At 37.2% G+C, this 72,089-nt stretch overlaps 1 protein-coding gene and 1 long non-coding RNA gene across 2 annotated transcripts; both read right to left on the reverse strand.

Annotated features, from left to right (window-relative positions):
* Nucleotides 1-24,226: 24,226 nt before the first annotated feature.
* LOC144346465 (uncharacterized) lies at nucleotides 24,227-24,703 on the reverse strand. Its single transcript, XR_013419528.2, has 2 exons — nucleotides 24,610-24,703; nucleotides 24,227-24,278 (listed from the first exon to the last, which is right to left on the reverse strand). It is a non-coding gene; the product is annotated as an uncharacterized LOC144346465 (long non-coding RNA).
* Nucleotides 24,704-26,062: 1,359 nt separating this feature from the next.
* Nucleotides 26,063-52,219, reverse strand: LOC146726311 (uncharacterized). The gene is made up of 10 exons (XM_085496262.1): nucleotides 51,740-52,219; nucleotides 47,702-47,742; nucleotides 47,322-47,374; nucleotides 43,647-43,691; nucleotides 31,656-31,699; nucleotides 30,797-30,829; nucleotides 29,851-30,534; nucleotides 29,081-29,126; nucleotides 26,641-26,786; nucleotides 26,063-26,074 (listed from the first exon to the last, which is right to left on the reverse strand). Exons 1-10 carry the CDS (start codon nucleotides 51,824-51,826, stop codon nucleotides 26,063-26,065), a joined length of 1,191 nt encoding a protein of 396 aa, XP_085352388.1. The 5' UTR covers nucleotides 51,827-52,219.
* Nucleotides 52,220-72,089: the final 19,870 nt, after the last annotated feature.

Below are 72,089 nucleotides of genomic sequence, written 5' to 3' on the forward strand. Positions count from 1 at the left end.
AAGAATTTGAAAATATCACTTTTTACCAAAAATGACAAAAATACTCATCAAAATTAAATAATTGAATATATCATCAAAATATGAACAAATCTGAGAGAGGTCTACCTGTAGTACCTATATATATAATATCAAAGCAATCAGACTTGCGGTTTTTAAGTCAAAAATATCACTTTTTACCAAAAATACTCACCAAAATTAGAGAATTAAAGGAAACATCATGAAATGAACAAATCTAAGAAACGTCTACCCAAGGTACATATACATCAAGTATCAAAACATTCAGTTGTTTTCAAAAGTAGAAAAAATAAAAAGTTGACACAGACGACGACGGGCAATCACTCATATATAAGCTCAGCTCAACAAAGTCGACAGCGAGCTAAATAGTTGAGATAATACAAATCATTTTTTATGCACTCCCAGGATAGACAACCCAAACAATATCTTAACTCATCAAGACACCAGTTTACCCACTTTATCATGGAAATTGCAATGACAATCGACAAAATGATTTCTTGCTGAACAAGTAGCGCCCCAGCAATTCTGCTAACGTAATGCAAATCTCAACTATCTACACCATTTTATCTACACCAGTCAAATTACTGGATAGTGTTCCTGTATAGACAAGAAATTAAAGAATAAAAGATTGATCCAATATGCTCACATATCTTGATCACCTCAAAAGATTTAAATGTATGCAGAAAAATGAATAGCCTGATGAGCCCTTACCACCCACTGGTTTCACACTCTCAGATCATGGCTTGAGCTGATTAGCCCGATGAACCCTCACCATCACTGGTTTCACACTGGCAGATGATGCCTTGAACTGAATAGACTGATGAACCCTTACAAGAACTGGTTTCACACAAGCAGATCATGCCTTGAACTGATTAGCCTGATGAACCCTTACCAGAACTGGTTTCACACTGGCAGATCATGCCTTGAACTGATTAGCCTGATGAACCCTTACCAGAACTGGTTTCACACTGGCAGATCATGCCTTGAACCGAATAGACTGATGAACCCTTATCAGAACTGGTTTCACACTGGCAGATCATGCCTTGAACTGAATAGCCTGATGAACCCTTACCAGAACTGGTTTCACACTGGCAGATCATGCCTTGAACCGAATAGACTGATGAACCCCTACCAGAACTGGTTTCACACTGGCAGATCATGCCTTGAACTGATTAGCCTGATGAACCCTTACCAGAACTGGTTTCACACTGGCAGATCATGCCTTGAACTGAATAGACTGATGAACCCTTACCAGAACTGGTTTCACACTGGCAGATCATGCCTTGAACTGAATAGCCTGATGAACCCTTACCAAAACTGGTTCACACTGGCAGATCATGCCTTCACCTGATTAGTCTGATAAAGACTTACCAGAACTGGTTTTACACTGGCAGATCATGCCTTGAACTGAATAGACTGATGAACCCTTACCAGAACTGGTTTCACACTGGCATATCATGCCTTGAACTAATTAGCCTGATGAACCCTTACCAGAACTGGTTTCACACTGGCAGATCACGCCTTGAACTGAATAGCCTGATGAACCCTTATCAGAACTGGTTTCACACTGGCAGATCATGTCTTGAACTGATTAGCCTGATGAACCCTTACCAGAACTGGTTTCACACTGGCAGATCATGCCTTGAACAGAATAGTCTGATGAACCCTTACCAAAACTGGTTTTACACTGGCAGATCATGCCTTGAACTGAATAGACTGATGAACCCTTATCAGAACTGGTTTCACACTGGCAGATCATGCCTTGAATTGAATAGCCTGATGAACCCTTACTAGAACTGGTTTCACACTGGCAGATCATGCCTTGAACCGAATAGACTGATGAACCCCTACCAGAACTGGTTTCACACAAGCAGATCATGCCTTGAACTGATTAGCCTGATGAACCCTTACCAGAACTGGTTTCACACTGGCAGATCATGCCTTGAACCGAATAGACTGATGAACCCTTACCAGAACTAGTTTCACACTGGCAGATCATGCCTTGAACTGATTAGCCTGATGAACCCTTACCAGAACTGGTTTCACACTGGCAGATCATGCCTTGAACCGAATAGACTGATGAACTCTTACCAGAACTGGTTTCACACTGGCAGATCATGACTTGAACTGAAAAGACTGATGAACCCTTACCAGAACTGGTTTCACACTGGCAGATCATGCCTTGAACTGAATAGCCTGATGAACCCTTACCAAAACTGGTTTCACACTGGCAGATCATGCCTTGAACTGAATAGCCTGATGAACCCTTGCCAGAACTGGTTTCACACTGGCAGATCATGCCTTGAACTGATTAGCCTGATGAACCCTTACCAGAACTGGTTTCACACTGGCAGATCATGCCTTGAATTGAATAGCCTGATGAACTCTTACCAGAACTAGTTTCACACTGGCAGATCATGCCTTGAACCGAATAGACTGATGAACCCTTACCAGAACTGGTTTCACACAAGCAGATCATGCCTTGAACCGAATAGACTGATGAACCCTTACCAGAACTAGTTTCACACTGGCAGATCATATCTTGAGCTGAATAGCCTGATGAACCCTTACCAGAACTAGTTTCACACTGGCAGATCATGCCTTGAACTGAATAGACTGATGAACCCTTACCAGAACTGGTTTCACACTGGCAGATCATGCCTTGAACTGAATAGCCTGATGAACCCTTACCAGAACTGGTTTTACACAAGCAGATCATGCCTTGAACTGATTAGCCTGATGAACCCTTAACAGAACTGGTTTCACACTGGCAGATCATGCCTTGAACTGAATAGACTGAAGAACCCTTACCAGAACTAGTTTCACACTGGCAGATCATGCCTTGAACTGAATAGCCTGATGAACCCTTACCAGAACTGGTTTCACACTGGCAGATCATGCCTTGAACTGATTAGCCTGATGAACCCTTACCAGAACTGGTTTCACACTGGCAGATCATGCCTTGAATTGAATAGCCTGATGAACTCTTACCAGAACTAGTTTCACACTGGCAGATCATGCCTTGAACCGAATAGACTGATGAACCCTTACCAGAACTGGTTTCACACAAGCAGATCATGCCTTGAACCGAATAGACTGATGAACCCTTACCAGAACTAGTTTCACACTGGCAGATCATATCTTGAGCTGAATAGCCTGATGAACCCTTACCAGAACTAGTTTCACACTGGCAGATCATGCCTTGAACTGAATAGACTGATGAACCCTTACCAGAACTGGTTTCACACTGGCAGATCATGCCTTGAACTGAATAGCCTGATGAACCCTTACCAGAACTGGTTTTACACAAGCAGATCATGCCTTGAACTGATTAGCCTGATGAACCCTTAACAGAACTGGTTTCACACTGGCAGATCATGCCTTGAACTGAATAGACTGAAGAACCCTTACCAGAACTAGTTTCACACTGGCAGATCATGTCTTGAACTGAATAGACTGATGAACCCTTACCAGAACTGGTTTCACACAAGCAGATCATGCCTTGAACCGAATAGACTGATGAACCCTTACCAGAACTAGTTTCACACTGGCAGATCATATCTTGAGCTGAATAGCCTGATGAACCCTTACCAGAACTAGTTTCACACTGGCAGATCATGCCTTGAACTGAATAGACTGATGAACCCTTACCAGAACTGGTTTCACACTGGCAGATCATGCCTTGAACTGAATAGCCTGATGAACCCTTACCAGAACTGGTTTTACACAAGCAGATCATGCCTTGAACTGATTAGCCTGATGAACCCTTAACAGAACTGGTTTCACACTGGCAGATCATGCCTTGAACTGAATAGACTGAAGAACCCTTACCAGACCTAGTTTCACACTGGCAGATCATGCCTTGAACTGAATAGACTGATGAACCCTTACCAGAACTGGTTTTACACTGGCAGATCATGCCTTGAACTGATTAGCCCGATGAACCCTTACCAAAACTGGTTTTACACTGGCAGATCATGCCTTGAACTGAATAGCCTGATGAACCCTTACCAGAACTGGTTTCACACTGGCAGATCATGCCTTGAACTGAATAGACTGAAAAACCCTTACCAGAACTAGTTTCACACTGGCAGATCATATCTTGAACTGAATAGCCTGATGAACCCTTACCAGAACTGGTTTCACACTGGCAGATCATGCCTTGAACTGAATAGCCTGATGAACCCTTACCAGAACTGGTTTTACACAAGCAGATCATGCCTTGAACTGATTAGCCTGATGAACCCTTACCAGAACTGGTTTCACACTGGCAGATCATGCCTTGAACTGAATAGACTGAAGAACCCTTACCAGAACTAGTTTCACACTGGCAGATCATGTCTTGAACTGAATAGACTGAAAAACCCTTACCAGAACTAGTTTCACACTGGCAGATCATGCCTTGAACTGAATAGCCTGATGAACCCTTATCAGAACTGGTTTCACACTGGCAGATCATGCCTTGAACTGAATAGCCTGATGAACCCTTACCAGAACTGGTTTCACACTGGCAGATCATGCCTTGAACTGATTAGCCTGATGAACCCTTACCAGAACTGGTTTCACACTGGCAGATCACGCCTTGAACTGAATAGCCTGATGAACCCTTATCAGAACTGGTTTCACACTGGCAGATCATGCCTTGAACTGATTAGCCTGATGAACCCTTACCAGAACTGGTTTTACACTGGCAGATCATGCCTTGAACAGAATAGTCTGATGAACCCTTTCCAGAACTGGTTTCACACTGGCAGATCATGCCTTGAACTGAATAGCCTGATGAACCATTACCATCACTGGTTTCACACTGGCAGATCATGCCTTGAACTGAATAGCCTGATGAACCCTCACCAGAACTGGTTTCACACTGGCAGATCATGCCTTGAATTGAATAGCCTGATGAACCCTTACCAGAACTGGTTTCACACTGGCAGATCATGCCTTGAACCGAATAGACTGATGAACCCACACCAGAACTGGTTTCACACAAGCAGATCATGCCTTGAACTGATTAGCCTGATGAACCCTTACCAGAACTGGTTTCACACTGGCAGATCATGCCTTGAACCGAATAGACTGATGAACCTTTACCAGAACTAGTTTCACACTGGCAGATCATGTCTTGAACTGAATAGCCTGATGAACCCTTATCAGAACTGGTTTCACACTGGCAGATCATGCCTTGAACTGAATAGACTGAAGAACCCTTACCAGAACTAGTTTCACACTGGCAGATCATGCCTTGAACTGAATAGACTGATGAACCCTTAACAGAACTGGTTTCACACAAGCAGATCATGCCTTGAACTGATTAGCCTGATGAACCCTTACCAGAACTGGTTTCACACTGGCAGATCATGCCTTGAACCGAATAGACTGATGAACCCTTACCAGAACTAGTTTCACACTGGCAGATCATATCTTGAACTGAATAGCCTGATGAACCCTTACCAGAACTGGTTTCACACTGGCAGATCATGCCTTGAACTGAATAGCCTGATGAACCCTTACCAGAACTGGTTTCACACAAGCAGATCATGCCTTGAACTGATTAGCCTGATGAACCCTTACCAGAACTGGTTTCACACTGGCAGATCATGCCTTGAACTGAATAGACTGAAGAACCCTTACCAGAACTAGTTTCACACTGGCAGATCATGTCTTGAACTGAATAGACTGATGAACCTTTACCCGAACTAGTTTCACACTGGCAGAACATGCCTTGAACTGAATAGACTGAAGAACCCTTACCAGAACTAGTTTCACATTGGCAGATCATGTCTTGAACTGAATAGACTGATGAACCCTTACCAGAACTAGTTTCACACTGGCAGATCATGCCTTGAACCGAATAGACTGATGAACCCTTACCAGAACTAGTTTCACACTGGCAGAGCATGTCTTGAACTGAATAGCCTGATGAACCCTTACCAGAACTGGTTTCACACTGGCAGATCATGCCTTGAACTGAATAGACTGAAGAACCCTTACCAGAACTAGTTTCACACTGGCAGATCATGCCTTGAACTGAATAGACTGATGAACCCTTACCAGAACTGGTTTCACACTGGCAGATCATGCCTTGAACTGAATAGCCTGATGAACCCTTACCAGAACTGGTTTCACACAAGCAGATCATGCCTTGAACTGAATAGACTGAAGAACCCTTACCAGAACTAGTTTCACACTGGCAGATCATGCCTTGAACTGATTAGCCTGATGAACCCTTACCAGAACTGGTTTCACACTGGCAGATCATGCCTTGAACCGAATAGACTGATGAACCCTTACCAAAACTGGTTTTACACTGGCAGATCATGCCTTGAACTGAATAGACTGATGAACTCTTACCAGAACTGGTTTTACACTGGCAGATCATGCCTTGAACTGAATAGCCTGATGAACCCTTACCAGAACTGGTTTCACACTGGCAGATCATGCCTTGAACTGATTAGCCTGATGAACCCTTACAAGAACTGGTTTCACACTGGCAGATCATGCCTTGAACCGAATAGCCTGATGAACCCTTATCAGAACTGGTTTCACACTGGCAGATCACGCCTTGAACTGAATAGCCTGATGAACCCTTACCAGAACTGGTTTCACACTGGCAGATTATGCCTTGAACACTTAGTATAAATATTAGTATAAATGAAGGAATAAACGTAGGAATTGGTGGATATATTGGGTTTATGGTTTGCAAAATTCCTTACCAACTGTACCCAATATGTAATTGTAAACCATTAAAATGTTTAGCTGGCAGAAGAAGAATTCCTCAAGGCAAGGTAATTCTGCCATTTCAGGTCGTGATACATTGTAAGTGCCATGGGAAAAATGGTTATAATTTTGGATATCAAGTTGTGAGTCATGGCTGTAAATTTACCATGGTGTCACTTTACTCCTACTGCCTCTGTATATACTGCAGGAGTAAATGGGGACCAAGTATATGTAATGATTGCCATCATGCAATGTCAGTATGCAGCAGGCAGGGCTGTCAGCTCCCCAGAGAGTTGAGATGGCAAATAAGATTGACTCAGTGATGATTATGATGCCATAAACATTCATGAAACCATACATATATTGACAATATCACTGACCTACAGAATGATCTGCATTGAGTCTGCAACTAAAAAAACCTCAGATACAGTACAAGGTACTTTATTGGCCAATTAATCACACCACTCTACCAGGGATAGAAATCCATGAAAGGGATTGTATTTGGGACCTTGGTATCCAACAGTGAATAAATGTATTTCAATGCACATAAGAATACAAATTACACATTTGGGTGAATGTGCCTAATTTGCATAAATCCAATATGGCTGCCAACACTCCTCACAACATTTTTGGCCATTCAGTATGCAGCTAATTCAGCGATCGTATCTATATACAGTTCAAAATGTATATTGAGCATGGAAAACCTTTTTAAGGATGACATTGAGCATAGGTAAGGTTTATTAACTTGCATAATTCTTTCATAGCCACCATGCAACACTGCTCAGAAATACCTTTCAACATATTAGTTCTCTTATTGGTCAATACTGTGGTCATATAAATTAGTTTATTACTTAGCTGTGCTTATGATGTGTTGGTTTCTTAAGTAAAATTCAATTTAGTTTCATTGATTGCATGCAAATTAAGACTCAACGAAATGTTAGATTTTATATTATGCATACACTTCATCATTTGATCCGATAAGTCAAGCCAGTTATTGACCAATCAGAATGCTGGGTGGTGTATCTGAATTTATCCCAAAATTTCTGAATATTGAAGATGATGAACACAACAATGCCAGTTATAGATTGTTTTCCATTGTTTTGATAAAAAAAAGTTCTATTTTTATTAAAGAGACAGGAGATGAACTGAGCATCAAAGAAGTATTAAGAGCGCATTGTCAAAACAAAGTTTACTCATTCATGCTAGTCACAATAAGCATAAATATGTTTAATTTAGGAATCACGAAATATTGTGTTATTTAAAGTTCCCTCACAACTATAGACATAATCTACTTTACAAGTTAAATATACATCTCAGGATAAAATACATTACCATTTGTTAATTCATTTGCAACCAGACTCTCTCATTAATCTATGTATATTAGAATTTTTTTTTGATTCAGTATATTCAATACACACTTAGGAATATAATCCAACTAACATTGATGTGTATTATATGTTGTATGTGACAACATGAACAAAAATGGTACCATGGTATCAGAGTTAAAAGATATGGTCTACTGCCAAAAATCATGTGGACCAACTTATGGCTCCACCCATATGATAATCCATTTTGTTACACTGAATCCCATTGGCTATTCTTTCTTAGTTCCTATTGGTGCATGTCAACTGTCAGTGCTAATCAATATTCATGTTTTATCTATATATTGTACTTGAAAATAAAGTTTGTTATTGATGATACAAACTTCTTGGTATCGTGTATCATTTCCAGGCCATTCCGTCCTATCGTCTCAGAAACGAAACTAATATATCATGCACATGTTTACATACAAATAAAATGTATATACCAAATTTGAACAAAACCATACAATGTTCTATATCACATATTTACAGACAAAGATGGCCTCAAAGCAGCCATCTTTAATTAAATCATGCATGGAAAATCTAAGTTTTAGATAAACATCAATGAAATCAGACCAAGTGACAGAACTTGCATAGTATGGCCAAAAACAGAAATGGCTGCCAGTCAGCCATCTTTGATCTGCTTATAAAACAAACTGACATATACAGTGTATGATGTATGTGCCAAATATGGATCAAATGGTACACAAATCTTGAAGATATGGTGTAGTATTGCCAAAAAGCAAGATTGCTACCAATCTGCCATTTCTGATTCAATTGTGAAACAAATTGTCATGAACGTAATGGACATTAATTACCAAATTTAAATGAAAAAGGATTAAGCATTTTTTAGTTTAAAACAAGCAGCCTGTCGGCTGAGATAGCTCCGCTGTTAGCAATGCACATGGCAATTAAAGAACAGAAGATATCATTAGAAAATGAACAAATTTGAGAGAGGTCCACATGTAGTACCTATATGTATAATATATCAAAGCAATTGGACTTGCGGTTTTCAACAAGAAGTCGAAAATATCACTTTTTACCAAAAATTACAAAAATATTTATCAAAATTAGAGAATTAAAGATATCATCATGAAATGAACAAATCTGAGAGAGGTCCACATGTAGTACCTATATATGTAATATCAAAGCAATTGGACTTGCGGTTTTCAACAAGAAGTCGAAAATATCACTTTTTACCAAAAATTACAAAAATATTCACCGAAATTAGAGAATTAAAGATATCATTACAAAATGAACAAATCTGAGAGAGGTCCACATGTAGTACCTATATATGTAATATCAAAGCAATTGGAATTGCGGTTTTCAACAAGAAGTCGAAAATATCACTTTTTACCAAAAATTACAAAAATATTCACCAAAATTAGAGAATTAAAGATATCATTACAAAATGAACAAATCTGAGAGAGGTCCACATGTAGTACCTATATATGTAATATCAAAGCAATTGGACTTGTGGTTTTCAACAAGAGGTCGAAAATATCACTTTTTACCAAAAATTACAAAAATATTCACCAAAATTAGAGAATTGAAGATATCATTACAAAATGAACAAATCTGAGAGAGGTCGACATGTACCGTAGTACCTATATATGTAAATATCAAAGCAATTGGACTTGCGGTTTTCAACAAGAAGTCGAAAATATCACTTTTTACCAAAAATGACAAAAATATTCACCAAAATTAGAGAATTAAAGATATCATTACAAAATGAACAAATCTGAGAGAGGTCCAAATGTAGTACCTATATATGTAATATCAAAGCAATTGCACTTGCGGTTTTCAACAAGAAGTCGAAAATATCACTTTTTACTAAAAATGACAAAAATATTCACCAAAATTAGAGAATTGAAGATATCATCATGAAATGAACAAATCTGAGAGAGGTATACCCAAGGTACATATACACCAAGTATCAAAGCATTCAGGCTTGTAGTTTTCAAGAAGAAGTCGAAAAAGTAAAACATTGACACGGACGACGGACGACGACGACGGACGACGACGACGACGACGGACAATCACTCATATGATAAGCTCCGCTCGACAAAGTCGACAGCGGAGCTAAAAAATGATGGCACCAGTCAACCATGTTGAGTCCAATCTGACAAACAATGTGACATGCATTAATGTCTCATAAAGTTCAATGTACATGTCAAGTTGGAGCAATCTGTAGAAATCTGTATCTATGCATGACCGAGATTCAGATCGAGAATTACAGAAATGCCCCATTTTGATGAATTTTTAACATTAAAATGGCAGCAATTCTACCACCTTAAATTGATTTATCAAACAAAAGATGTGCATATGTGCAACATGATGTATAATGTAAATTTTGAAAATGTTTGATCAGGAAATGTTAGTAGCAGCCATTTTGAATCCAATCTGAAAAAACAAAATGGTTTTCATGCAGGTCCCATAATGACTGATGTTTCTCCTAAATTTGAACAAAATCCGTCTGAGATCTGGTTTTGTAATGACAGAAATACTTGATTTTCATAAATTTACAACATTAAAATGGCTGCAATTATATATTCAGATGCATGACATATATACATGTAATATATAAAAGTTTGAACATGATTGGTCAAGGCATGTCTGGAAAACCACTCATTAAAACAAAATGGCCACCAGTTGGACATTTTGAATAAAAAACCCAAAATGAGATCCATTGAGGTCTCACCACTTATGGGATCCAGTTTAGATATGACAGAAATGCATGATTTTGATGAATTTTTATCACGAAAATGGCTGACAATTCACCATCTAGATTCAGATCATAAAACAAATGTTGCCCAAGATATGTGATATATTTGTGAAGTCTGAACGTGATCGAGCCAGGCATGTCTGAGATACAGGGAATGCATGCACACAGAAAGGTGTCTGAACAGTTAGGGCAGAGTAAGTAACTATTTTAAGTACCATTTCAAACAGATTCATTGAGATCGAGTCGTGCAACAGCCTCTTCAAAACATTCTGATAACTCGATTACTGAGCATAGTCACTGGATACAGTTTCTGTAGCAGGTAGACCAGCTGGTGAGCGGCAGTCACTTTAAATATATTCATTGGGAATATAAATTAGCACATGTATATGTAACACAATCACCACAGCTAAACACGTCTTCATCTGTCTTTGTAAATGAATGCATGTAATTACCTCCTGTGTGTATCACTGAAAGAGAATCTTACTATTCTGCCTCATCATCAATGAAAGAGTATTCCTGATCAACACCCAACACTGAACCTCTATCCCAGTATTCTCTACATACAGAAGGAGAGTCAGGATCTGCCTTGTCACAGTAGCACCTCATTGTTGAACAGTCTGTCTTACAGGAGTATCTTAGGATGTAAAGAATGAAGAAAGTAAGTAAAGAATGAAGAAAGTAAGTAAAGAATGAAGAAAGTAAGTAAAGAAAGTAAGTAAAGAATGAAGAATGTAAGTAAAGAATGAAGAAAGTAAGTAAAGAATGAAGAAAGTAAGTAAAGAAAGTAAGTAAAGAATGAAGAAAGTAAGTAAAGAATGAAGAAAGTAAGTAAAGAATGGAGAGAGTAAGTAAAGAATGAAGAAAGTAAAGAATGAAGAAAGTAAGTAAAGAATGAAGAAAGTAAGTAAGTAAAGAATGAAGAAAGTAAGTAAAGAATGGAGAAAGTAAGTAAAGAATGAAGAAAGTAAGTAGAGAATGAAGAAAGTAAGTAGAGAATGAAGAAAGTAAGTAAAGAATGAAGAAAGTAAGTAAAGAATGAAGAAAGTAAGTAAAGAATGAAGAAAGTAAGTAAAGAATGAAGAAAGTAAGTAAAGAAAGTAAGTAAAGAATGAAGAATGTAAGTAAAGAATGAAGAATGTAAGTAAAGAATGAAGAAAGTAAGTAAAGAATGAAGAAAGTAAGTAAAGAATGAAGAAAGTAAGTAAAGAATGAAGAAAGTAAGTAAAGAATGAAGAAAGTAAGTAAGTAAAGAATGAAGAAAGTAAGTAAAGAATGAAGAAAGTAAAGAATGAAGAAAGTAAGTAAAGAATGAAGAAAGTAAGTAAGTAAAGAATGAAGAAAGTAAGTAAAGAATGAAGAAAGTAAGTAAAGAATGAAGAAAGTAAGTAAAGAATGAAGAAAGTAAGTAAGTAAAGAATGAAGAAAGTAAGTAAAAAATAAAAAATGAAAAATAGTAAATAAAAAATGAAGAAAGTAAGTAAAGAATGAAGAAAGTAAGTAGAGTGAGTGAGTCAAATCCTTTCCACATCTGCACTTTATAGTCAAATCTGAGCTTGAATTTGAGTTATAACACTGAAACCTACTCCGTGGCAGAACCGCCCTTATGTAAAGTATCCTATAAAACTTCTATAGGATTGTAAGTAATGCTATAGGATCAAACAAAATCTTATAGAACAGTTTGTCCTATAAGACAAATCCTATATAATGCATAAATCCTATAGAACTGATCTATAAAAGCATAGGATTTAGTAATATTACTGGCCTAGCACTATCCTATAGGATATTACTAATATCGTAAAGGACTGGGTTCTATCACGATTACTGGGAATCGTGTAGTATTTTCTAATTAAATCCGATAGGATATAACAATATCCTACAAGACTAGATCGGATAGGATTTTAAATATCCTATAGGACTAGGTAGGTTCTATTAGGTTATTAGCTTTATCCTGAAGGAGCAGGTCCTATAGGATATCAGCTAAGCGACTGGATTCTATATGGTCCTATTGATGTAGTTTATAGGATTTTGTTTTCAAAATACTATAGCATTGTTTTCAAATGGATCACATAGAACCAGATTTTTACATAGGATACTTATATAAGGATTGAGCTTGCCAAGGTCCAAGGTGTCTTCTGTTTGGTATCCACTATAGAGTTTCAAAAAAAAGACAGATGTGGAAATGCTTTGATCTATCACAAATGAATCTGGTTTGAAATCATGGATTAACATTATACTAGTGATGACAGACAGAAATGTAGCACAAGAAGCATTTCTGGAAATCATCAGATACTCCTGCAAGACAGACTGTTCAACAATGAGGTGCTGCTAGTCACAGTGCAGATCCTGTTCTCCTGCATGCAGAGAATGCTGGGATAGCGGGTCAATGTCAGCTGATGATTGGGAAGACTCTTTCATTGATGATGAAACAGAATAGTATGATTCTCTTTCAGTGATACACAGAGAAGTGAATTATATGCATTCATTTACAAGGACAGATGAAGACATGTTTAGCTGAGGTGATGGTGTTATAAATACATGTGCCAATTTCTTTACCCAATGAGTATATTTAAAGTGACTGCCGCTCACCAGCTGGTCTAATTGACACTCTATGCAATGACTATACTGAGTAACTGAGTTATCAGAATGTCTTTGAAGTGGTCATATATTGACAACATTTTTAGAATCCACTGATAAACAAGCATTTACATATGAATTTAATTGTTTGTGATTGTAGGTAGGTTTAATGTGATGAGCACCATTAATCATATGCATGACAATTGTCTGAAAGGTGTTAATCATTCTTTTCCAGTAACTCACATATTGGTGTATAGAGAGGTTCTGGTAATAAAGCCATTAACATTTTCAAAACCACATTTTCTTGCCAAAATTTTGGAGCTAACAGACAAAATTCAATTCAAAATTTTTACTCAGAAAATTTGACTATTTTTGTCCCAATCTTCTAACTGATGGTGAAAAAGTTAACTTTAAAATCAGATAAAACATAAACATGTCAGAGATTTGGATCCAAAAGGTGATGCTTAGTTATATAATGATTTTCTAAGATTATAATGATTGATATCTTGTATCTGATCGTCAACTGAGTACTTGTCCATATTGAGAGATAGTGTTCTGGAAGAGCATTAAATTTAAAAATGGCTACTGGTTGGTCATTTTGAATTCATCTCTAGATGTACAACATGATGTATAATGAAAACAGGCAGAAAAGCAATTTCAAAGACTTTGACTTTGTTTTAATGAAAACTTGAAGTAAACACGAGGGTACATATTATTATTTATTTTGGAAACTCAATTTTTAACTGAAGGAATTAAACTAAATTAAATAATCATGTTAGAAATGACTACTGTTCAACCTCGGATGTTTAATTGTACTTAGCGTATTTACTATGACAATCAACCAATTCGATAAAAACAGCCTACAATGACTAATTCCATGGTCACAGCCAAATCGCTGTTAAATTGAAATAAAACAAGTCATTGAAAATGACACAGTCCCCGTTAAATTTTGGAAAGTTCTCTTTGTGCTCGTCATATTAAAGCGGAGGGGTTGACGTGAGCATGTCCTTGAAACTTGAGCTCCAAGTGGCGTATACAACAGATTGTTTATTTACATCAAAACATGTGTTCCGTGTAGTAGTAATATGGCCAAAAATAAAAACAGCCGTTATTCGGCCATCTTTGTTCTGATTATGAAACACACTGATACGTATGATGTATGTGCCAAATACGAATGAAAATGGTACATAAATTGTGGAAATATAGTAGTAAGGCCAAAAAGTCAGATGGCTGTCAATTCTTGACCAGATTTTGAAACAAATTGTCATGGACATGCATCCTAACATGTATAATCTATGTACCAAGTTTGAATGACAACTGACAAAGCATGTCCAAAATACAACATTTTCAAAAAACAAGATGGCTGCCAGTCGGCCATTTTGAATCGAATCGCTAAACCACTACATGTGCATATGTCCCACATAAAGTACTAGGCACATGCAAAGAATGAATGGAATCGGTCCAAGGAATTCTGAAATATGACTCCTCTTGGCTGACTCTGGCTAGCGGACGACGCCCTAGGGCGTTTTCTGTGCTGGCGGTGCCCTCCGCTTGCCCTTGGCAGGGCCAACTGGCTAGCAGATTCAATCTGAACCCTCTGGTTCATTGCACTTCGAAGCTCCGAGACTGTACCCACCATTCCCTGAACAAAGAGGGTGGAGGATGTCCAGTCTGCGTCACTGAGGTGGGGATGTACCCCAACTCAGCTTGTCGGCAAAAACATGTGCGTCTAAGGCTGCGTCTCGTAGCACAGTAGTGGCCCCGGCCAAGAGAGCCAGGTGACACTCGGGTGTGTTGCATGTAGATGTGTGGTGGCCCACCAGTAAAAATGTCGCCTGGTCTAGGAGGCTGGTGCGTTCTGCCTCCAAGGTCTCTGAGTCCTGGGCACGTACAATAATGCGCTCAAGCAGCTATGCCCTCAGGGCTGGATGGGTCGTCTTCGATTGGAAAGGACGCCCATGGGACACGGCTGTCCCCCTTTGCCCGGTTTGCCAAATTCGTGGTACTGGGGTCTGGGGAAGGAGCCTTGGAATCCGGTTGGGGGCGTTTTGGTCTCATCCCACGCTAGGGGGTCTGATCCCGAAACCACACCGACCGGGTAAAGGAGGCCCGGTGCAATTAGCCTGAGACTCGGCCTCCCCCCAAAATAGTGGGAGAGCCGCGACTGGGAACGGGGGTTCCCCGGAAGAAATGTGTTTGTATGCAAACATGCTTTTGTGTTTCTTCCTGCTTGCCCACGAAGGGGACACAGTGGAGACAGCTCGCTCCGACTGCGTCTGATCTACCCGGCCTGCCAAGGACGCAATTGCCCTGACAGTCCTTCAACCAAAGCCCTCAACTCGGAGGCAAACCCGGCACCGTGTGAGGAAGGGTCCACAAAGGGGCCTGCAACGGGCCCCATAGGAGGAAAGCCTCTAGGGACACAGCCTCGCTGCAGCCGGTAAAATCGGGTAAACCATCCCCTGAAAAAACAGACTGTGAGGATACCCTCTGATCAGCGAGGGAGACCGAGAAAAATATCAGTACCCAGAGCTCCACTATCGGGCCTCCTACTTGACGTCCCGGTACACGAAGCACCGGCAGACGAGTGTGATTACTTTCCACTCACGCAAAACATGAAATTCACTTTAACCGATTTGTTTACTGGATGCGCGACATTGCTGTGACGCGGTCAGTCTCAGCGATTTTGATGGCTCTGAAAGAAAATCTCAGGCCTCAGAACTCCAGTGAAAAAACATACAACTTCACGCAAAAAACCCAAACCCCGCACACAGCTACAACAAAGTATCTCGGATGCGGGTTCTATGCTGGTAAATTCTGAATATAACCACTGCACAGTCAACTCAAAACACGAGGAGACCAAAAAGAAAACTGCAGCGAGCCCTGGTGCTGTCATTACAACTCTATATTGCTAAATACATTGTAAACAAGTCATTGTCAATGACACGTCCCCGTTCCGTTCATGTTTGAGTGACATATACATTCAAAGCAGATCATGACCGAAATGCACCTGCATATGTACAACACATTGTGATCTGAACAAAATCCATCCATGCATGACTGAGATCCGGTTCTGGAATTGTGAAAATACGTGATTTTGATGCATTTTCGGCCTTAAAATGGCCATCATTCCGCTATTGTTAAGCAGATCATGAAACAAATGCACATATCTATTTGTGACATGATGTACCATATGTGTGTGAAGTTTGAACTTGATCAATCCAGACATGTCTTGGATACGGATCCAGAACTGAATTCTTTAACAAAATGGCCGCCAGTCGGCCATTTCGAACTTGATCCGAAAAAAAAAAAAAGACCTGCATCAAGGTCCTATTATGTTTAATGTATGTACCAAATTTGAACAAAATCCATCCATGCATAACTGAGATACGGGTCCGGAATGGTGAAAATGTGCGATTTCAATGCATTTTCGGCCTTAAAGCGGCCCCCATTTGGCTATCGTTAATGAGATCATGAAACAAATGCACATACATCCTTGTGACATGATGTACCTTGTGTGTGTGAAGTTTGAACTTGATCAATCCAGACATGTCTCGGATACGGATCCAGAACTGAATTCTTTAAAACAAAATGGCCGCCAGTCGGCTATTTCGAACTTGATCCGAAAAAAAAATGACGTGCATCAAGGTCCTATTATGTTTAATGTATGTACCAAATTTGAATGAAATCCGTCCATGCATAACTGAGATCCGGGTCCGGAATGGTGAAAATGTGCGATTTCAATGCATTTTCGGCCTTAAAGCGGCCGCCATTTGGCTATCGTTAATGAGATCATGAAACAAATGCACATACATATTTGTGACATGATGTACCTTGTGTGTGTGAAGTTTGAACTCGATCAATCCAAGCATGTCTCAAATACGGATCCAGAACTGAATTCTTTAAAACAAAATGGCCGCCAGTCGGCCATTTCGAACCCGATCCAAAAAAAAAAAAAGACGTGCATCAAGGTCCTGTTATGTTTAATGTATGTACCAAATTTGAACAAAATCCGTCCATGCATAACTGAGATCCGGGTCCGGAATGGTGAAAATGTGCGATTTTGATGCATTTTCGGCCTTAAAATGGCCGCTATTCGGCTATCGTTAATCGGATCATGAAAAAAATGCATGTGCATATGTCCCATATAATGTGTGATGTATGAGTGAAGTTTGAACTTAATCGGTCCATGCATGTTCGAGATACAGGTGATCACGGACGGACGGACGGACGGACGGACGCACGGACGAACGGACGCACACAGGGCAAAACATAAGTCCCAGTTTTCGAACTGCATCCGAACGGGGACTAATAAAAGACGACATGCATGAGGGAAAACGAAATACAGTTGTAAAAGGTGCCGCTGCAAAACCAGCTAGTGGCTACGTAGTGGCGCCGGGTTTTAATCTCTTTGTTGTGAAAAATACTACACACAAAGGGGAAACGACACGAGGGTAAAAATGACAAGGAAAACTTATCCTACCAGCTACAATGTCGGATGCTGTGCAGCGGCAACAACCCACGCTAGAAACCCGGACAGGAATAAGCAACAGAGCCAGGCAGAGCCGCTCAGAATCATTCCCGACGAGGCGGAGATGAAAGTGATTGACGGCTGCCTATGGCACTGCCATGGGACCTAACGTAAGGGACGTAAGGGGTAAAAGAATCTTGGGGTCATGGGGCTTCCCCTGACCTAGATTCTATCTCTCAGTCACCGGCAGAATCGCTGATTAATGCCTACAGTTCAAAATAGTCATTGTGATTGACCGGAGTCTATGGTGGGTAATTGAACATGGTAAATATGTATGACCTATGTACTAAATTTTAATGAAAACTGACAAAGCATGTCCAAAATACAACATTTTCAAAAAACAAGATGGCTGCCAGTTGGCCATCTTTGATCCAATTGTGAAATAAATCGTCATGGACATGTATCCTCACATGTATAATCTATGTACCAAGTTTGAATGAAAACTGACAAAGCATGTCCAAAATACAACATTTAAAAAAAACAAGATGGCTGCCAGTCGGCCATTTTGAATCGAATCGCTAAACCACTGCGTGTGCATATGTTCCACATAAAGTACTAGGCACATGCAAAGAATGAACAAAATTGGTCCAAGGAATTCTGATATGACGCACAGACGCACGGACGGTGACCGAATTATAAGTCCTCGTTTTCGGACTTTGTCCGAACGGGGACAAAAAATCACAGAAAACAGAGAACTCTAAGACAAGAAGAGAAACACGAGTGATATAGTTTCACCTCAATCAATACAGTATTATTACAGTTCATAGCCAAGCATACTGTGGTCAAGAACAAGGTAAGAAATTATGTGACGAGACCATCCCGATTTGCCATCGATTTCCGGGTTCGGGTGCGTTTCATACAAGAAGATCGATACGAACTACACCGTCGAGTGTAGTAGACATAATCCCGATGGCAATAGGAAGTTCGAAGGAAGCTAATACAGTTGATTTATAACAGACGAAGTAAATGGAAATAACTTTTCAGTCCTCGTTGAGGCACAAATGTATTTAAATGAGTTGGTAAACAAGAGACGATCGCAAATCCACGTTGTGGCAGATTTAATACACACAACTACAATTTGTAAACTAAACTAAAGTTTACAAACACCATGGTCAGTCACACAAAGTCCCCCAAATTCAAAAGGGATTTTTGAATGCACCGGGGAACACGAGACGAACAATTGTGCATACATAGATGACTACTCCACGTTATACGCAGCGTGAAAATGGCAATTTAAACTTTGCTTGCCGATTTTCCAGGGCAGATTTACATAATACTACAGTTCGATAACATGGCCAGTCACATAAAATCCATCAAAAGGGAACTGCAAGTCGTATAATGCCAAAACAACACAACTTTCGAAATACGTTCGCCAGAACACAAAGCCTAAACTATCAGAAATTCGTAACACATAATTCGAGTGATGGTATAACAAAACTCATCATTTGTAAATTCAATCCATCAAAAAAGTATGAAAAACATTTTTATGAACAATTTTTATTATATAAATACACTTTGAAGAGAAACAAGATTCATAAACATAAATCTATTTGAATACATTCTCACTACAAATTTCACAATACTTATTTTCTAATGGAGTTTCTTCACAGCACAAATTAATGGAATCATGCACACACGTGTGAGTACTTCAGTGACACATTTTATAGCTACACCCAAAATAGTCCATCAACGTGCACTACATCATTCTGAAAACATCCACACATTTTCCATGCACTTTTTGACCTTTCATAAGTAAAATACAGACCTCAAATACACTACAATTTACTCCAAAAAAAAAACAATTTTCCTGGTACATTCCTACATTCTTGCATACTCATGAGGGATTCAGACACATTCCAAGCTAAACAATTTTCTTGGACTAATAACAAAGCTGGTCAATCCTTTCCCAGCAAAAAAAAACCAGAGCTGAAAATCAAGGAAAATTGAACTCTTACGAACAAGTTTTGTGCAGTTTCTCAGAGGGATCGCGTAAAAGTGTATCACGAGCCAAGCCAAGCGCGAGGAAGCCTGCGACAGTAACTGTGAGTAATAATAACGTTCAATTGAATTATCATGTCTCGATCACCGTCACCCCATCAACGCAGGGTAGGATTCCAGATTGGCAAGACAGATTCGTTTGATGAAAGTGTAGAGGAATGGAAGATATACATAGAAAGACTAAAATATTATTTTAGTGCAAATGACATTCCGACATCAAAACACTTGCCGATCAACAGACGGGGGAATCTGTCAACAACTATATGCAGCCGAGTTGAGACAACTTGCAAAAGATTGCAACTTTCGTGATTACTTCAATGATGCATTACGTGACAGATTTGTTTGTGGTCTAAATATGGATGCTATTCAGAAACGCCTACTTAGGGATGACACTATAACCTATGAAAACGCCTTGAAAACTGCAGTTGCTATGGAGACAAAGATCACATGGAAGTGATGGGCAAGGCTGATTTTTTCTGTTAATAAAGTGAGCTATACAAAACGTTGTACTGAGCACCATACTGTCAGCAAAACACCATGCTACAGATGTAGAAAAAATGGCCATGATCAAGACAAATGTTATTTTAAAGATGCAGAATGTCACAATTGTAAAAAGAAAGGACATATTGCAAAGGTATGTAAATCAACAGCGACTAAAAGTGACACAAAAAAAAGAATTAAACCCAGAATTCATGCCGTGGTAAAAAACTGTGACAGTGATGAAACTGAGTACATGGGAACCATTCACGAAGTCCACAGTATCAACAAACCACGCAGCAAACCAATGTGGGTTACTCCAATAGTTGAAGGAAAGGCATTGCAAATGGAGTTAGATACTGGAGCCTCTGTATCACTGATCTCATGGAACGATTATAAAAGGCTCTTCAATAGAATTAAGTTGAGTAAAAGTTCTATATCCATGAAAGCATTCACTGGTCATAACCTTGAAATCAAAGGGAAGATAAATGTCTGTGTTGAATATGAAGGAAATACACACCAGCTTGATTTGTATGTACACTCCGACAGTGAACGCAATCCTGTACTGGGAAGAAAATGGTTATACGAAATGCAACTGAACTGGAATGACATTAAAACAGTGAAAATTACTTCAGAAGTGAAACCAAGTAAACTATGATAAGAGATTGAAACCCATACTGGACAAATATGGTACTTTATTCCAGGATGGACTGGGAACAATGAAACGGTAAATCCAGTACTGAAAGTTGATCAGTACCCAATACCAAGAATTGAAGACATATTCTTGGAACTTGTCGTGGTAAGAAATTCACCCAGATTGACCTACGCCAAGCGTACCACCAAATAGAAGTAGATGAAGAATCCAAAAAATTCTTCACTATAAATACGTCAAAGGGATTGTATAGATATAACTGCTTAGCATTTGGTATAGTCTCTGCTCCTGCAATATGGCAGCGCTCTATTGAACAGATATTGTCAGGTACTAAATGTATCAGATGATATGATTATCACTGGCAAGGACGATAACGAAGACCTCGGCCTCGCCAACATTGATGCAGTACTGCATAATCAGAATCTGCGAGTGAATCTGGATAAATGTGATTCTTTCAGGATGAAATCGTGTTCTGCTCACACACCATTGATAAAGATGGATTACACATGATGCAAGAAAAGATCAATGCTGTGGTAAACGCACCACGTCCAAATTATGTCTCACAAGTTAGAGCATTCATAGGATTAATCAATTATTACAACTGCTTCCTGTCAAACTTATCTACAGTATTACATCCACTGAACCAGCTACTACACAAAGATCATAAATTCGAGTGAACTGAAAAGTGTACCCAGGCTTTCAAGGAAGCTAAACAGTTGATAACATCTGACAAGGTATTAGCACACTATGATCCAGACCTACCAATCAAGATGACCTGCGACGCGTCACCTTATGGATTGGGGGGCAGTGATATCACATGTCATGTCCAACGGAAAAGAAAAACCGATTGCCTATGCATCCAAATTACTAGTGAAAGCTGAACGTAACAACTCGCAAATTGAAAAATGGGGAGTAAAGAAATTTCACTACTACCTCTACGGTCAACAGTTAACACTAGTTACTGATCACAACCATTAGTATCAATTTTTCATCCAGGAAAAGGAATATCAAAAACAACAGCAACAAGGCTACAACGCTACACAATATTTCTTACTGGATACAGGTATGATATCCAGTACAAGAACACCACCAAACAATGCAAAGCAGATGGTCTGTCTCGACTACCCCTGGACATCATGGAAGATTCTGTTGATATTTTACACCTTACACAATTTGATACATTACCAGTAACAAGTTCTCATAGGAGAATGCACACACGCCGAGACCCAATACTCTCACGAGTATATGAAGCGGCCATGAATGAATATCAGCACATTCTACCAGCATAAAGATGAGACAACAGTGTATCAAAGTTGTCTTATACCCCACTTATATGAGTTATCATTCCAACAAAACTTCGCAATTCTTTGCTAGAAGAGCTACACACTGGTCATCAAGGAGTAGTCAGAATGAAGGCACTCGCCAGAAGTTACATATGGTGGCCAGGCATTGATAAAGACATCGAGCATACAACCAAACAGTGGCCAGAAGAACATCAAAGTATGCCTAGAGTCGCACCACTGCATCCCTGGGAGTGACCGGAATCACCATGGCAACGAATTCATGTAGATTATGCAGGACCATTTCAAGGACAAATGTACCTGATAATCACTGATGCACACTCAAAGTGGCCAGAAGTTATACCGACTACAACGACAACAACCAAAACAATAGAACTACTACATACTCTATTCACACAAGAAGTTATTCCAGAAATTCTAGTAAGTGATAATCGCCCACAATTCATATCAGAAGTTTTCAAACTCTTCATGAAGTATAACGGAATAAACCATATCACTTCCGCGTCATATCATCCATCAACCAATGGATTTGTAGAAAGATCCGTCAAATCGTTCAAAAATGCACTAAAATCCAGGAAGGGAGAGCCAGGATCAATCAAAAAGAAACTAGCTAATTACCTACTGGCATATCGCAATACACCTCATGCAACAACAGGTCAGACACAAGCATTATTGCTGAAGAAGAGACATCTATGCACCCGACTGGATTTACTGAAACCAGATATTCGTAGAGATGTCACTCAGCAACAGTTCAAGCAATCTGCTACAAGATATACTTCACGTGATCGTCAACTCGACATACGTGACTAAGTTTCAGTATGCAACTACCGTCAACAAGAGACAAAATGGTTACCAGGAATAATAACAGATAAAACAGGACCCGTTTCTTACAAAGTAGAAATCGCACCAAGCGTCATATGTCGACGCCACATTGACCAACTTCAACGGTCAAATGTACCTTTACAAAGTAATTCTGATGATTTCATCACATCTGATCCAATGATTGTGCCTACAGTAACACCTCCACCTGTATCAATTGACAATATAACACCAACATTGGATAATAGCAGCATGCATGATATAGTACAACAATCAACTCCACCAGCACCAAAGGAGAAGATCAACCCAACCACTACACCAGAGTCTGGATGACACTGTCCTGTCAGACAGCGAAGAGCTCCACATAGATTAGATTTATAGTTTAAAAAAATAAATTAAAAAATATGATTGTACTGTGTTCAGGGCAGAATAAACCCTAGACAATCATAAGAAGTTCAGAACAGTCTACTTCTGTCTTCTTTTTCAAATTAATTTATACGGAAGTGATTTATATGTACATGCATGATTGTTTTTTATTCAATATTATTCATTGAGTTTATTGTTATTATTTGACATTATATTCATCAAGTTTTTATCGTTATTATTCGATATTATATACATTGATTCTCGTTTTTCATCGCTCATATATACTTGACTTTCATATCTCCAAATTGATATTATCTGAGACTGACATTAGAATTAGTGAAAAGGAATGTAGTGTATTAACCTTGTATGACCTAAATATGACATCATCACATTAGCATATCAATGACGTGTAATTCTATATATGGAGATGTTCATTTGAATAAATCGTGTTCCTGTTCTAATGGCCGACTGGTGTTTGTTTACTCTATGCTAGTCCTCAATGTACGGACATAGACAGCACATAATGTCTAATGTATGTACCAAGTTTGAACAAAATCCATTCATAAACGACCAAGATCCGGTTCTGAAATGCCAGAAATACTTAATTTTTCAGCACAAAAATGGCCGTCATTCAGCCATCTTGAATAAATCTTGAAACAAATTTCAATTTACTTGCCATATTTCAACATATTTTTCTGCTGTTTTCCCAGCAACAATGAAATTAAACATTCAATGATCTGATCTGTAGGAAAAGGAAAAGAAAAACCATTTAGAGTGACATTCAGAGTATATCAAAAATAATTCTCAAAATTTTCTGAATTTCAAAAAAAAACAATTAGTCATGTGATCAAAGTGATCAGACAGAAATTGGGACTAAATACAAAACATTTTATTTGTATCTTAAAACAATTTAACATTCAGAAAAATTGAACTTTATGGAGATTCTAAACTGCTTGATAGCTAGCATAGTTTTTGATAAGTTACAATCACAAGAAACTATGTGGATACCAGATTCAATAATGATTTACAGATGGTAAGCATACTTTGTACATCAAAATATTTTGCATGCTTACTCTCATTTGTGTTTAGAACCCATATCTGTCAGGTGGACGGCGCGTACGAAGAGGATATCGTCTGGGTCGATGGGCTGGATCAGCTGGATCTGGTTGTGGCAGCAGGACTGGCTGTAAATTGAATAAAAATATTATATAAATTTCAGCAGTCAAAAGTTGCATGCAATTTGCTGTTCATCATTTCATAAAACTAAATAATACAGCTTGCTAATAATAGATCAACATATACTATGAAGGAGGCGGCCAATTTTTGAAATTCTGAAATGTGTACGACTATATATATCAAGCTACGTAAATATAACAATTTCAAATCTGAATACTCTTTGGAACCATATTTGGAATATGTAAATAATGTCAAACACAGAGTTGCCATCACTAAATTCAGAATTTCTGCACATAAACTAGCAAATAATATACTGACACATAAACTACCAATAGAGAAATTAAGGTATTTACAAGTACCACCAAAGGAAAGGTTATGCATGCTATGTGATGATCTAGCTGTTGGCAATGAGATGCATGCTTTCTTAGATTGCAGGAACCCAGAGATGGAATCTGCTAGGTGCAAATTTATGAGAGCAATCTTAATGCACAAAGAATTTCAAAGTTTGCCTAAGCAGATCATGTTTAAGAAACTGATTAGTTCAAAAGATAGTTTCATTGCCAGCAATCTAGGAGTCTATATACATAAAATTTATGCTAATTTTTAGTTTTTATTTTATTATTGTTGTATTTGTGCGTTACTATGTTGGTTTTTGGCCATAAGTTATGTAATTTCTTACATTATTCTGAGTCAAATAAAATATTCTATTCTATTCTATTCTATCATATTGATTCAATATGAATATCAGAATAAAACAAGTACAATGTATTGACTGGCTTTATTCAGGTATGTCCATTTCTACCATGGGAATTTGAGTCATCTACAAAATCAGTCTATAGACTTATTTTTTGGGGAGACTCGATCAAAATCGCTTGGAGGAAATAAACACATGATATTACCCTCATGGCCAGACAATAATTTTTTTTATCACATCATATACTGACACTTTTTTTACTTTTATTTTGGCAATCCATGAAGACTTTCAGCACGTGATGTTTTACAAAGTCAGTCAAAATGAGTCTACAATGATGTATTCAAAAGAAAGCTTGATATTTGCACCATGTCAATTTTAGTGAATACTTTTTAAAAGATATTATTAATATACACATTCTATGTTGAAGAAATTTGAGGACCAAAATGGCCACCAGTCAGCCATATTTGATCAAATGTGAAGAAAATTCATGTGCACTTGTATAAAGCCTGACATGGTCTTTTTATTAAAGTTTGAATGTGATTGGTCAAAGCATGTCTGAAAAAATCGCACTAAAAAGGTAACGCATTCTGCACAATTAATCTACTTGGGACACTGTCAAATCTGACAACTTTTGGTAATGATATTTTGAGGTTCTTTTATATCAAACGCTGAATGAAAATGAAATACAAATTGATTGTCAGGTGTGACAGGATTACTATTATATCCAAATAGATCTCAATCTCAAGTAGACCAAATATTAGATACTAAATTAGCACAATTGTACTAGACTTATAATTGAAAGTGAAAGCAATAGACGAAGTCTGTATGACACCTGGCCAACTTTGTAGCTGAGATGCATTCACCTCACTATTATTGGAAATAAACTTTTATTGTGTTGACTACTGTATTGACAGCTTTAGCATCCAGACATGTGATTTATAGTAAATTCAGCAAGAGTAACTCAAGGCCAAGCTGAAAATATGCTACTACAGTTCAGCATTGAGTAGAGTGTCAGGTCATTTTTATCAGCAGCAACACACAAATCATACTCTACTCCTACAATTCATATGCTTCAATGTTTTATGCTTACGTCAGTTCTATTTTTAGTAAATCATTAAACTACTTACTGTACTCCACTCACCAGACATTACTGCTACATAATAATTTGATGTGTTAATGCAAGAAATATTTTCATCAGTGGTACAATGCTAAATATGGTACATATTAAACTTACTGCAGTGATGTCTATTCCCAACTCCCGCTGCCACCTTCGTTGGTCTAACAGGATACGACGTGCAATACATTGTTCAGCTGTGCGACCATGATATTTTGGACAACCACTGAAAGATCTGTGGTGTGCGTATTTCCCAGTAGCATGTCCTATAGAAATAAAATAACATTTTTATCAGTTTAGGAATTGAATGGGACATTACAATACACACATTATTATATCAACTGGTTGCTTGGTTATTTTTTTTTTTTGATAAATAGTTATTGATGAATTGTATTTTCATCTATTTTGTTTCCTAATATAGAATGATTTGAAATTATAAATAATTTCTGTCTGTCAATGACCTATTCACATAAGTTTACTAGCATGGCAGGGCAGTGGACTAGACTAGTTCAGTAGAACTATTTTCACAGTCCTCATCAGATTTTTTTTTATTTTATTTTTATCAATTTAACTACTTGTATTTTCATTTTTTTTCTGATGAAATAAACATACACTTTACATAACTTACTTGTCAACAATGAAGCACATTACATACAATAACAGTAAATTAGAGGAAGAAACTGATACTTTCTGACCATATGAACCATATAAGCAATGTACTCATAACAAGTTTAAACAAAATTTTGAATTTGAACCATATTTAGAACAAATCAAAAATGTGCTACACAGATTGAGCTTCACTAAATTACGCATTTCTTCTCACGTGTTGCCAATTGAAAAACTTAGATATAATAAAACACCTCCAGAGCAAAGGTTTTGTTTTCTATGTAATGAACAGGCTATTGGGGATGAATTCCATGTTTTACTCAATTGTAAAAATAGTCAGATTGTACAAGCTCATACTAAATTTGAAGCTAAATTACCAATTTATGATGACAACATTTGTAAGTTATCAAATCTTGAGAAATTTAAGTACTTGCTAGGAACTAAAAATTTATTGATTTTATTTCTAAGCTTTAGTTTAGTCTAATTTTGTTTGTTTTCTTCATACTGTAAAATGACTAATTTTCACTGGGTTTAAATTTCACTGATTTACCATTTCAGGCATATTCAGTGGGTTTTAAATTCACGGTTTCGTCATTTAGATAATGTGTTCTATGCTAAATTTTACATATTCACTGTGTTTTAATTTAGCGCATTTTTCCAGTCAGCGAAATAAGCTAAATTAAAACCCAGTGAATAATTACCCCCTTTACAGTACATACTAAATTTTGTGTCAAATAAAATATCTGTCTATGATGAGAATTCTTGCCACAAGATTATACATCTTAAATATTTTGTTTATAGTAATATATCACGAATATAAACATGTCAGGAATATGATTATGATGATTGTTTAACATTAAAATGATCAAACGAGTACTTGTCCAAATTGAGAAACATTGCTCTGGAAAAGCATCAATTAAAAGAAAATCAGCCATTTTGAATACATGTATATATATCTATAACATGATGTATAATGAATATATTAAATTTGAACATAAACAGTCAATGCATGTCAGAGATATGGCTTTAGAAGCCCATTCATTAAAACAAAATAGCCGCCAGTCAGCCATTTTGAATCAGATCTGTAAAATAAGATGACGTGCATCAGGAACCCGTAATGTCTAATGTATGTAAGTTTGAACAAAATCCATCCATAAATGCTTGATATTTGATGATTCTTTAGCACAAAAATGGCCACCATTCGACCATTTTTAATAGGATCGTCAACTATATATCTGAATATCTATGACATGATGAATAATGAATATTTAAAATTTGAACATAATAAGTCAAAGCAAGTCAGATGTATGGCACTAGAACCACAGTCGGCCATTTTGAATCTTATCTGAAAAACAAAATGATGTGCATCAAGGTCCTATAATGTCCAATGTATATACCAAGTTTGAACAAAATCCATCTGTAAACAGCCGGTAGATGCTTGATTTTGATGATTTTTCAGTACAAAAATGGCTGCCATTTGGCCATCTTGAATCAGATCATGAAACAAATTGATGTGCATATGAATAATATGTATAATGTATGTGTGAAATTTGAATGTAATTGGTCCAGATATGTCTAAGATACAGGTGTGGACGCACGGACATACAGACGTACAGACAGACAGACATACGTATGTACAAACAGACAGACATACGTATGTACAAACAGACAGACAGACATACGTATGTACAGACAGACAGACAGACAGACAGACAGACAGACAAGTTGAATTTGTACATTAACTACACTATTAACTAACACTACCTATTAATATGTACACTAACTATTAATATAACATATTCTGAATAACACTCTTTCCTTGTACAGTCTAGATGTGCAGACAGACAAATGTGGGATAAAAATATTAAACTGATCATTGGATAGCATGAACAAAGGTCATACAAGATGTACAATTCAATTGATGTTCAGACAAAATAGTTTTTCATATTCTTACCCAGGCTATCACATGTTGGATCAGGGCATCTTCCTCTGGGCACATGCTACAAAAGAGATCAAAGCAATATTTAATGTATTGTATTAACTGTTGAAGTATGACACAGTACCAGGTAATCAATGTTACTGTATTATGAGGTTAGAACTTGAAATTATTTATTTCTAGAAGCCAGTGTATTTCAACAAACTGAAGACAAGTGGATAATACAGTTGATATGATGCCAGAGATATCAACCAATTCAGTAAGAAATATCAAGTGGTAAACTTTGTATGATTCATATGCTAATTTATGCTAATTAGGCATGACATAACATCAGTGGGGTAATAAAATAAAACTGCTTGTAAAATGGAATAATATTTGCTAAATTACAACACTAAACTTTTACTGAAATCTGTTCACCTTATAAACTGAATATCATTTCAGAATACTTGACTTCAATAATGGCCTTGACTGTCTAGTTATGTGCAGTTGGTCTAACAGTTGAGAAATTATCAAACTCTTGTCACCTCTCACAAAAATGAACCTGTAAACGTATGCAGCTAAACAAAATTTCCCACTGATTTGTTCAGCTAATATGCCAATACTAATCTTGAATAAGTAATCGTGGGATTTCTGAGTTTAATTTCATGGGCCCAATTAATAGGTAAAAATGTTGGTTCCTTTATATGAGGTAGTAGTTTTAGTGTTGTGAAAATGCATTTCCTAAAACAGTAAGTAGGATAGTGACTTTTCTTAATTGACTAGTTCAAAATATATTAAACTCTTATTACCTGAGGTTGTGGCATTGGTTGTGTTTCATTGACTGACACTGGCTCTTCATCAGGTAGATTACGGTTCAGTGCTGTAGACTGGTGAGTTGGTGATGATGGTTGGTGCATAAATGGCAATGGTATGGGTAAGTTGATATGCAAGGTGTTGTTGGTGGGTGAGATGTTAATACTTGGTGTATCATTGGAGTTGACTGGAATCGGGATGACTGGGATTGGCTCGGTTCGAGGTGGAGTTGCAGGCACATTGTCATTATTGACGAATGGCTTATTGGAATTAAATGGCAAGTTGGTAGCAGCAGATTGTTGGACTCCGTCAACACAATGTGTATTTCTGAAAACAGGTGGTGAGTTTGAGACAGATGATGGTGAGTCAAGGTCATCGCTGGAATCTATGTAATGAGGGACAAAGGGAGGATGTGATCGATGGTTAGCAACTGGATCACTGACATGAGACGAACCAGCAACAGGGTTTAATGGCAATGGAGTAGAGCCGGAACGTGATGGTGATGATGAGTTTAAAAGTTGCTCCTGCATGTCTGAGTTGTCTGGCTGTCGTTCCTGCTCCATCGGTTCTGTCGCTGAAGTTGATGGTCTTCTTGGTGTTGGATTGTTTGTTACTACTGGTGTCAAATTTTCTGCTAGTCTTGGATCTGCTGTTCTATTTACAGGGGGGTATTGCTGCTCCTATTTATTCAAATGAAAATGCATTTAATTAATTCCAATAATTATCAAAAATATATGCAGTAAAAATCAATCAGATAATTGAAAGAAAGAAAGAAAGAAAGAAAGAAAGAAAGAAAGAAAGAAAGAAAGAAAGAAAGAAAGAAAGAAAGAAAGAAAGAAAGAAAGAAAGAAAGAAAGAAAGAAAGAAAGAAAGAAAGAAAGAAAGAAAAGTAGAACTTTTGCTGCACAAAGGAGCCAAGGATGTATAATGTAAAGCACCAACCTCGTTGGGTGTTTCTCGTGGATTTGTTCTTTGCTGAAAGATAGAAGATAATTTAAATGTCAGTAATTGGTTTATTACAGTGTGTGATACTATGATACTATATAAAGTAACTGAATCTAGGCTTCAAAAGTAGTGATCCGAGTGGTAAATAAATACATGATCAATTAATATTTTGGTAATATATTGTGTCCAACGTCATTATTATGGGCCAAAAACATTTTTTTAGAAAATTTTGTACCAAATGTGGATTTTATTTATCATTGTAAACTATCATAGAGGATACACTTTCAACATACTTTTAGGGCAAGATTTAACAATTTTGCCTAAGAGTTAATGAGAAAGTATGTTTTAAATTTTTCGGCACTATTCTTCAATATTTTTGGAAATGACCATATAATTTATGAGCCAACATTTTTCAGTTTTTTAGATATTTTTGTCCTAATTTTAAGAAGGATAGTGAATAACTGCTAATAACATGCTCACAAAAGACAAGTTTATTCCAAAATGTTGGATGATTGCCCCAATGCATCATGGTAAATATAATTTTTATACACATACAAATGTTGGACAGGCAATTCAAATTATATTTCCCATGATGCATTAGAGCAATCCTGGCAGGTTAATGGTATAGCCATGTGATATACAGATCATGTGGAATGATATAATGTCACTAATAAGCATACAACTGCTAAATTACCTCATTATTTTGAGTAAAGTAAACAATTCACAGTTATCAAATAGGGCCAGTTTGTGGCAGACTATATTGGTTTCTGTAAATGTGAAAATATCCTTCAAACAGCCACTATGAAATACATGTATATATAAAATATTCACAACATCAAATCTGTATAACACTTACTTTTTTGTTTTGTTTGTTTTTTTCCTCATCATTCTTTCTCTTCTCTGGAAATGAAGGAGAACAAAAAATTCTAAATCATCGTAAGATGGAACATTGTTCACTACATACCATGGTGTATGTGTACCACGTGGAACATTGTTCACTGTATACCATGGTGTATGTGTACCAAGTTTGAACATTGTTCACTGTATACCATGGTGTATGTATACCAAGTTGGAACATTGTTCACTGTATACCATGGTGTATGTGTACCAGGTGGAACATTGTTCACTGTATATCATGGTGTATGTGTACCAAGTTTGAACATTATTCACTGCATACCATGGTGTATGTGTACCAAGTTGGAACATTGTTCATTGTATACCATGGTGCATGTATACCAAGTAAGAACATTGTTCACTGTATACCATGGTGTATGTATACCAAGTTGGAACATTGTTCACTGTATACCATGGTGTATGTATACCAAGTTGGAACATTGTTCATTGTATACCATGGTGCATGTATATCAAGTTGGCACATTGTTCACTGTATACCATGGTGTATGTATACCAAGTTGGAACATTGTTCACTGTATACCTTGGTGTATGTATACCAAGTTGGAACATTGTTCATTGTATACCATGGTGCATGTATACCAAGTTGGAACATTGTTCACTGTATACCATGGTGTATGTGTACCAAGTTTGAACATTATTCACTGTATACCATGGTGTATGTGTACCAGGTGGAACATTGTTCACTGTATACCATGGTGTATGTATACCAAGTTGGAACATTGTTCACTGTATACTATGGTGTATGTATACCAAGTAGGAACATTGTTCACTGTATACCATGGTGTATGTATACCAAGTTTGAACATTGTTCACTGTATACCATGGTGCATGTATATCAAGTTGGCACATTGTTCACTGTATACCATGGTGTATGTATACCAAGTTGGAACATTGTTCACTGTATACCTTGGTGTATGTATACCAAGTTGGAACATTGTTCATTGTATACCATGGTGCATGTATACCAAGTTGGAACATTGTTCACTGTATACCATGGTGTATGTGTACCAGGTGCAACATTGTTCACTGTATACCATGGTGTATGTGTACCAGGTGGAACATTGTTCACTGTATACCATGGTGTATGTGTACCAGGTGGAACATTGTTCACTGTATACCATGGTGTATGTGTACCAAGTTTGAACATTGTTCACTGTATACCATGGTGTATGTATACCAAGTTTGAACATTGTTCACTGTATACCATGGTGTATGTGTACCAGGTGGAACATTGTTCACTGTATACCATGGTGTATGTGTACCAAGTTTGAACATTGTTCACAGTATACCATGGTGTATGTGTACCAGGTGGAACATTGTTCACTGTATACCATATGGTGCATGTATACCAGGTTGAACATTGTTCACTGTATACCATGGCGTATGTGTACGAAGTTGGAACATTGTTCACTGTATACCATGGTGTATGTATACCAAGTTGGAACATTGTTCACTGTATACCATAGTGTATGTGTACCAAGTTTGAACATTGTTCACTGTATACCATGGTGTATGTATACCAAGGTGGAACATTGTTCACTGTATACCATGGTGTATGTATACCAAGTTGGAACATTGTTCACTGTATACCATGGTGTATGTATACCAAGTTTGAACATTGTTCACTGTATACCATGGTGTATGTATACCAAAATTGAACATTGGTCACTGTATACCATGGTGTATGTGCACCAAGTTGGAACATTGTTCACTGTATACCATGGTGTATGTGTACCAGGTGAAACATTGTTCACTGTATACCATGGTGTATGTGTACCAAGTTTGAACATTGTTCACAGTATACCATGGTGTATGTGTACCAGGTGGAACATTGTTCACTGTATACCATGGTGTATGTATAACAAGTTGGAACATTGTTCACTGTATACCATGGTGTATGTGTACCAAGTTTGAACATTGTTCACTGTATACCATGGTGTATGTATACCAAGTTTGAACATTGTTCACTGTATACCATGGTGTATATATACAGAGTTGGAACATTGTTCACTGTATACCATGGTGTATGTGTACCAAGTTGGAACATTGTTCACTGTATACCATGGTGTATGTGTACCAAGTTGGAACATTGTACATTGTGTACCATGGTGTATGTGAACCAGGTGGAACATTGTTCACTGTATACCATGGTGTATGTGTACCAAGTTTGAACATTGTTCACAGTATACCATGGTGTATGTGTACCAGGTGGAACATTGTTCACTGTATACCATGGTGTATGTGTACCAGGTGGAACATTGTTCACTGTATACCATGGTGTATGTGTACCAAGTTTGAACATTGTTCACTGTATACCATGGTGTATGTGTACCAGGTGGAACATTGTTCACTGTATACCATGGTGTATGTGTACCAAGTTTGAACATTGTTCACAGTATACCATGGTGTATGTGTACCAGGTGGAACATTGTTCACTGTATACCATATGGTGCATGTATACCAGGTTGAACATTGTTCACTGTATACCATGGCGTATGTGTACCAAGTTGGAACATTGTTCACTGTATACCATGGTGTATGTGTACCAAGTTGGAACATTGTTCACTGTATACCATGGTGTATGTGTACCAAGTTGGAACATTGTTCACTGTATACCATGGTGTATGTGTACCAGGTGGAACATTGTTCACTGTATACCATGGTGTATGTGTACCAAGTTTGAACATTGTTCACAGTATACCATGGTGTATGTGTACCAGGTGGAACATTGTTCACTGTATACCATGGTGTATGTGTACCAGGTGGAACATTGTTCACTGTATACCATGGTGTATGTGTACCAGGTGGAACATTGTTCACTGTATACCATGGTGTATGTGTACCAAGTTTGAACATTGTTCACTGTATACCATGGTGTATGTATACCAAGTTTGAACATTGTTCACTGTATACCATGGTGTATGTGTACCAGGTGGAACATTGTTCACTGTATACCATGGTGTATGTGTACCAAGTTTGAACATTGTTCACAGTATACCATGGTGTATGTGTACCAGGTGGAACATTGTTCACTGTATACCATGGTGTATGTATACCAAGTTGGAACATTGTTCACTGTATACCATGGTGTATGTGTACCAAGTTTGAACATTGTTCACTGTATACCATGGTGTATGTATACCAAGTTTGAACATTGTTCACTGTATACCATGGTGTATATATACAGAGTTGGAACATTGTTCACTGTATACCATGGTGTATGTGTACCAAGTTGGAACATTGTTCACTGTATACCATGGTGTATGTGTACCAAGTTGGAACATTGTTCATTGTGTACCATGGTGTATGTGAACCAGGTGGAACATTGTTCACTGTATACCATGGTGTATGTGTACCAAGTTTGAACATTGTTCACAGTATACCATGGTGTATGTGTACCAGGTGGAACATTGTTCACTGTATACCATGGTGTATGTGTACCAGGTGGAACATTGTTCACTGTATACCATGGTGTATGTGTACCAAGTTTGAACATTGTTCACTGTATACCATGGTGTATGTGTACCAGGTGGAACATTGTTCACTGTATACCATGGTGTATGTGTACCAAGTTTGAACATTGTTCACAGTATACCATGGTGTATGTGTACCAGGTGGAACATTGTTCACTGTATACCATATGGTGCATGTATACCAGGTTGAACATTGTTCACTGTATACCATGGCGTATGTGTACCAAGTTGGAACATTGTTCACTGTATACCATGGTGTATGTGTACCAAGTTGGAACATTGTTCACTGTATACCATGGTGTATGTGTACCAAGTTGGAACATTGTTCACTGTATACCATGGTGTATGTGTACCAGGTGGAACATTGTTCACTGTATACCATGGTGTATGTGTACCAAGTTTGAACATTGTTCACAGTATACCATGGTGTATGTGTACCAGGTGGAACATTGTTCACTGTATACCATGGTGTATGTGTACCAGGTGGAACATTGTTCACTGTATACCATGGTGTATGTGTACCAGGTGGAACATTGTTCACTGTATACCATGGTGTATGTGTACCAAGTTTGAACATTGTTCACTGTATACCATGGTGTATGTATACCAAGTTTGAACATTGTTCACTGTATACCATGGTGTATGTGTACCAGGTGGAACATTGTTCACTGTATACCATGGTGTATGTGTACCAAGTTTGAACATTGTTCACAGTATACCATGGTGTATGTGTACCAGGTGGAACATTGTTCACTGTATACCATATGGTGCATGTATACCAGGTTGAACATTGTTCACTGTATACCATAGCGTATGTGTACCAAGTTGGAACATTGTTCACTGTATACCATGGTGTATGTGTACCAAGTTGGAACATTGTTCACTGTATACCATGGTGTATGTGTACCAAGTTGGAACATTGTTCACTGTATACCATGGTGTATGTGTACCAGGTGGAACATTGTTCACTGTATACCATGGTGTATGTGTACCAAGTTTGAACATTGTTCACAGTATACCATGGTGTATGTGTACCAGGTGGAACATTGTTAACTGTATACCATGGTGTATGTGTACCAGGTGGAACATTGTTCACTGTATACCATGGTGTATGTGTACCAGGTGGAACATTGTTCACTGTATACCATGGTGTATGTGTACCAGGTGGAACATTGTTCACTGTATACCATGGTGTATGTGTACCAGGTGGAACATTGTTCACTGTATACCATGGTGTATGTGTACCAAGTTTGAACATTGTTCACTGTATACCATGGTGTATGTATACCAAGTTTGAACATTGTTCACTGTATACCATGGTGTATGTGTACCAGGTGGAACATTGTTCACTGTATACCATGGTGTATGTGTACCAAGTTTGAACATTGTTCACAGTATACCATGGTGTATGTGTACCAGGTGGAACATTGTTCACTGTATACCATATGGTGCATGTATACCAGGTTGAACATTGTTCACTGTATACCATGGCGTATGTGTACCAAGTTGGAACATTGTTCACTGTATACCATGGTGTATGTATACCAAGTTGGAACATTGTTCACTGTATACCATGGTGTATGTGTACCAAGTTTGAACATTGTTCACTGTATAACATGGTGTATGTATACCAAGGTGGAACATTGTTCACTGTATACCATGGTGTATGTATACCAAGTTGGAACATTGTTCACTGTATACCATGGTGTATGTATACCAAGTTTGAACATTGTTCACTGTATACCATGGTGTATGTATACCAAAATTGAACATTGGTCACTGTATACCATGGTGTATGTGCACCAAGTTTGAACATTGTTCACTGTATACCATGGTGTATGTGTACCAGGTGAAACATTGTTCACTGTATACCATGGTGTATGTGTACCAAGTTTGAACATTGTTCACAGTATACCATGGTGTATGTGTACCAGGTGGAACATTGTTCACTGTATACCATGGTGTATGTATACCAAGTTGGAACATTGTTCACTGTATACCATGGTGTATGTGTACCAAGTTTGAACATTGTTCACTGTATACCATGGTGTATGTATACCAAGTTTGAACATTGTTCACTGTATACCATGGTGTATATATACAGAGTTGGAACATTGTTCACTGTATACCATGGTGTATGTGTACCAAGTTGGAACATTGTTCACTGTATACCATGGTGTATGTGTACCAAGTTGGAACATTGTTCATTGTGTACCATGGTGTATGTGAACCAGGTGGAACATTGTTCACTGTATACCATGGTGTATGTGTACCAAGTTTGAACATTGTTCACAGTATACCATGGTGTATGTGTACCAGGTGGAACATTGTTCACTGTATACCATGGTGTATGTGTACCAGGTGGAACATTGTTCACTGTATACCATGGTGTATGTGTACCAAGTTTGAACATTGTTCACTGTATACCATGGTGTATGTGTACCAGGTGGAACATTGTTCACTGTATACCATGGTGTATGTGTACCAAGTTTGAACATTGTTCACAGTATACCATGGTGTATGTGTACCAGGTGGAACATTGTTCACTGTATACCATATGGTGCATGTATACCAGGTTGAACATTGTTTACTGTATACCATGGCGTATGTGTACCAAGTTGGAACATTGTTCACTGTATACCATGGTGTATGTGTACCAAGTTGGAACATTGTTCACTGTATACCATGGTGTATGTGTACCAAGTTGGAACATTGTTCACTGTATACCATGGTGTATGTGTACCAGGTGGAACATTGTTCACTGTATACCATGGTGTATGTGTACCAAGTTTCAACATTGTTCACAGTATACCATGGTGTATGTGTACCAGGTGGAACATTGTTCACTGTATACCATGGTGTATGTGTACCAGGTGGAACATTGTTCACTGTATACCATGGTGTATGTGTACCAGGTGGAACATTGTTCACTGTATACCATGGTGTATGTGTACCAAGTTTGAACATTGTTCACTGTATACCATGGTGTATGTATACCAAGTTTGAACATTGTTCACTGTATACCATGGTGTATGTGTACCAGGTGGAACATTGTTCACTGTATACCATGGTGTATGTGTACCAAGTTTGAACATTGTTCACAGTATACCATGGTGTATGTGTACCAGGTGGAATATTGTTCACTGTATACCATATGGTGCATGTATACCAGGTTGAACATTGTTCACTGTATACCATAGCGTATGTGTACCAAGTTGGAACATTGTTCACTGTATACCATGGTGTATGTGTACCAAGTTGGAACATTGTTCACTGTATACCATGGTGTATGTGTACCAAGTTGGAACATTGTTCACTGTATACCATGGTGTATGTGTACCAGGTGGAACATTGTTCACTGTATACCATGGTGTATGTGTACCAAGTTTGAACATTGTTCACAGTATACCATGGTGTATGTGTACCAGGTGGAACATTGTTCACTGTATACCATGGTGTATGTGTACCAGGTGGAACATTGTTCACTGTATACCATGGTGTATGTGTACCAGGTGTAACATTGTTCACTGTATACCATGGTGTATGTATACCAAGTTTGAACATTGTTCACTGTATACCATGGTGTATGTGTACCAGGTGGAACATTGTTCACTGTATACCATGGTGTATGTGTACCAAGTTTGAACATTGTTCACAGTATACCATGGTGTATGTGTACCAGGTGGAACATTGTTCACTGTATACCATATGGTGCATGTATGCCAGGTTGAACATTGTTCACTGTATACCATGGCGTATGTGTACCAAGTTGGAACATTGTTCACTGTATACCATGGTGTATGTATACCAAGTTGGAACATTGTTCACTGTATACCATGGTGTATGTGTACCAAGTTTGAACATTGTTCACTGTATACCATGGTGTATGTATACCAAGGTGGAACATTGTTCACTGTATACCATGGTGTATGTGTACCAAGTTTGAACATTGTTCACTGTATACCATGGTGTATGTGTACCAGGTGGAACATTGTTCACTGTATACCATGGTGTATGTGTACCAAGTTTGAACATTGTTCACTGTATACCATGGTGTATGTGTACCAGGTGGAACATTGTTCACTGTATACCATGGTGTATGTGTACCAAGTTTGAACATTGTTCACTGTATACCATGGTGTATGTATACCAAGTTGGAACATTGTTCACTGTATACCATAGTGTATGTGCACCAAGTTTGAACATTGTTCACTGTATACCATGGTGTATGTATACCAAGTTGGAACATTGTTCACTGTATACCATGGTGTATGTATACCAAGTTTGAACATTGTTCACTGTATACCATGGTGTATGTATACCAAGTTTGAACATTGTTCACTGTATACCATGGTGTATGTATACCAAGTTGGAACATTGTTCACTCTATACCATGGTGTATGTATACCAAGTTGGAACATTGTTCACTGTATACCATGGTGTATGTGTACCAGGTGGAACATTGTTCACTGTATACCATGGTGTATGTGTACCAAGTTTGAACATTGTTCACTGTATACCATGGTGTATGTATACCAAGTTGGAACATTGTTCACACTATACCATGGTGTATGTATACCAAGTTGGAACATTGTTCACTGTATACCATGGTGTATGTATACCAAGTTTGAACATTGTTCACTGTATACCATGGTGTATGTGTACCAGGTGGAACATTGTTCACTGTATACCATGGTGTATGTGTACCAAGTTTGAACATTGTTCACTGTATACCATGGTGTATGTGTACCAAGTTTGAACATTGTTCACTGTATACCATGGTGTATGTGAACCAGGTGGAACATTGTTCACTGTATACCATGGTGTATGTGTACCAAGTTTGAACATTGTTCACTGTATACCATGGTGTATGTGTACCAGGTGGAACATTGTTCACTGTATACCATGGTGTATGTGTACCAAGTTTGAACATTGTTCACTGTATACCATGGTGTATGTGAACCAGGTGGAACATTGTTCACTGTATACCATGGTGTATGTGTACCAAGTTTGAACATTGTTCACTGTATACAATGGTGTATGTGAACCAGGTGGAACATTGTTCACTGTATACCATGGTGTATGTGTACCAAGTTTGAACATTGTTCACTGTATACCATGGTGTATGTGTACCAAGTTTGAACATTGTTCACTGTATACCATGGTGTATGTGTACCAGGTGGAACATTGTTCACTGTATACCATGGTGTATGTATACCAAGTTGGAACATTGTTCACTGTATACCATGGTGTATGTGCACCAAGTTTGAACATTGTTCACTGTATACCATGGTGTATGTATACCAAGTTTGAACATTGTTCACAGTATACCATGGTGTATGTGTACCAGGTGGAACATTGTTCACTGTATACCATGGTGTATGTGTACCAGGTGGAACATTGTTCACTGTATACCATGGTGTATGTATACCAAGTTTGAACATTGTTCACTGTATACCATGGTGTATGTATACCAAGTTTGAACATTGTTCACTGTATACCATGGTGTATGTATACCAAGTTGGAACATTGTTCACTGTATACCATGGTGTATGTATACCAAGTTGGAACATTGTTCACTGTATACCATGGTGTATGTGTACCAGGTGGAACATTGTTCACTGTATACCATGGTGTATGTGTACCAAGTTTGAACATTGTTCACTGTATACCATGGTGTATGTATACCAAGTTGGAACATTGTTCACACTATACCATGGTGTATGTATACCAAGTTGGAACATTGTTCACTGTATACCATGGTGTATGTATACCAAGTTTGAACATTGTTCACTGTATACCATGGTGTATGTGTACCAGGTGGAACATTGTTCACTGTATACCATGGTGTATGTGTACCAAGTTTGAACATTGTTCACTGTATACCATGGTGTATGTGTACCAGGTGGAACATTGTTCACTGTATACCATGGTGTATGTGTACCAAGTTTGAACATTGTTCACTGTATACCATGGTGTATGTGTACCAGGTGGAACATTGTTTACTGTATACCATGGTGTATGTGTACCAAGTTGGAACATTGTTCACTGTATACCATGGTGTATGTGTACCAGGTGGAACATTGTTCACTGTATACCATGGTGTATGTGTACCAAGTTTGAACATTGTTCACTGTATACCATGGTGTATGTGTACCAAGTTTGAACATTGTTCACTGTATACCATGGTGTATAGTGTATAGTGTATAGTGTATAGTGTATAGTATAGTATAGTATAGTATAGTATAGTATAGTATAGTATAGTATAGTATAGTATAGTATAGTATAGTATAGTATAGTATAGTATAGTATAGTATAGTATAGTATAGTATAGTATAGTATATAGTATAGTATATAGTATAGTGTATAGTATAGTGTATAGTATAGTATATAGTATAGTGTATAGTATAGTATAGTATAGTATAGTATAGTATAGTATAGTATAGTATAGTATAGTATAGTATAGTATAGTATAGTATAGTATAGTATAGTATAGTATAGTATAGTATAGTATAGTATAGTATAGTATAGTATAGTATAGTATAGTATAGTATAGTATAGTATAGTATAGTATAGTATAGTATAGTATAGTATAGTATAGTATAGTATAGTATAGTATAGTATAGTATAGTATAGTATAGTATAGTATAGTATATTTTATTTGACACTAAATAATATATTTTGTTACATTATCTGTGGTCAGAAGACATTAAATATAATAAAACACAAGTACACACACGAGACAAAAGAAAATACATAAATAACTAAAGTCTAAGTAAAATTACTTATAGTAAAATAGTATGCTGTCAATAAATCTGCTAGCACTATTGGCAATGAACCCATCTCTCGAACTTAAAATTTCTGTAAACATTTGTTGTTTTGATAGTTTAAGGATACTTTCATTATAAATGCTAACTACATTCAGAAATTCAGTACAAGCATTTGTTATTCCAGTATGGTTACAGTCTAAAAGTGCATTGATTTCATTGCCAATAGCCCCATTGTTACCAAGTTGGCACTTTCTTTCCTCTGGAGGTATCCCTTGATATCTAAGTTTTTCAATTGGTAGGGTATGTGCAGATATCTTAAATTTGGTGAAGCTGGTTCTATGTTGTGCATTTTTTACTTGATTCAAATATGGTTCAAATTTATATGTAGGTTTGAACTGAGTGTATGTACGTAATTTATTGTTTTGGGTTGTCTGGACTGTTGGTAGCCAAACTTTTTCAACATAGATTTCTTTTAATTTTGACTTAAGCAGAGTATTGTCATCAGCATCACCAGTTTTAGTTATCTCCTGTAATTTATTTACAAATGTTGCCCATGTATTAACCTTTGAATTTGATTTTGGTGTATGTGTACCAAGTTTGAACATTGTTCACTGTATACCATGGTGTATGTGTAGCACGTGGAACATTGTTCACTGTATACCATGGTGTATGTGTACCAAGTTGGAACATTGTTCACTATAAATCATGGTGTACATGTATGTGTACCAGGTGGAACATTGTTCACTGTATACCATGGTGTATGTGTACCAAGTTGGAACATTGTTCACTGTATACCATGGTGTATGTGTACCAAGTTGGAACATTGTTCACTGTATACCATGGTGTACATGTGTATGTGTACCAGGTGGAACATTGTTCACAGTATACCATGGTGTATGTGTACCAAGTTGGAACATTGTTCACTGTATACCATGGTGTATGTATACCAAGTTTGAACATTGTTCACTGTATACCATGGTGTATGTGTACCAAGTTGGAACATTGTTCACTGTATACCATGGTGTATGTATACCAAGTTGGAACATTGTTCACTGTATACCATGGTGTATGTGTACCAAGTTGGAACATTGTTCACTGTATACCATGGTGTATGTGTACCAGGTGGAACATTGTTCACTGTATACCATGGTGTATGTGTACCAAGCTGGAACATTGTTCACTGTATACCATGGTGTATGTGTACCAAGTTGTAACATTGTTCACTGTATACCATGGTGTATGTGTACCAAGTTGAACATTGTTCACTGTATACCATGGTGTATGTGTACCAGCTGGAACATTGTTCACTGTATACCATGGTGTATGTGTACCAAGTTGGAACATTGTTCACTGTATACCATGGTGTATGTATACCATGTAAAACTCAGATCTGAGTCCAGAAATCTAATTGTCACAGTATGTGCAACATGATGTATTTAAACAGGTCAAATGGCTAATGTCCGGGATATGACTCTGGAACAGCATTTGTTAAAACAATGTCTGACAGTTGGTCAGATATACATGTATCACAGTTGAGAATGAATCACATTCTGCATTTCTTAAGGCATTCCAATCAATCAATGTTATAATCAGAGCAGCATTCCTACACAGAAATTCAGTAGTCAATATGCGATAGAACAAAATATTATTTTAGTATTATGCAAAGTACCGTAGTATAAATGTACTTACTCTGACCTGTTTTAATTCCTGTAGGAAACATTTTTGGATAGCGTGCTGAATAAAAAAAATAATATATTTGTTTTAGAACTTATAATATATGCAGACAATCATCTTACATTTGATATGTTTATACGAGTTTGCTGATATTCATGTATATAAATTATGTAACATAAATTATGAGACACAACCATCCAAGGTGCCTTTCTGAATTGTGAATCATCAATCAAAGCCACAAGGTTTTTAAACAGAGCAAATTGTAAAGTCAACACTGATAAGTAAAAAATAAAATTGCCATTTTTGTCAACCAATATGTCTGCCATTGTGAAATTGATCGAAAATAAATTGGTTTTTGTATACCATTCATAAACCTCAGAAAATACTGTAAAATACTTTATTTTGGCTAGCAACTAATTTTCACTATTTTCACTGAAGGAATGATTCAGTGAAAATAAATTCCAGCACATATACCCTTGTTTTATATATTTTGAATTCAACTTGTCAATAATCAGTGAAAATAAATTCCATACAAAACACCCAAAAAGTCTTTTCAGCAAAAATTAATTCAAGGTAAAATGAAGTATTTTACAGTAAACAGATTTCAATTACAGTGCACATTCAAGCAATGTATTATTTGTATGCAAATTATTAGAATGAGATAAGATGCTCAGAAAGCTAATACAAACAATTCTAATGTATAGAATTAATGTAAGAAATGTATATAATATACAGAACATAGCGAAACTATTACAGCCTTGACCAATGAAAATCTAGATTAAATAACAAATGGCTGAATATAACTAACGATGTTTGTATGACAAACGTGAGAAGAAAACATGTGAAAAATGCATCAGTATGTCTAATCCAAATTTTGCACAGAAAATGCTGGCTGAAATTTAACAATTTTGACTAAAAATAAATATATATAAAAACAATTAAGTCATGATAGTTACATACAAATATAATATTCATGTTCCTCAAATAATACCAAATGTACTGTATTAATTTCAATGTCCCTTAAAGAACAAAAGTTCCTAATAAATTATAGTACAGTTAACAAGTTTCTCAATAATACTACATATACTGTATTAATTTTAATGAACCTTATAAAACAAGCCATGCATGGCACAGTGCCCGTTAGTTATCAAATTTAAGATATATAGTTTTGTTTATAGTAATATAGCTGGAATATAACCATGTCAGGAAAATAATTTTTTAACTTTAAAATGATTGACATTTGTATCTGATTGTCAAACAAGTACTTGTCCATATTAAGAGATATTGTTCTGGACAGCATTCAAAATCAGCCATTTTGAATACATGTATATATATATATATAACATGATGTATAACGAATAATAATAAAATTTGAATATAATCAGTCAAAGCATTTAAGAGATATGGCTCTAGAAGCCCAATCATTAAAACAAAATGGCCGCCAGACAGCCATTTTGAATCCAATCTGAAAAATAAAATGACGTGTATCAGGAACCTGTAATGTCTAATATCTAATGTATGTTATAAGCTTGAACAAAATTCATCCATAAATGCAAGAAATGCTTGATATTTGAGGATTTTTTTAGCACAAAAATAGCCACCATTCGGTCATTTTTAATAGGATCATCTAACCAATATATCTGTCTATCTATGACATGATGTATAATGAATATTTAAAATTTGAACATAATCAGTGAAGCAAGTCAGACATATGGCACTAGAACCACATTCATTAATTAAAACAAAATGGCTGCCAGTCGGCCATTTTGAATCAGATCGTGAAACAAATTGACGTGCATATGTATAATATCATGTATGATGTATGTGTGAAGTTTGATTGTGATTGGTCCAGGCATTTCTAAGATACACACGCGTCCAAACGGGGATTGTAGCAGGAATTGTATAAAAGTTCGCAAATAACAGTGTAGTAATTTGAGAAAATTAAAATACTACTCAGATTTGGAAAAGACAAAAAACACTTGCCCTTGCTAGTTATGACAAACAAGAATTTGATTGACATTTCAGAGAGATTGTTAAGATTCCTAAATTAGTAGATGATCAGATAAAATTGTTTGAGTTATTGTAACCACAAGAAGACAAATTTAAGTGAAATTTAATGAATGTCTTGAAAAATGTTTATAGAACACAGATAAAAAACAAACTTGGTCAAGATCTCAAACTGGTTAAAATAAAAAATCCAAGATTGAAAAAAATTTGACATAAACTGTTTGTAGTTAACAATGACAATATTAAAAACAATGGGACAGACATTTCCCTTAATATACATTGACCTTCATCTATGAAAGGGGCATAGAATTTGAAATATGTCCATTACAGGAGTTTGTGTTAGCAGCAACAAACATCAACTTAAACACCAAGACAAAAAGTATTTGCAAATTTCAAATCTGTTTACATAATTGCCAATGATTATCGTTAAAATTCTTATATAAACTGCGAATTATATTACAATGTATAAATTTAAAAATTGGGATTAAAATCTCAAGTTGGGGGTGCGGTTTATATTACGTATATATTGCAATCACTAAATGGGCGTGGTCATTTTTGCCCACAACACATGCACAAAACTAAAATAATACACGATACAATCTCTTGAATATAGGCGTCACTCTAATCTAGGCGTCATGGAAGAGTGAAGGCCTTACTAAAATAGGCATCATGAAATGTTGAAAAGTTACAGTCATTCAAAAAAAATGTTGTATGTAATATGCATTTATTTAACAGAAAGTATATTCTAACAAAAGTTTAAAATAAAAACAAATGCGAATGCATTGCTTAGTAGCAAATCATCACGGGACTGTAGCACAATCCAGCTATGCTGCAGCTCACAACTTACTTGTTAAGTGTTGAAGTTGTTGATTATTACTCAGTAGTGATTATAATAACGCACGAAAAATTAATTTGTTGAATTGTTATGAAATGCAAGTAAAATTCAACTTAGTTTCACCATAAGCAGATGATTTTGGTCACATGTAAATGCTCGATGCGATACGATATCCGCCATGTTTTTTGAATGCACACGAGACTTTATTGACCGGATAGGTCAAGTCGCTATTTAACCAATCAAAATGCTAGATGGTGCCAATGTGGTCTAATTACCATAGCTCATTTAAATATGTTAATGACAGTTCAGCGACTTCATGGTGAACTCAACAAGGAAGAGATTTACTGTGAATGTAGTGTAAACTTTTGACTTTGATTGGGAAAACAACATGATTTTTTTTTTTAAATCAAGAAATTAGTCTGCAATTTCATTCTAAAGATTGGGACAAAAAAGCCAAACTTTTTGAGTAAAATCTGAATATAGACTCAAATTTTGTCAATTGACTTCCAGAATTATTGAAGAATATAAGAAAAAAGTGAAAAGAATTTCGGAAAGGAAGTCTGGTGGTGAAAAGTTTAACAAAATATATGGTAAATATTCTATTATTTTAGTAATTTCACATGTCTTGTTCTATTGTTCTATTTTTCTGTGATTTCTCACGCTATTCATATTTATCATTGAGAAAGAATACTTTATCTAAAACATCTGGTTGAAGTGAACAATTACCAAAGACTGCAATTACCCACTACTATTTTCTGTATATTATATATATCAGTCTTATCAATATGATTACATGGTTACTCATTAGAAATTATGTATATACAGTGCAAATATTAACATGTACTCACGTTTTTCTTCTCTCTTTTTCTCTCTGTCTCTGTCTCTGTCTTTGTCTTCCATACTACAAAATGCAAAACAGAAATAATAATTAATAGTTGATAATAGTTAATTGATTGACTGATAAGAATAAAATCATTTAACATTTATTATGCATTTTAGGGTTACTTTTTTGGTAAAATTAAAAAAAAAGGTATCTTCTTTTCAATTTATGTAAATGCATTAATATTAATTGCTTTCAACACATCAGATGTTGAAAACCACCATGGGTAGTTGAAATAAATGCAAAAAAAAAGAGTGTCAGCAGGTGATGCATTAATTCAAGAAGTTTTGATGGCAGTTCAGCAAAACAGTATTCAGAAACAATCAAAATGATCATGTATGAAATTACCTTATAACTTCTATCAATATATTTTTATATACTAATCCAATCTGAAAAACAAAATGACATGATTCAAGATCCCATAATGTTGAAGGGCAGAGTTACCTCAAGATGATGGTATGGGGACATTACTGTGTTCACCCTTGAGTGTACAGCCAACCACAGGAGTCAAAGCCAGAATCTTCCACATGGTGATCCAAATAATGTAGCTACACTTTCAGACATTTTGTACTTGATTCAAAGTTGATAATTTAAAACCATTTAGTTTTCACTGCTAGAAGTTCACCATTTCAAAATTTGATGACATTCTTGAAGACAAAATATCATGCCTGTTTAGCACATTGGACGGACTGTCACAGCCAACACAAAGGTATAGATAACATATATAGGAGACTTGTGCAGATTTTTAAATTCACGTTATAATCTTTTGCTTCCATAAATAAAATAAAAAAGTATACAAGTACTTGTTATGATATACTGCAAATAATATGGTATTGATATTAATACCATAAGGGATTCCCCATTTGAAAACAGGGGTGGGCTAAAGGATTTTGTGATGGAAAGGGTTAAGGGTAAAGAGTCACTTAAACAAAATTACTCATTTTTAGGTTTAGATGACTACAAGCAGAATGAAAATTTAAATACAAAATTATTGTCAGTAATCACAATATTTGTAACATTGTAGTACCCCCCTTCCTCTGTCGCAGGCCAGGCACGTCTAGTAACGAATAATAATAATAACTTTATTGAAATCGTATCCACAATGGGGTATTGATAAATACAATAAAGGTAATGTATATAAAAAATAATGACAAAACAAAATTACAAATATAACTAAAACTACTAAAATACATAATAGTTAGAAAAAAGAAGATAATTTATAAAAAAAAAACATGTATAGTAGAAAAGAAAATAGTTGTTTTTTTTGTTACGAGGCAGCTGGTAATCTTTTTTTTAAAATGTCTTCCCTCATAATAAAGCACTGGTAAATAAATTTACTTAACTCTTTTAATATTTGTTTATCTTTAAGTTTTAGTATGTTTATAAAATTGTCATAGTCAGAGTAATTGTCATGGAGTATGTTGTGTTCGTTGAAGAGGTCATCTCTCTTTTTTGTAGTGATTGCATTGTATTAGGAAGTGTATTTCATCTTCGATCTGACCATTGTTGCATATTAAGCATTTTCTTTAGTTCAGATCAATATTTTTATGTCTTCCTATTTCTATTTGCAGTGTATTTGCACTGATTCTTAGCTTGGTCATCGCCGACCAAATAATTTTCAAAGGTGAAATCTTGTTTTATTTCTCTATAGGTTCGTAGTTTATTTTTGTGGTTTCCGCCTTTGTTATCATCATGTAGTGATTCCTTGACATTTTTTTGATATAGCAGTTGCATTTTTTCTTTAAATCTAAAGATTAAATTGTCATTGTTATCGCTGCTTTTATTCCATACGTCACTCATGTTTAATAATTTGAGTAGACGTTTAATACATGATACCCAGTTGTAGGTGCCAGTTTGTACACATAGTCTGTAACATTCATTGACCAGTGTATTTTCCGGTTTATTAGCAATTTTCAGCCAGTATTTAAACATTTGTGTCAGGCTTGCTAAGAGCAGTGGGTAGCGACCCAGTTCCATAAGGCAACCAATGTTTGTGGCTTTACAGCCAACTTTTAGAAGAAATTTACAGAATTTCAGGTGGAGTTTTTCTGCTGGTGTTGAGCAGTTTGATAGGTTTGACAATTGTTTGATGTTATCACATGACCAAACCTCAGAGCAATAAAGCAAAATTGGTTTGACCACTGCATCAAACATCTTTAGATATATTTTTACTGGGATATTTGTTTCAGAATATAATTGCTGTTTTAGACTGAATAGAGCTTTCATTGCTCTGTTTTTTAAGTCAATTTTGGCTTTATGAAGTTTTCCTGTGGAATTAATTTTAATACCCAGATATGTATAAGAAGAAACTTTTTCAAGTTCTTTTTTATTTACATAAAATTTAAACTTGTTTAGACTTTTCCCAGATTTATTGAAAATGATAGTTTTTGATTTTGAGATGTTTATCTCTATTGCCATTTTTTGCAATAAATCTCACGCGAGTTTAATGCATTTTGTAATCCAGTGTGTGACTTTGACAGCAGTGGACGATCATCTGAGTATAAAAGACATGACAACTGACTGTCTAGTAGAGTTGGTGGGTCATTTTGTGATAGATCAATGTGTCTTTTGATGTCGTTTTCGTATATATTGAATAGCAAAAGACTTAATCCATCACCTTGTCTAATACCTTTCTGGATTGGAAATTGCTTAGTTAGGCCTTTTTACTTTCACACATCCTGTGGAGTTTGAATACATTGATCTAATGATTTTGTAGAATTTTCCAGTAATGCCATTTTGGACAAGTTTAAACATAAGACCCTCATGCCATATGGAGTCGAAAGCTTTCTTTAGGTCAACGAAACAAGCAAAAATATATTTTCCTTTGCATAAATATTTTGTAAGTAACTGGTTAAGAACAAAAATATGGTCACTTGTACTAAATTTAGGTAGGAAACCAATCTGTTCTTCAATTATAATGTTTTCCTTGTCAATGCAATCAAGGAGTCTCTGTTTTAGAACAAGTGTAAATAATTTACTCATGGTACTACAGGGTTATGCCTCTGTAATTGTTAGGGTCTGTTTTATCCCCTTTCTTATGGATTGGGGTTATTATTCCAATATTCCAACAGCTAGGAAAATGGCCACTTTCCAATATTAGGTTAAACAGTGTTTGGATTTCATTTATCAGTATGTTTCTACTTGTTTTTATCATTTCATTGGTGATTTTATCTATTCCTGGTGATTTTCCATTTTTTAGGTTGCTTATTGCCTTTTGTATTTCTAACTGTGATATTGGTTGGTCGAGATTAGTTGATTTGAGAATATTAGTTTTTAATATTTGGGTCTATTTCATTTGTAACCATGTTTTCATTCCGATTGTTAAAGTGCTGGAACATTTTTGCCCTTTCAACATAGTCACACTTGTTGTCGGCTTGGTTATTTTTAAGTTCTTTCATGAGACGCCAATATTTATTTGGGTTCACGTTATTCAGATTCTCAAGTTTACTTAATATATTACTTTTAAATTCTCTTGGTTTCTTTTTTACCAGGTTTTTAGACTTTTTTCAGGCATTTTTTTATAGCATTTGAGTCTCAGTTGTTTATTGTATGGCTCCTAGCTTAGCTTGTTTGATAGTTTGTATACATCATTTTTCATGGTGAAAAGATCCTTTGTGTACCATTTAGAATTTTTATTTTTTTGTTTCTTTTTTGTATTAGTTTTACTTTTATATTTTTTCTTTAAACTTTTACCAGCTGCCTCTAAATATATATTTGTCAACATAGCACCCGCAGTATCAATTGACTGCTTTGAAAGATTAAATATTTCTTTGTTAAATTTATTTCTAAGTGATAAAGAATCTTTACTTTGTAAAGCATTATAAAAGTTATAGTGTGAGTCCCATCCCATAAATAAGAAATATTTGATTGCTGACTGTTGTCATTAGAATGTGATACAATGTTGTTAGATATTGCATTAGTATCCAGTCTAAAAGAGATCTGACAATGATCAGATAGGGTCAGATTTAAAGGATGGATACAAAACTGGCTTATTTTGTTGTAAATAGCATGACTAACAATAGTGTAGTCCACTGTGCTGCTGCCTCTACTCTGATGGCATGTATACGAATATAACCAGGGACACGCCAGTGAACTATGGGTTGTGAAAGTGTTTACGACGCCATTTTGAAAGCCATGCACTTGGTACAAAATAGGATATATAAACTCAATGTATTATTTATTATGTATTTGGTCATTTTGAATAAGATGGCGAACGTGTCCAACAAGTACGGAGATAAAATTAGCTGCATTCGATCTCGCGGCGGCGAACTGAATTCATTATAATCATATAGGCAAAGCGGAGCTGCTAAAACTTCCCTCGTTCTGGCATACAGACAGTGTACATCTAAAGGGGTAATCATGTCTTGCCTAAATTTCAATATTTACCTTCAAAAGCATAGTGCTCAGATCAGTGCCATTGTATCTGTGATATAAAGTCATGTTGTCATCGCTCGGTACAGAGGGACATTTCATAGCTTTGTAATCCCTAATCACAGACTGTCGATAGAGGGCGCTATATATACTGGTAATTTGGTTACTAGTTCTAACGTTAGTCCCTTACATGATAGTACTTTGAACATAATAAACAATAGATGGATGGGTGGCATTAATTTCAACGATCTAAAAGTCTTTCTTCTTTGTCCGTGAATTTTGCGAGATTGCATCAACGGGGTCAAGTCAGATCTATTTATTCGGAGATAATACGCCACCAACGGTAGTAGTTATAATAATAATAACTTTATTACACAACTAAATCATCAGAGGATTTAATAAGGTAAAGATAATAACGAGACAAGAATAAACAAATGTAATAAGAATATGCGCACGTAACATTACAAATAATACGTGTCCACGGCATATTTTCTACAAAACTCACTAAACATGCATCTCCTGTGGTTGCTGGGAATAAACCTTTGATACAAGTAAATGTTAGACTCTCTTCACCTCGTTCTGAAAGCCCCCCCCCCCCTCCTCCCCGACCACATCACGGACAGTATTTGTATAAAGGAAAAATACTAATCAACATGTACGCGTTCATGATAATGCAAGCAATATAACAAGTCGAGGTATCATTTCCTGTGAAACAAGCAATCACAATGTAAAATGAAAACATCTGTCAAAATGTGGACAGGAAGTTTATTTAATGATTACTCCCAGTTATGTGTTACTGCAACTGGATCATCAGTAAGCGGCCTTTCAAATCTACATGACATATCAGAGAGACTGTGATAAAATGCTCTTTTAGTAAAAGTATTATTTAACAAAAGTGTACCTTATTATTTCCAAATTGAGAGAATTCACCAGACCAGGAGATAAATGCAAGTCTCAAACATAGAATAATCATTTGATACGTTAATGTTTTAGAACTCATGGATATGCAATTTTAAAGGCCATATACAGAGGGTAAATCTCAAGCTATATAATGACTGGTGGCACAGGAAATTTTATTAAAATGTACTGTGAATGACAGAAAATAAACCTGTACTCACCGTTCAAGTTCAAGTAGGTAATGACTTCCAACGTTTTTATTTTGAAATAGAATATATTTGCATGTATTTAAATAAACGGCACTCATTGGCTGATTTTTCAGTCACGAAAATAAATCGTGTTTACGTCTATTTCTGTGAACCAACAATTGTTCAACTGTTTGCAAGATTTACTGGTGGTCAGGTGGTCTAAATGATTGTTTCTATTATTATGTTCACCGGAGTTTGTGTGTGTTCGAATCCTGACACCAGCCGAAAAGGAACATTAAATCAGATTTATAAAACCGTACATTCTTATTTATGCTATTTTTTTTATAAAAAAGTCAACTTATTGGAACTTCAGCGACTGATAAAAATGCTAAACCGTAGAATATCTGATCGGACTTTTTTGAATATCGGACGTGTTCAATTAATTTGACGAGATTTATTTAACCGTATAGTTGAAGCGAGGAAAAAATCATATCATTTTTGGATGATCTTGGAATCAGAATCCGAACAGAAACAAAAACCTGTTATTTAAAGTCTTCTGATTGTTTTATCAATCGTTGTTTTGTACAAATTAAATCTTGGTCACGTGATGGTTACTCTAACATCAAGTGACCACGATTTAACTAATTAGTAGCACGGCAAATTAATTTCTAATAAATTGTTTGCGTATTCTAAGTTGTCGGTGAGCTCATATTCTTGGGAGCGCGTATCTGGGCATTTTCACCGTCTGGAAATCACAACAGGTAAAAACAACAGTCGAACATTTTCAAAAAACTTCTCGTGAACTTTGTAACAAGATTACACTTACATGCGAAACATTTTGTTCATATTTTCTTGACTTTAACCGTTTTCACCAGCGTTCCACACGCCATGTACAATTTTCAGTGATGTAGCTTCGCCCCCAGAATGTCATTAATTAGTTACGGCATGCAACCCCTGCAATTCTAGAACGCTCATTGGTCAATTCAAAACAGCCTTGGTATAAATTACTATACTGCATTTCCTGCATATCCGTCATAGCTTCAGTGTTCTTCGGTTATTACGAGCATTGATTATATTGATGCTCTTTAGGGCTTTCAACCCATAAAGTAATATCAAGCGCGGTTACTAACCGTGTATCTAGTCTTTTCTGGAATGCGCGCTCGCGTTAATAATGACTTAAATTATGAAGCCTTTCTACAAACATTCCATTTGTTTATTCTTTGTTCATTACTCAGAAATTGCAGATCACAAATCATCTTTGCACTGTTTCCATGGTTTCAATGCCTTTTCTTAGTATTTTTCCGCAGTTGAATTATATAATATAGACTGATTAGGCTTAACAATTGTTAATAAAGCAGAGGCATAGGCCAAATCATTGCACTATATACAGATGTTAAAACTACACCCAAAAAGCATGAAGACAAAGACAAAAGACAAATTATGAAATAATGTTAATATAACCAGTTTCCACAGTATATTTTTTAAATAAAACTGATTCGTATTGTTCATAATATTGTTCCTAGTGTATTAACTGTGCACATTCCCAGTGTAGAGTAGATGACACACCACACTTAAACTGATTACCAATTTAGCCACAAAGAAGTGCGCATGCGCATAGTTTATGTAATAGGAAATGGTGGTGAGCTTATACTTATCTACTATATCAACATGTTGTTATACACAAACTATTATTTTTTTTTTGTATTAATATTTTTTTTTATTTCGCAATAAAGAAAAAAATACACAAACTAATATAGATATCTAGAATTTATTTAATTTACATTTTTGGAGAAAATCGAACGGTGTAGTTTGTATTTTTTCTGAATTTTTACTTGTTGTATATTATACCTTGATTCACAAAAATGAAATGTTGTAGTAGTTATACTGAGCTTATATATCTTGCAGGCATACTCACCGACAGATTCGCCAAGCAAGTGCGAGTGGTGGATCAGAACCCGATCGGCAGATGATTCCGTTGGGTCTCCAGTTGCTTCCGGTGGATTCAAAGCCGAATCCGGTGGATCACAAGATGATCTGCCGGATTTATTAATAGATCAGCCGGGATCACCAGACGATCCACCGGAATCACCAGCCGATCCACCGGGATCACCAGGCGATCCACCGGACAAGGATACAGATGATGGGGCAGCAGGTAATATACTTTTTACATCATATTTTCTAGTATTAAACAATTATTCCGAAAAGTTGCTCTTTTATTTAATTCTAGATTTTAACCCATTGCCATTATTTGCTTATCTTTCCATCTGAGAAGTATATTGATTTTTTAACAAATTATTTCAGAGTAAATTTTGTTCTCTATAAAGACAATTATGGTTGAATAATCGTCATTTGGACTTTTCATTTGCTTAGAAATTGTATATTTACACATTTGCTATTATAATAATGGGTTGTATCTTTTTATTACAATTGTATCAAAGCAGCAAGCAGCATTACATGGGTCCAAGCTAAGGGTTATGTTGCTCTTGTAGGTGCAGTTGAATTGTGTTTTTTAATTCAAAATAACTACTGCATGTATGAGCACATCATGCGAGCTTCCCAAATATTAATGCTTTTTGATCTTTAGATGCAAAATTTTAGAATTCAACGTGATCAAATAAGCTAAAATAAAGTATAAAATTATGAGTGAGTACCATTTCACATCTTTCATTAAAATCAGCCCGACTGCACGAGGGCAGGTTAATATAATATCAAGTGTAGCGTTATTGTATGTTTTACCCAGGAACCAAGTATATTACAACCGGTCTCTGGTAGCAAAGTGGTTGTCGCATAAGACTCAGGTTCGGTAGACCCGGGTTCAAATCCTTCCTTAGGCTGAACATCAACCCCTACCCTGGATGAGTGTGCCACAGACCCAATGGGCAGGCCAATTCCACAGGCCGAGATTCATTCACTAACGAATGCGTCTTGCTTGTATTCCACCGGGCCTGGTTGGCGCCAGGATAGCGCATTAAAATTGCCATTTGATAGGGAGATGGCCACACAGGAAATGTAGTCCCAAACAGGAAATGACTTCTGGGGCAATGCTGTCGCTATGTGTCAGCACTAGCACTTACAAGAAAAAGGCAGGAGAGACAACAGTGACATTCAATGTCCGGAATTTAGAAGAAAAAAAATATACTACAAATGTAAATTTAAATCACCAGAAAATCTGGATACACTGGAAAATCCTCTAATACACTGTATTTTGTTCTGGAAATGCGGCAGGATACACCGTATACAAACTGAAGCAACATTTGTATCGTCTCTTAAATGTGCACCTTGGTCGGTGCACTGGCAGGAATTATGATTAGGATAAATTTTGTCAGACCATGGAAACTTTGTGAATAAAATACGAATGAAAAAATTTAAAACCTCAACAGTATTGAAAGCATTGCAAAACAAAAAGAATATGTATAATCATTTCTATTTAGTGATGTTCTATTGAGTGAGTTTTTAGACACGCAATCTAAATAACAAATCAATTATGTGCACCACACTTCAGATGAATTTGGCTTTATATCATAATTTCAGTTTCCGTAAATCAATCTGCGAAAATCGTTAAATATAAAATATATACTGTCAAATATTTAGACTGTATTCAATCTAATTGAAGGAAAATTATTAATCCATATTAACATGATATAAACAGATTGCTTATACGAACATGTTTTAGTAAGGTTATTAACAATATGCTCGCATATTTGTTAGTGGGTATATCACCTCTGGGAAACATTAGCATATAGGGAGGCAGATAAAGCCATTTCCTTATTCAAGATCTTTATATCAAGTTGTCCTTTTGTAAATAATATGTACCACTTGTTGGGGGAATTGTGACTTCATTAATTTAGAAAAATAATAAATGTGTAAAAGGACTCTAATTGGGTATGTTATTAAACTAGGTGTAGAGTTTTTAATATTTTTAGTCAAAACTATCTTTCACCTGCAATCTTTGGTTTCATACATAGGGTGCTACTTTTGTTAGTTCCAGATCGGACGCAGTCCGAAAACAGGGACTTATGGATTGACCTCTTTGCGTGCGTGCGTGCGTGCGTCCGGATCTGTATCTTAGACATGCCTGGACCAATCACAATCATACAGCATACATAATATTATACATATGCACATCAATTTGTTTCACGATCTGGTTCAAGATGGCCGAATGGCGGGCATTTTTGCACTGAAAAATTTCCCGGCTGTCTACATATGGATTTTGTTCCAACTTGGTACATAGGTTGGGCATTATGGAATCTTAATGCATGTCATTTTGTTTTTTTAGATAAGATTCAAAATGGCCGACTGAATGAATGAATCCAGTTCTAGTGCCATATATCTGCCATGCTTTGACTCATGCTTTGATCAAATTTTATATATTCATTATAAATCATGACATAGATATATTGCTTTGACTATCTGATCCAAAATGGCCAAATTGCAGCCATTTGTGCTTTAAAAATCATCAAAAATCAAGCATTTCTGGCATTCCAGAACTGGATCTTGGCGTTTATGGATGGATGTTATTCAAACTTGGTACATACATTAGAGAGTAGGGGTTCCTGATGCACGTCATTTTATTTTTCAGATCGGATTCAAAATGGCTGACTGGCGGACATTTTGTTTGAATGAATGCGCTTCTAGAGCCCAATCTCTGCTTTGACTGATTATGCTCAAATTTTATATATTAGTCCTTGTATATTTCTAGTTATATGTAATTCTAGTCTTTGTATATTTCTAGTTGTATGTATTTCTGGTCTTTGTATATTTCTAGCTATATATATTTCTAGTTATAGGTATTTCTGGTCTTTGTATATTTCTAGTTATATGTATTTCTGGTCTTTGTATATTTCTAGTTATATGTATTTCTAGTCTTTGTATATTTCTAGTTATATGTATTTCTAGTCTTTGTATATTTCTAGTTATATGTATTTCTAGTCTTTGTATATTTCTAGTTATATGTATTTCTAGTCTTTGTATATTTCTAGTTATATGTATTTCTAGTCTTTGTATATTTCTAGTTATATGTATTTCTAGTCTTTGTATATTTCTAGTTATATGTATTTCTTGTCTTTGTATATTTCTAGTTATATGTATTTCTTGTCTTTGTATATTTATATATAGTTATATGTATTTCTTGTCTTTGTATATTTCTAGTTGTATGTATTTCTAGTCTTTGTATATTTCTAGTTATATGTATTTCTTGTCTTTGTATATTTATATATAGTTATATGTATTTCTTGTCTTTGTATATTTCTAGTTGTATGTATTTCTAGTCTTTGTATATTTCTAGTTATATGTATTTCTTGTCTTTGTATATTTCTAGTTATATGTATTTCTTGTCTTTGTATATTTATATATAGTTATATGTATTTCTTGTCTTTGTATATTTCTAGTTGTATGTATTTCTGGTCTTTGTATATTTCTAGTTATATGTATTTCTTGTCTTTGTATATTTATATATAGTTATATGTATTTCTTGTCTTTGTATATTTATATATAGTTATATGTATTTCTTGTCTTTGTATATTTCTAGTTATATGTATTTCTAGTCTTTGTATATTTCTAGTTATATGTATTTCTAGTCTTTGTATATTTCTAGTTATATGTATTTCTAGTCTTTGTATATTTCTAGCTATATGTATTTCTAGTCTTTGTATATTTCTAGTTATATGTATTTCTAGTCTTTGTATATTTCTAGTTATATGTATTTCTAGTCTTTGTATATTTCTAGTTGTATGTATTTCTGGTCTTTGTATATTTCTAGTTATATATATTTCTAGTCTTTGTATATTTCTAGTTATATGTATTTCTAGTCTTTGTATATTTCTAGTTATATGTATTTCTAGTCTTTGTATATTTCTAGTTATATGTATTTCTAGTCTTTGTATATTTCTAGTTATATGTATTTCTAGTCTTTGTATATTTCTAGTTATATGTATTTCTAGTTTTTGCAATATTCTTTTCAGTTTCCTTTTTATTTTCACTTTATTGTCGGGTTTGTCTTTCATTGCTTTATTATTTTTATTCTATTTTATTTAATTTTTATTAATTATTATAATATTTTATTAGTTGGCCGTTTGATATATGCTTTTGATTTTACTTGTTGAAGTTATTCTATGTTTTAGAAATTTCTGCCAAAAGAGGCCACGATTTTTTTTACAGTTTTCAGTTAAAAATATATAAATAAAATAAACCGAGGGAACATCAGAGTCGACTAGTGATGTTGAAAAATTCAATTTAAATAGCGTGAATAGCAAATGAAAAAAAGTAGAAAAATCTAGGGTCCCTTTTTTGTGGTGGACCAACTAGCATATACCTCTCGTTCTCCCTCCGATACTGCCTTGTAGTTTTTTCCTGGAAACAACTTGGAGCCCCAACGAAATTGGACGGTGGTAACATTTAAAACATAAAAAATGGTGATATAGTTTTTGACAATTCAAAGTACAAAAACTTTTTATTCTGATCACCGTAAATATAAATTCTGTGCCAGTGGCACTAAATTAGTTTGGTAAAATGTATTGTTATGTCGCTTCTCGTGATACTCCGGATAAACAGCCTGCAAACTACGTCTCCAAAGTCCGACTCACTCTCCACACAGAGGGCGTTTGCTCGCTGCATGCTTTACGCATACACACGTACAGTGACTTCACCACATAAGGATTTGCATTACAATAGCCATGACGTGGTTTTTGGTTTGCGAAAAAAAATTCTGACATTTGAGTTCCTATATTTCATTTTGCATAATCATTTCAAAGTTTAAATGCGTGCGAGCGCACTGCAAGGGGTTGTTTTTCAATGAACCACCGAGGCAAGTATCGTTCTAAGAAAGTTTCAAAACTTCGAAATTTCTTCCAGGAGCGTGGAATGCACGAATTGTAGAATTTATTTTCGTTAAGCAGCTTTCCTTTCCTGAGATACACCTCCAAGTAAATGGCGGAATAACAAGTCTTGCCCTTCGTTCTAAAAGCAGTCCCTAATATTAAAACCATTGATACATATTTAATTGTTTCGTGTGGGCTCATATTATGCATTTATATGGGCTGTTGGAGTTGACGGTACGGTTTTTGAATAAAAAATCAGTACAATCGATAATCCACCTGGATACTTTAAATGACAGCGGGATATGTTTGAGCGACTAGGTCAGGAAATATTTTGAACAAACAGCTGCTATATCGGTTATCCGGGCAGTAAAGATTCGAGTCCGTACATTGCCTCCTACAAAATGTATAGAATAAATTCGAAAATAATTATTAGGCTTTCAGTTATCACCTCGCGGAATCAATGGAATGAAATTAACATCCAAAAGTCGGGAATATTTCGCGATATTTTTTTTTCTTGAGTGCATTGGAAGAATATCATGAGCATCGCAATACCAGTTAACCCTTTTTTATGGCCTGTGGGTTCGAATCTAGAAATAATATGCTTGTCGCACGCCCCGGGGTCACCCTATATTAAAACCTTACACCATGTGCATTCTTGCTAAATAATAATAGACCCCTAGGTCTGGCAGCACATTGGCAAACCATACCCCTATTGCGGACGCAATGTAAATTGCCCCCTACAGCAGACATATCACTGTGGACATATTGACGAAAAATTGCAGACATATATTGAAAACATCCTACGCCTATTGCGAGCATTCTCAGCCGTTTTCTGCACTCAAGTGGAGTGCGAATCAACTCAAACAAGCTACTTATGGTTGCTGTGTAATGCAACTCATGTTAGTATCATTCGATGTTGTATGGGTCTGCTAATTTTGGGCCTAGGGCGGTGTATGGGAGTGGTTGTTGCAAGAGGGGACCTCCAGCGGGCGCAGCAACCCTGTGGGGGATACAGGAATACGCTTCGGTTGAACTTGATGGCAGACTAAAAAGTCAAATGTGGATGCAAGTATATGTTTGTGTAACACACCGTTCACAAAGCCTCACAGATCATTGATTCAGTGAGACAAATGTGTACGGGAAAGATAAATTTTGGGGCTCGGCACAGGAAAGATACATGTGGTTCATCGATATAGTCACCAAGACCGGAAGCAGGGGCAACAAAACCAGGCGGCACACACAGGCACTTTAACTCCACAATCTTTAATGTAATCCACTTCAGTAAAATAAACAAAGGTACAATAATTAGCATATGCATATAAATATGTGAGATAGGATATCCTGAAAATATATCAAGGAAAGAAAGAAAACCTAACCTTAGCTAATTAGTGTTTGAGTTTAAATGTGCTAATCGGCCCCTCAATGAATAATAAAATCAGCTAATTTGTCCCTAACAAAGCCAATGTTATCAACAATAACTGAACAATAACCATCAATCAATCAAAAAACACAAGTGTACATAAGTAACAAACACATGAATACGTCAACAGTTCAGCATCGATGTTCACATCAGGTCACAGTTCACTCACAGTCAGCTTCAGTGTGCAGTTCCTGAGGCTTGACAAAATCCACCGTTGGGGGCGCTGCACGACGAAATAGGGCGTGGCCTGGGTGTGTCCGGTGATTAGCCAGGTACAGCGTAGAGGGCACTGTTCAACAACAACGGGCGTGGCCTGGGTGTGTCCGCAGATTATTCGGACACAGTGTTGAGGGCGCTGCTCAACAACAATGGGCGTGGTCTGGGTGTGTCCGCAGATTATTCAGGCACAGCGTTGAGGGCACTGTTCAACAACAATGTTATCAAAAGTTCATTCGTAGAAATTCTGAACAATAGTCATAATCAATCGTCATAATTCAGAAATAGTTCTCTGTACAGTGGGACACAACTTGACTATCAATCCCAACTCACAGTACAAGTGTTATTCAGCAGACAGTTTGAAAGTAGAAAGTTGAGAGGTAGAATTACTGTACCCTATATTAGCTTAGTTACAGCTGCTATCAGATGTCACCAGTCAGCGGTTCTTTTGATGGATGAGAACTGATGTCACCACAGAGTCACCAAAAGTTCAGGGTGAGATTCACCCACTCCCGTTGCATAGGAAATCTTGAAATACAGCTGGAAACGTTGATTCCGGTCCGATCTCCCGAAAACACAGTTCTCTGAGTTCCTCTTCTCATAAGCTCTCTGAATATGAGAACCACATCCCAGCTGACTCCTGGTTTAAGCAGGAATGCAACTGCTCCCCACAGAGCTGTCCCAAAACACTGTCGACACTCTGGGAACTATCTGCTGACTAATTCAAACCTGCAAGCTAAGCTAGTATCTTTACTGGGGGTAACTCCACCCCTGGACGCACCCCATAGGTCAAGGAGTCCATCATCTGATAATGACGGTGTACTTTTCGACAGGTATTAATGACTCTAAAATTCCCCAATCCCTATATGGAGTGAAACACAGCTCAGCCCATTGTTTCTGAAAAAGTGGGAAAATTGCCTGGAATGTGCTTATAACTTTGAAAATCTGTATAATTGTGCGTGGTTATCAATAACAATAAAACTAAAAAATAAAGAAACCTATGTCAATACACTATTATCATATGTCTAATTAGTCTAATTAATATTAATCACCTCAATTCCTTATTAAGCTATTCTAATTAATTTCTGCCCTAATTAGTACTAAGTAGCCATTAACTTGCTTGTAATAAGTGATTTCATCTTCATCTTCAATTTGGTCTCCATGGTTACCCCATAGCTACCAAGAAAGCTATAGTACCCCGTATAGGAAACTTAAACAGTAAACACAGTAATTCTGGAAGAAATTAAGCAACGCTCAAAAGCTCCTAATAAAAATCACAAATTATCTACGATATACTACGGCTAATCTTCAAACATTAAATCTTTGCTAATTATACTCATTACCACATAATTGGCTTTGACCTAATTCTTACTTTCCCTGTAGTTTTAACTGAAGTTCACACACACACTAACCATAACACTAATTAACTGTCACTCTCACCAACTGATAGTGGGTTCTCAAGTATCAATGAACACCAGCTGGTATACATATACTCACATGTACTAGCTATCGTACCCTACTCTTAATCGTATGAAATCATTAAGGTCTAATTATTTCAATCGGTTACACTCTCCCCGTCCAAAAAGAAAGGTAGTTCCAAATCCATGGAACTCCTTAAAAAACCCAGTAATCTCTCAAATAGAGTCTTATCACAGAACATCTTCACTGTCATCAGGTAAACCTGATTCTAGCTCGTATATACATAGGATAAGAACACACAAGCTGTCTGGAAACAGACCAATGCTTACTGTACAAAAACGCAAATCTGGCTTCACCTTCGCCCAATACAGGGTTCCGGTTCACCAATAGATACCTGGAATTGTCATCTCTTAATGTCCTTGCACAGTGGCCAAATGCGTCAGATCCCTCAGCATCTGTCTGCACCACCGTTCTTAGCGTCAAAAGGGATTCCATCAGTACCATTTGGATTTCTTGAGTCCAAGCTCCGCTTACACAGCAAAGGCCCATCTAAGACTGATTAAATACTATAATCCTATCATCCTGTACACAAATCAATCATTCCATCCTAACTTACCTAATGAATTCCCACACCACCAGTATCACCTTCACTGACACAGGTGTTGGGATTTCATCTTTTTCTGCCATCTACCTGGACAATTTACCATCAGTCCTAAGGTTACATATTCAACAGGTGTTTAACTCCACACAAGGAGTTTCTCTGCTATCAGAACACCTTATATGCATCACATCTCATTCAGCCAACTGTGCACAGATAATTTCATCAGTTATGAATAATTAATTTATTCAGATTAACAACTGAAAATTACATGTAAAAAATCAGCTTTTCCACTCTTCGTTCTTGCAATTTTCATCTCTGTACCTGTAATCAAACAGAAAAGAAATTGTAATCATCATCCCAAATTCCATGTTTACATCCTCCCAGAACGCTCATTAGGTAGGTTTAATTCCAAACCCCACCCTGGGTGAGTTTTACATCACATCAGGACACACCGTGGGTGAGTTCTACGTTATCCTAGAATGCACCTTGAGTGATTTTCACGTCATCCCAGAATGCACCTTGGGTGAGTTTTACGTCATCCCAGGACGCACCTTGGGTGAGTTTTACGTCATCCCAGGACGCCGCTTGGGTCAATACAGTTAATACATACTCCACTATCTAAAATGAATGGCACATAAAAGAGCAATATACAATGTATGCTACGTAAATCTGACTAGCTAGCTCTAGGAACGTCCCCCATTCACTCAGCGGGCCTTTTTACTCTATGCTCGTGGCCGATCACCTCTCCACCATAAGTCTGCCATAGCTCTGGACTTCACCGCATTTCTTCGGTTTATCAACTCCTCCAGACTATGCTTATGTGGTCTCCAGATTGGAGCTTCAGATCTCAGATTAGTCTTACTGATTAGGGTTTTTCGTGACTGATTACTACTCAGTTCATCATAATCTTTCTTCATCTCAGCCAACTGTATGGCCAAATCGTGTACCTCTTTTGCCAATGACTCTTCCAGCTCTTCCTTAGGATTATTCCTATTAGTCTGCCGGCTATACAAATGATAATCTTCAAGTCTGACAGGTAATTGTCTAGTCCTTGACGATCTGCGAATCCCTGAAACAGTGGTTTCGTAATCATTCCTGTCAGCTTCACTGGACTCGCCTTCCATTTGAACATCCTCTATTGCTTCATCAGTGGCTTCTTGCACTTGATCATCGGCACTCTGGCCTATCGCAGTTGTCATATTATCATTTCTCAAGGCCACCTCTGAGTCCTCCAAAGTAATCTCCATAGGAGGGCTTGGAGTACTGGTCTCAATAATCTCAATAGATGGTGCTATGCTCCGTGTGTCTGTCCAACTTGTCTCAACCGATGCAAACTCTTTTTTCCCTGGTACACTGGTAATCTCGGGGTTGGTTTCTGCTAAAGTTGAGGATGTCTCTCGCGATTGTACAGCTGGGGCCGCAACTATACAAAGTTCACCATCTGATTCTGAATCATCAGAGATCTCATGCCCATGGACTTGATTTCTGGTTTTCATATGGTGCTTCTTCTTATTTGACTTTACTGGTGATGGTGATGGTATCTTTAACCTTCAACGGATTCCCAACATATGGAATAGGTGTAGAATTGCATGGAAGCAACATGTTTCGATGCAAAACCCTCTCTTTACTTCCAGGTTTTTCAGATTTAACCACATACACTGGTATATCTGGGTTACTTCTCCGGATTACTTGATAACGATGTGGCTCCCATCTATCTGCAATCTTCTTCTTTCCTCGGACACTGACATTTTTCACCAGGACGAAATCCCCAGCTTCTAACACAGCATCTTGAGTCTTTAAATCATACCTCTTTTTATTACGCAGAGCACTTTCTTTTGACTTATTATACGCTATCTTATATGCCTCACTCAGTCTTGTACGTAACTGACTAACATAATCCGCATTATCATCGTCATCCTCCCCATCAGGCTTCAGCCCCATGTATACATCAATCGGCAATCGGGGATGTCTGCCATACATGAGAAAGTAAGGGGTATACCCTGTACTACCATTTCGAGTGCAATTATATGCATGCACCAGAGGATCTATATATTTCTTCCATTCCGATTTTCTTAGTGTCGGCATTGTACCTATCATATCAATTAAAGTTCGGTTAAACCTTTCCACTGGATTTTCCTGGGGGTGGTAGGGAGTAGTCCGTGACTTGTGTATCCCAGCTACCTCACACAGCTCTCGTATGACCTTTGATTCAAAGTTGGCACCTTGATCTGAGTGGAGTCGAGCAGGAAACCCATAATGCGTCAAGAAATGTCTGTATAAAGTCTCTGCTGTAAGCTTGGCTTTCTGTGTAGCAGTCGGAATTGCTACTGCATAACGGGTAAAATGATCAGTCATCACTAGTATATTACCAACTCCTCCACGATTGTCTTCTATAGTGAGATAATCCATACATAATAACTCCATAGGTTGGGTTGTTTGGATGTTCACTAAAGGTGCAGTCACTTGGTGATGACTTTGCAACTTGCGGCGAGTACATCGCTCACAACTCTTAATCTTATCTTTCACATCTTTGCTCATGAGCGGCCAATAAAACCGAGCTCTCACCAATTCCATCGTACGATCTTGACCCATATGACCCACATCATCATGCAATCCTTCCAATGCAGCTCCCCGATACTTGGTTGGCAAAACCAATTGGTAGTGGATTTCACCATTCATCCCCACCCTTCGACGGTGCAGCACCCCATCTTTGAAGCATAATCGGACCCATTCCCGGAGTCCAATTCTGACCCTAATGTTCTCTTGTTTGCATACACATGCTTTCGGTGCCTGGTTCTGCTCTCTGTAGGTATAAAGTTTACCAATATCTTGGTCTTCTTTCTGCAACTGCTTCCATTCCGCCATGGTAACTGCAGGTAGGGATAGCTTCCCAGGAATAGGTGGTGGGTTCACTAAATTATCCGGAATAGCCTGAATACTACAGCTGAGGGCTTCCACCCAAGGGTTGTGTATAATGCGATGTGTACCACACATGGCTTTCACCTCTGGCTCAGATAGGCACACCATCTCTGCCTCTCTCTCTCTAGATAACTGAGCTGCTAGTTCACGGACATGAGAAGGTCGCTCTGGGATTGGCCCATGGCATTTCCTGGACAAACCATCTGCATCTGCATTCTGCTTTCCCGGTCGATAGATAAGTCGAAAATCATATAACGCCAGGGCAGCCATCCACCGATGTCCTGTAGCGTCCAGGTGTGCAGTCCGGTCTACATAGGTCAGTGGATTGTTATCTGTTACAACAGTGAATTTGTTGCCATACAAGTAATCATGAAATTTAGTGGTTACTGCCCACTTTAGTGCTAGGAATTCCAGCTTATGAGCAGGGTAGTTTCGCTCACTAGCTGTCAGTCCTCGGCTGGCATACATGACTACTCTTTTCTCTTTGCCTTCTCCTTGATACAAAACTGCCCCCAACCCTGTACAACTTGCATCTGTGTGTAGTTCAAATGGCTGACTATAATCTGCATATGCCAATACAGGGGCATGGGTAAGCCTGTCAATTAATGTATCAAATGCCTCTTGGTGCTTTCTTTCCCATTTGAACACTGGTGGCTTTATATTTTTCTTACGAGAGTGCTTTGTAGGCAATCCCACAGTAAGGTCATCTAGAGGTCGAGCAATCCTGGCATACCCCTCTACATACTTTCTATAATATCCACAGAAACCCAGGAATTGTTTCACTTGCTTCCCACTGGTTGGTACTTTCCATTCACGTAATGCACTTGTTTTCTCCGGGTCGGTCTCAATACCTTGCTCTGTTACAACATGTCCTAAATAATTCACTCTGTGCCGCAGCAGCTGACACTTGCTTGGTTTAACTTTCAAGCCTTTTTCATGGAGACGCTTCAATACAGTTGCTAGTCTATCTAAATGTTCCTCAAAGGTTTTGCTAAAAACAATGATATCATCTAAATATACCAAGCATATATTCAGATTCAAATCATTCAAGCACTTTTCCATGCATCTCTGGAAAGTGGCAGGGCTTCCAGTGAGGCCCATACTCATAACGATACTCTCCCAGAATCCAAGTGGTGTCACAAATGCTGTCTTCTCGATATCTTCCTCTGCCATTCCTATCTGCCAATAACCAGATTTTAAGTCGAGGGATGAAAAGAATCTGGCTCCTCCCAAAGCATCTAAACTTTCATCAATGCGAGGAAGTGCATATGAATCACGAATAGTGCGTGCATTTATCTTTCTGTAATCTATACAGAGACGTACTGTTCCATCCTTCTTGCGAACCAATACTATTGGGGCTGCCCACGGACTATGTGACTCACGGATAACTTTACTATCTTGCATTCCTTTCAAGATCTCATGTAGCCCAGCATACATAGATGGTGGAATTCTGCGATATCGTTCTTTTATGGGTTCATTGTTCGTGAGTCGTATGTGATGCTTCTCAACATCACAGTACCCCAAATCATGTTCATGAGTTGAAAACACTGCTTTGTTCTGTACCAATAACTGCTTAACCTGTTGTAACTGTTTCTCATCAATGGGAGATTGCGACATATCAAATTCTACACCTTCTTGTAGCACGATCTTCCTGGTACTTGTTGGCTTGAGAGCTGAATTATCAACTGGAATTTTGTTCTGTTCTTCATCAAACTCATCCGGTGATTCCCGAGGTTTCCCAATCCATGTCACTGCAGAGGCACGTCCAACTACCTGTCCAGGCCAAATAGTAACTGGTACCCTTGATATATTCTGTACACATACAGCCACCTTTGTCTTCTTCCGACAGTCCAGCACACTAAGTGTGGAGCTTGTAGTGAAGTCACCTGACATCTTACTAGTAGGCTCTACTGTTACCACATATTTATCACCACTTGGTCCACGTCGAGTACGTCCCCATAATAGCATCATGTGGGATGGTTTCACAGTGATGGGTCGAGTCATCAGTGCTTTGACATTCCCCAGGTCACCTTGTTTCCCAATGAACCGATCACGTTCTTCCAGTTTCTGAAACACCGTTCTAGCTGTGGCGGAGATTCTCATACAGCGTCCACCAGTCCATTTCTTGTTTTGAGTCTTCAGCAATACTCTGGGCAACAACTCTAGCAAGTTAGTCCCTACTATTGTAGGCACTCTTTTATTATAAGGTGTGTTTGGCACTACAAATACCGGAATAATATAAGCATGGTCATCACCAAATAAATTTATGGGGAAGGCCATGCTCACCTCAATAGTCCCTGTAAAATGTATGGGACGATCATCAGCTCCATGCACCTCTATGCTATCTCCCACACTTTTAAGTGGTACATGAGATAGACATTTTCGGTAAAACATCTCACTAATTGTTGTCACCTGCGATCCTGAATCGATAAGGCAACTACACCTGGTACCTTCTATAAAAACTGTTTCCTCCATTGCTCCTCCAATCAGTCCTGCATCTGGTGTGGGATCACATTGCACACGTATTGCTTTCTGGGCTTTCTGTGTAGCAGTCGGAATTGCTACTGCATAACGGGTAAAATGATCAGTCATCACTAGTATATTACCAACTCCTCCACGATTGTCTTCTATAGTGAGATAATCCATACATAATAACTCCATAGGTTGGGTTGTTTGGATGTTCACTAAAGGTGCAGTCACTTGGTGATGACTTTGCAACTTGCGGCGAGTACATCGCTCACAACTCTTAATCTTATCTTTCACATCTTTGCTCATGAGCGGCCAATAAAACCGAGCTCTCACCAATTCCATCGTACGATCTTGACCCATATGACCCACATCATCATGCAATCCTTCCAATGCAGCTCCCCGATACTTGGTTGGCAAAACCAATTGGTAGTGGATTTCACCATTCATCCCCACCCTTCGACGGTGCAGCACCCCATCTTTGAAGCATAATCGGACCCATTCCCGGAGTCCAATTCTGACCCTAATGTTCTCTTGTTTGCATACACATGCTTTCGGTGCCTGGTTCTGCTCTCTGTAGGTATAAAGTTTACCAATATCTTGGTCTTCTTTCTGCAACTGCTTCCATTCCGCCATGGTAACTGCAGGTAGGGATAGCTTCCCAGGAATAGGTGGTGGGTTCACTAAATTATCCGGAATAGCCTGAATACTACAGCTGAGGGCTTCCACCCAAGGGTTGTGTATAATGCGATGTGTACCACACATGGCTTTCACCTCTGGCTCAGATAGGCACACCATCTCTGCCTCTCTCTCTCTAGATAACTGAGCTGCTAGTTCACGGACATGAGAAGGTCGCTCTGGGATTGGCCCATGGCATTTCCTGGACAAACCATCTGCATCTGCATTCTGCTTTCCCGGTCGATAGATAAGTCGAAAATCATATAACGCCAGGGCAGCCATCCACCGATGTCCTGTAGCGTCCAGGTGTGCAGTCCGGTCTACATAGGTCAGTGGATTGTTATATGTTACAACAGTGAATTTGTTGCCATACAAGTAATCATGAAATTTAGTGGTTACTGCCCACTTTAGTGCTAGGAATTCCAGCTTATGAGCAGGGTAGTTTCGCTCACTAGCTGTCAGTCCTCGGCTGGCATACATGACTACTCTTTTCTCTTTGCCTTCTCCTTGATACAAAACTGCCCCCAACCCTGTACAACTTGCATCTGTGTGTAGTTCAAATGGCTGACTATAATCTGCATATGCCAATACAGGGGCATGGGTAAGCCTGTCAATTAATGTATCAAATGCCTCTTGGTGCTTTCTTTCCCATTTGAACACTGGTGGCTTTATATTTTTCTTACGAGAGTGCTTTGTAGGCAATCCCACAGTAAGGTCATCTAGAGGTCGAGCAATCCTGGCATACCCCTCTACATACTTTCTATAATATCCACAGAAACCCAGGAATTGTTTCACTTGCTTCCCACTGGTTGGTACTTTCCATTCACGTAATGCACTTGTTTTCTCCGGGTCGGTCTCAATACCTTGCTCTGTTACAACATGTCCTAAATAATTCACTCTGTGCCGCAGCAGCTGACACTTGCTTGGTTTAACTTTCAAGCCTTTTTCATGGAGACGCTTCAATACAGTTGCTAGTCTATCTAAATGTTCCTCAAAGGTTTTGCTAAAAACAATGATATCATCTAAATATACCAAGCATATATTCAGATTCAAATCATTCAAGCACTTTTCCATGCATCTCTGGAAAGTGGCAGGGCTTCCAGTGAGGCCCATACTCATAACGATACTCTCCCAGAATCCAAGTGGTGTCACAAATGCTGTCTTCTCGATATCTTCCTCTGCCATTCCTATCTGCCAATAACCAGATTTTAAGTCGAGGGATGAAAAGAATCTGGCTCCTCCCAAAGCATCTAAACTTTCATCAATGCGAGGAAGTGCATATGAATCACGAATAGTGCGTGCATTTATCTTTCTGTAATCTATACAGAGACGTACTGTTCCATCCTTCTTGCGAACCAATACTATTGGGGCTGCCCACGGACTATGTGACTCACGGATAACTTTACTATCTTGCATTCCTTTCAAGATCTCATGTAGCCCAGCATACATAGATGGTGGAATTCTGCGATATCGTTCTTTTATGGGTTCATTGTTCGTGAGTCGTATGTGATGCTTCTCAACATCACAGTACCCCAAATCATGTTCATGAGTTGAAAACACTGCTTTGTTCTGTACCAATAACTGCTTAACCTGTTGTAACTGTTTCTCATCAATGGGAGATTGCGACATATCAAATTCTACACCTTCTTGTAGCACGATCTTCCTGGTACTTGTTGGCTTGAGAGCTGAATTATCAACTGGAATTTTGTTCTGTTCTTCATCAAACTCATCCGGTGATTCCCGAGGTTTCCCAATCCATGTCACTGCAGAGGCACGTCCAACTACCTGTCCAGGCCAAATAGTAACTGGTACCCTTGATATATTCTGTACACATACAGCCACCTTTGTCTTCTTCCGACAGTCCAGCACACTAAGTGTGGAGCTTGTAGTGAAGTCACCTGACATCTTACTAGTAGGCTCTACTGTTACCACATATTTATCACCACTTGGTCCACGTCGAGTACGTCCCCATAATAGCATCATGTGGGATGGTTTCACAGTGATGGGTCGAGTCATCAGTGCTTTGACATTCCCCAGGTCACCTTGTTTCCCAATGAACCGATCACGTTCTTCCAGTTTCTGAAACACCGTTCTAGCTGTGGCGGAGATTCTCATACAGCGTCCACCAGTCCATTTCTTGTTTTGAGTCTTCAGCAATACTCTGGGCAACAACTCTAGCAAGTTAGTCCCTACTATTGTAGGCACTCTTTTATTATAAGGTGTGTTTGGCACTACAAATACCGGAATAATATAAGCATGGTCATCACCAAATAAATTTATGGGGAAGGCCATGCTCACCTCAATAGTCCCTGTAAAATGTATGGGACGATCATCAGCTCCATGCACCTCTATGCTATCTCCCACACTTTTAAGTGGTACATGAGATAGACATTTTCGGTAAAACATCTCACTAATTGTTGTCACCTGCGATCCTGAATCGATAAGGCAACTACACCTGGTACCTTCTATAAAAACTGTTTCCTCCATTGCTCCTCCAATCAGTCCTGCATCTGGTGTGGGATCACATTGCACACGTATTGCTTTCTGGGCTTGTCTCTGGTGTCCTTTCATTAGGTTAGTCTTGGGTTTTTGCTTTTTCTGTGGGCAGTCTTTTGCCAAGTGTCCTTCCACATAACAATTGTAGCACTTCCTATGCTCTACTTTCGGCGCTTTGCAATTTCGTGACAAGTGACCGTCTTTTTGACAGTTATAACACTTTGGTTGTGGATACTGTGAAGAGTTACCC

The sequence above is a fragment of the Saccoglossus kowalevskii genome, unplaced genomic scaffold (assembly GCF_978046115.1).
Source record: "Saccoglossus kowalevskii unplaced genomic scaffold, keSacKowa6.1 SCAFFOLD_24, whole genome shotgun sequence".
Lineage (NCBI taxonomy): Eukaryota > Metazoa > Hemichordata > Enteropneusta > Harrimaniidae > Saccoglossus > Saccoglossus kowalevskii.

Excerpts from the sequence above, each read along its gene's own strand:
- LOC146726311 (XM_085496262.1), bottom strand. The coding sequence starts at position 51,826 with ATGAAATGTCCCTCTGTACCGAGCGATGACAACATGACTTTATATCAC. Across the intron at positions 30,830-31,655 it reads AAAACAAACAAAACAAAAAA|CAAAGAACAAATCCACGAGA; the intron begins GTAAGTGTTATA and ends TCTATCTTTCAG. Across the intron at positions 29,127-29,850 it reads AACCAATGCCACAACCTCAG|CATGTGCCCAGAGGAAGATG; the intron begins GTAATAAGAGTT and ends TCTCTTTTGTAG.